Consider the following 72,089-nt stretch of genomic DNA (forward strand, 5'->3'; position numbering starts at 1 on the left):
TCAACCTGTGTTCAGTGAAAGGCTACTCCTAGTAAGATCCTATCAATTTCTCTACTGAAACTCTAACTAAGTCAGTTTGAGTCCCTTCTTCACAAAGGCACTCAGACATGAGTAAAGAACAAATTAGAGAGAATCACCACATCCCTACGCTGGTTTATAAGAAAAGAAAATAAAAATCAGACCACCCTAATTGTAATTCTGCATTTGCAGTTTTCAACTTTTGACATACAACTTTTATACACACTATCAGCAAACTTCTCTGCCAATAGCCGCCAAGACATGACAAAGCCACAATTTTGCCCAGGAATACACTAAAATATGGGGTTAAAGTTCATAATTAACTACAGCTCCATTTAAAGCCCAGTGATCTTAATGAATATCAGTAAATTTCAAAGACTGTCAGGTTACTTTCTTCTCCCAGATGAGCAAAACAGATTCCAGGAGATAAAAAGAGCTGGATTTCTGAATCCATGCCCCCAAGAATTATTATTATTTTTAATGAAACACATTGAAGGTCCACACTGCTGTCTGCAACTTGGTTTATTTTTAGCTGGTAATGCAGTTAATAAAAACCAGGTATGAACCTCATCCTGCTTTAGAAGCACATCTTGGAAATTGGACAGCTCTGCTAAAGTCATGATAAAACAAGATTTTAAGATACATCTAAAAAGCCATAAACCAAACTGTTCTTAATATGTCATAAAGACTATCTATGTGCATGCATTGAAACACCTGATGTTGCACTTTTCCATTTATAGGGAAAGCAACCCTGTCAGAGAGACCACACACTATGTCACGTTTAGTACCTGTTAGGAAAATTTCAGCATGATTTTAATTATTTCCAAGCTTGGTAAATCTCTTTCTGCCTCCTTGCTGGAAGGGTTTACATCAATTAAAATGGAGTATCCTCTAAACTGTTTAAATGCCTAGAAAACTTCAATTTGCATGCTAGTTAGCAAATTCTTCTCCTTTTATTTGTCCAGCTACAGCCTTGGACACAACAACATAAAATGCAGTTTCACAGGTAGCAGAGTACCTAGACTGCCACACAGATGTCCCTGTATTGCTCTCAATACCTGTGATGAATTGTCTGTGCTAGCTACAGAGTTATCCTGCACTTACAGAAAAGCAAAGAGGGAGCAGATGGGCCACTTGGCTGCAGTGACATCAGACTCAGCTCCTTCAGCATTTGTATCTAAAGATACAAAGCTGGAACCAGGAACCTGCTATTCTATATCTATGGCTGCGAGCAAAACCAAACACATTCCTTCATCTTAGGATACCATCTTCAGGAGGCAGGACTATCTGGGATCCTGTCCACCCAGACCCCAGGGAAGAGCTCAAACAAGGAAAGATAGATACAGATGACTACACAAGAGGAAGCAACACCTTTGCTGCAACTGATATGGGCACATGGGCCAGGAAGAGAGGCCTCACACTCCATTTTTGGATCCAAGTCTGGTGCACCTGGACATATAGTGGTGTATGATACTAGCTGAAATATCTCCCTCATGTTGCACTACTCACAGCATTAGAGCCTATAGGCTCTTTTTTCAGCCAGGTGCAAAGCAATAAGTCACGCTGGGACTTGCAGCTTTAAGAAGTCCAGCATTAGAGGTTTCCACACACAGTTATCCTGGCAGAGGGAAAAATTGAGTTATGACCAGCAGAAGAAATTCTGCTGTTAAAAGCCAAGCTGGGGTTGGCATTCACTTATCTGCCCCTCATATCATGGTCTGCAAGGCACAGGGGACAGCAAAAGGCAATTACAAGAATATATAAGAAAGAAAGCCTCTTGGTCACCTTCCAAAGAGACCTCAGCATTTCCTAGCAAAGGGCAATCTTCACCTGGAGCCAGACATCTCCCTGCTCTTCAGTCTGGCCAGCAAGATGAAACCTGAGAACTTAATCTATGGTAAATTCAAAAAGCATGTGTTTTAGTTATTAATAAGAACATTTCAGGGAGTAGCAGCGTTTGTCCATACAAGATGGCTAGGACAAAAACCTTAAACATTCTTGCATGTCCTAGTTCACAGCTGGGATGCCCACCTCTTCTGACAGAACTTGTTCTGGTAGCACAAGCTTTGTTCTTATTTCTCAATGAAAAAACAATAGGAATAATGAGATCACCATACTCTTTTATACATTTTTTCCCTTTGCAGAAATAAAAGGGCAGATTTATGTTTTATTTCATACTGCACTCCTATTTGGAAAAAGACACACATATCCTATTAAGCAGCCTCATGCTGCAGTAGGACTGAACACTGTTCTCCCAGTGTGAACAGATCAGATAGAGATTTTGATATCACAGAAATGGGTCATCTGAAGTTTCCTTGGTTCTGGATGCTGCAAGTAAGCCGAAGCTTTCTGGGAGTACAGGAAGGGTGTTTGTTACCAAGGAAATTCAACTGGTCTTTACAGTAACAGAGGATGGATTACATGAGCAGCAAAAAACTTCTGGTTATGCCTAAGCACAATAAATACCAGATACTTCCAAGACATTTTTGCTTCACCTCAGGGCGGGGTTCCCAAGTTTTCAGGACAATTGGCCCTAGAAGTCCTTTAGACACCTAACTCCCATGTAAAAGGAGGACAACAGCCTGCCCGAAGAAATCTTTCTGTGAAAGCTTTCATGTAAGGAGATACAAGTACCCCAGTTGAGTTTCATATTGTTGCAGGAGGAAAACAAAATTTTTACAAAGCCTTTACAATAATTAATCATTGAATAAGGAGTTATTTCAATAGCAAAATGTTATGTTGCCAAATATCTTCCACACTGATGAACATTAGAATTGTTTCCCCCTTGCATTTCAGGAATTAGTAAATAATGCTGCAGCAAATTCCCAAACACAAGGTGATTTTAGTAGATCACCTTGTTTGGGATCAACCCAGAGTTACCAACAGATAAATATAATCCCTTAAATTATACATCACTGGTAATGTCTGACAAAATCCAAGTGTAAAACAAACTTAGGGTAGCACTTATACACCAAGCAAGGGCAATCATGGGATTTAGAGGCAGAAAAGTCTCTTCATTCCCAAATGGCAGATATATCAGTTTTTCCAATAAAGGGGCTCATTGCCAGGTATAGAGCATGGACCAAGAACACATGACAGGGTACAGACACATATGCTGTGCCAGGCATTTGAACAGGGAAGGCTGCAGACCCTGAGGGGAACAACACCATAAACTACACTGTGAGATGCCTTAATTCCTTCTGTTCCTTGCATGGCCTGGAATCCCAAGCAGATTCGTGGATTTCAGTCCACAATCTAGAAACAGAAGAGCTAATTGGTGTACTGGTGTTACCAGTACATCAATGCAGCCAAGCCCCTCACCAAACACCTCTGCCTGGTGTTTCCTGTAACCACAAAACTTATGTGTGCATTTCAAGCCATAGCCCTCACAGCAAGCCCAGCCCTTCCCTAAGGAAAGGAATGTGTGTTAAGGAGATCCTAAGGAAGTTCTTTGCTAATCACATTTTCAGCTCCAGGAAAGTGTTCATGTCCCCCGACAATATTTTCAACAAGATTGCATCTGAATGCCAAAAATTAAGGAAATGAAAAATGACTAAAGAACAAATTAAAATCCCATAGCATTTAATTGCGGAATCAACAAAACGTTGTTTTTCTGGAACAAGCACTGTGCCCCAGGCACCTCAGCAGCTGCAGCCCGGCACTGAGAGAGGCTGAGTCTCTCCAGCTCCCACTGTCCCAGCTGAATGACAGCTGGGAACACATGAGACTCGATGCAAAAATCCTGGTACATGCCAGGGGATCTCCTTCTTTTCCTTTTTAATGTTTGCAGCACTGTCTTGAGTGTGACTAACTAGAACAATGGAAACAATGGATGTGGCTTCTGCAAAGCAGCACATAGTCAGAGGGGATCAGAGGGCTGGTGACTCAGTGGCTGCCCAGCATCACTGTTTCCCCCACAGGTGTCCTTGCAGTCTGATCTACAGGCTGCCATGTGATCTCTGTTTAATGGAAGCATAGTCATGGTGCATTTACATATTCCTTTAAAAATTTAATTGATGGACATGCCTCCTTGCAAATCAATTTCAAGGAAATGTTAAAGCTACTTTCATGAGGGAAAAAAAGATCAATTAATAAGAAAAAAGTCAAAGTTAATATATTCATTCTGATACTAATATGATTTTTCTTAAGTTCTTACTGTATTATCACTATGATAACATTGTGCTGAAAACTGTTTTCTTTCCTACACCAGAAAATCTGTTGGCTCTTCCCATACCTTAAGTTTACAACAGTTTAGAAACTGCAGCTTTTGTGATGTGAAAAATCTAACAGCAAATTCCATCTGTGCTGAAAGACCATGAGTCTCTCTAAGGCTGCCCTAATGCCTGCAATATCAATAATTACTCAACCTGTCCGAATATGAGATACATCCTTCTGAAATCTGTCAATAACTGGAAAATCTATTATGTCATTGGGAAAAAAAGAAAATGTGGACTTGAGCAATGGGATTGCTTTGTACCCAAGTTTCCACATCACCTGTATTTTATTTTAATTACATTGAGCAACTAACTGCACTTTCCCACATCTCTAGGGAAAAAAAAATATTTTTGTAGCTTTTGTAAGATTCTGAAAAAAGAAATGCTCCACTCAGTTGCAAAAGCTGATCCTAGAGATGAGAAGGCACCCTATCTGATAAAACAGGTAAATAATTGCAAGTATGACCAACTCAGTAAACACAGCATTACCCCTGCCTCAGTTATACATACTGCATACACTAAGCATTAAATATATTGAAGGCTGTACAAAATAATGAAGATACCAGTGCAGAAATAAAATACTGAACTAAGATTCCAAATTCCTTTGTTTCTGACTGCCAAGTGTCAGAAAAATCAGAATAAAAATCAAAGCCAGCTCCAGAGAGGAGGAGTCATTCACAGAAAATCAACATAATAAAAATAATTTGTCAAAACCCATGGAAACTGAAGTCCTGGACATGTACACAGCTCTGCTGCAGACTTAAGTTTTATGGACACTCCCTTCTGTCCATAGGGCCCCAACTGTCTCAGGTCAAACCTACTGACAGGCCCATGGTTCCTGCTGAAAGTTCTGACCATACACTTGGCAGAAAAAGCACTTCACGGCCCCTGCAAAGCTGCCTCTAAAGCTCCCTGGTGTAAGGTTACATTTTGACTTTTCCTTACTTGGAATATGACTGAAAATACCACTCATTTTGGCAAGAAAACTGGAAGAGATTCAGGGTAATAGGGGTGAGCAGACCAGTTATTAGCATCTCAAGAGGAGCCGCTCAGGGAAGCACTTCAGTCTCCACATACTTAAGAGCTAATACAGCTTGGTCTTGCCTGAAATTTTTCTCCCCTCCCCACTCCCACAGGATTTACTTCACTCTTTGGTGAACAAGTACTGAGTTCAGGAAGCCAAAGAAAGTCAAACATACCATAGATGGGTACTAAGCAATCCTCCTTGAGGGTTTCTCTGCAAACCATAATCCCTACTTACAAAAATAGCACCCTCAGAAGAAAAAACCCCACCCCAACACATAAAGCTCTCCCCTTCTCCTCAGCCTCCTTTTCAGCCACAGACTGCCTGGAAGCAGATATGATGTTTTGAGAACCATCATCCAGGCGATAGAGAGAGGATTGATGGAGTATGTGTTGATTCCTACTGACTCAGTAACCCCTTCATGGAGTTCACAAGCTCACAGTTGGAGAAGGCAAGGCAAAAGGAAGCTAATACATTAATTTACAGCATCTTTTACCTTGTTCTTTATCATCTGCCTGCTCCAAATGGAACACATAAGAGACTTCCACTAGGAGCTGACACCTCTATATAAAGGCTATCAGGATTATTATCTAGCATTTCCTCTCCTGCACACAGGGTATCCTGTGTTCAACAGATATTTTCCCTGTCTTTCCTCTCAGAGGGAGGTCCAACTGTGTGCTGTGGCAGTTCCCTTTCATGTTTTAACTCTGCATTTATAAGTTATGATGTAAAAGGATGTGCAGGCAGAGTCTTTCTCAAGTTTTCACTTCACACATAGATAGAAACATCAAAAAGTTCACAAAGTAACCAAGTTTCTTATTGAAACTACAAAACACAGCAAGTTATATCTACTTTAACTCCTCTATTAAACTGATGGATACATATATCTACACAAATATTTTTGTATGTATATACACCCAAACACAAGAGCTCTGGTCTCCATACAATTTCTGCTCATGAAATTACAATTCTGCATTCAAAACCAGACAGAATCCACAGAAATCAGCAAGTTGCAATGCACGTGAAGCCAGTCAGCCTGTTTACCCTCCCTCCGTACCACTGTGGACACATTACACATTTGCTTCTGTTCTGCTGCTCGTGGTTTGATGTAAGAAAAACCCCTTCATTTAAGTTCATTCTCTGGCCTGAATTTAAGGACTAAATAGCCCCCCAACCATTCAGGAAAGACGCGGCACCCCTTTGCTGTTATTTAAGGCTGCCAGCTCATGCAGCGGCTCTCAGGCGGTGGCACCAGCGTGCGCTCCCCCTGCAGATGCTGCGGACTCACCCTGCCCGCCGGCAGCCGCCACCTGCCTGCAGGGCCCTCGGGGGGATTTTAAGTGAGCCCTCTAAGCAGTTATGGAAGAAATGGAATGAACTACGGGCAGTTAAAACACATCCTATCCCACAAAGCCGAGCTACAGCAGTGTTTTCACACTGGTGTCCTGGCTCTATTTGAGTGCACATTTACAGTAACAAGCTCTTACCACAGGAAAACAGCAGCTCATGGGCAATGCATTTGAACTCTTTTCTGCCTTGTATTTTTCCATATAAATTTAAGTTGGTGAACATGAACAAACACATCTTTTGAAGCAAGGAAAGTAGAAAATGAGCATTTTCTCTTCATCACTTGCCACATGCTGCAGTGCCCCACAGCACAAGGTAGTGACAGAGCCCTGGAGCATCCCCTCAGGTCTCATGGCAGGCCTGAGGGGAGTCAAAGCCCCGCACAGAAGAAAGCTTTATGTAGTAGGCACAAATCCAAGATTAAACATGCCTTCCCACAGGAGTTACCAAATCCTGTTGACCTTTGGTTAGCTCTCCAAGGGACACCTTCCAGATTTGCTCTTTTAACTTAATGCCAGCCTGTGCCCTAGTCAGACACGCAGGCTTGTGAAACACCCACCATTACAGTACCCACCTCAAATACCCCACACACACTTCCCCTGACACAGCCGCGGCAGGGTGAAGCTGGATACTCCACGGGGCACATACCCACCCCTCTTTCGCCTCCAGCCAGCCGCCCCACAGGCCCAGCAGCCCCACAGGCCCAGCAGCCCCACAGGCCCAGCCCCCATCCCGCAGCCTCCTGCAGCAACACAGCTCCCGGGGCAGCGGCGCACATCCTCGAAGGATGCCCAGCCACTGATCACAGGCACCAAAAGTGCCAATTCCCCACAGCCAGGGCCCAGCTGAATCTCATCGGGGCTCGCTGTCATCATCACTCAGCCAGGTGTGCTGCCTCTCCTGCCTGCCTGGCTGCTGCTCCCCAGCTGGGGCACTTGCTCACACACTTCAGTGCCACAGGTACTGAGTGTCTGCAGACAGAGCTGCATGGGCTTTTCACCTGCTCCAAACCAGCATGGAATCAGCAGAAATGAAACCAAGGCTTATCTTCCCTGACAGCATTTTTTGGGTCTGATCAAAGAGAAAAAGAGGCCTAAAAAGTGAAGGTTGCTTTACTACTTATTACTCTGTGTGTTCTCCATGTGTTTTTCTTACATGTTTTATTTCAAACCATCTTCACGGTTGAAAAGAAGCCTTGTCAGCCCCATTTTTTCAGATGGGGAAACAAGTAGTGGGAGGGAAGAAAAATTCTGTGGTGTGCAATAGACTAGAGTAATCACAAACCCCCCCTCCCCGAGAAAATTAACTAATGATCTTCAGAGAAATCTTGTATGGTGGACAACAAATCAAAAGTATTGCTCAAATAACCATACAGATCCAGATCCAGTAGTTTGGGGTTTTTTTCCCCCTTGATCTATTGTTCTGAATTTTTCCCATGACAGCTGAAAATACCTGCCCTCTCATTTCCTGAACCAACCTGCTCAGACATGTAGGACTGGCTGTAAAAGGGCATGAAAGCAGTGCACCGCTGAACAAGCTGGATTGAGCACTAGGATGTACAGAAGCAAACGTCATACAAGGTCATGCAGGTACTTTTAAAAATCTCATCCTGACACAAAGCCTGGGACTCATTGATATCCAGAGGATGTGTTGTCATGCTCTCAATGGCACCAAAATGTCACAAGACTAATCACATGAAACTACTCTTCAGTAAGAAAAACACTTCTAAAACAAAGAAGATGCCAAATGACTGTGGGATCACACACTCAGTTATGGTCTTTTGTGCCAGTGTGCACTGGTAATTCTTGCTTAGGGATTCATGGTGAAGGCAGCAGGAACACTGCTGTGCTTGAAGCTGCCAATACCCATACACTGGTGGTATCAAAATCAACACACATTCCAGCAGTGCTTCTATATGAACCCCTTGCTGCACTTAAATGCGTTGCATTAGATATATTCTGCTGCTCTAATTTGAAAAACATGTATTTTATTACCATTTTAAGACTTTATATATGATTTATAGGGCAATATGTAAGCTGGCCTAACATTCTGCAAAAGAGAAATCCTTACCTCAGAACCACAGTCAGGAGCTTTACAATTGAATTTTCATTTCTTCATAAATTATTCTCTTCCAAGATTACACGCAAGTAAATCACTGAGTCCACTCTCCTGATTTGCCACAGTTTTCTGAACAGCAAACAAAATAATTTCTCTCTGGAGACTGAAATATCAACAGCCATATTGGTTACCTTTATCCATGAATCAGAAACCTGAACTTAAGTTTGGAAAAAGCACATCCATATCCATCCTTATATCCTTAACACATGTTTAGGTTACAATATTCCCTGTAAATATCGTGTGGCTCTGTTTTTAGCTTATACATGTAAGCAATTCAAACCAGCTCATAATTAATCTTAATAAACAAAACATATGAAGAGTGGACTGACTGTGTTTGCGTGTGTGTAACTTGGGTATGTAGCTAAGGAGATTAACCCCACAGCCACATCATAGGTCAGCAGCACTACCAAGCACAGAGCTCAGATTGTTCATATTCAAGCTCACAAAGGATCCCACAGATACCTCTAAGTAACTGGTTGTTTATTTAAATGAGTAAAATATTTCCAAAAAATAAAAAAAAATAATGTTCCACATTCTTAGTTCCAATGCTTCATTTCCCAGCATCATACATGCATGGGTTATACAAAAACAGACAGGGCCAGAAAAGCTTACTTCTTTTTGTATTGTCAAGACAGTTTGATGTTTCTTCTCTAAGGAACCTGGAAGCCTGTAAGAAGGAAAAGTGCTGGAAAATAAGAATATTATCTTATGTGCAGAAGGGAAAAATGCAAATAATAATGCTGGCCCTTCAGAGTCACTCCTGGAGTTTACACTGGACAAATGCTGCAATGCAATTTGTCACATTATCACAAGACTTTCTGATTTGGAGTAGGTGTATGGCACGACTGTGCCCACTGAAAGAACACAAGACTAGCCTCCAGAATGTCCAGGAAAAATCCAGAAAACCCACTAATCTTGCTGCAATTCATAAAACCTCCCTACAGTTCTAGGTACTTCGAGTAGAATGTGATCAACTAGTAATGGCTGAAGATAAGTAGATCCAAACAAGCTTCTATGTTTGGGTTCAGCATAGCTGGATCTCTGAATAGCCATTCCTTCACTGCATTTATTTTGTTGTTGCTTTGGTTTCAGTGTTTTTGTGTTTGGTGTGTATTTTGTTGGTTGGCTTTTCAGTTCAGACTTATAAGAGAGTTGTAGGGTGAGGGTTTTTTTAAAATTGAACTGGACATAGGACTTGTCACTTTCTTTTCTAGATCATCAGCTACTCACCACTGGTGAACAGCTTTCTAACTGACTGCAGATGTCAGTGTATTTATATTACTACACAGAAATGCATATCTCACCATGACTCTGCAGAAGGAAAGACAGTGCTCTAAACAAAGTAGTATGAGAGCGTATTTCTGCTACCATTTCCACAATGTGTCTGTGCCATCGCTACAAAAAATGTATCACGTGCTTTGTGTGTTGCAGAGGGACAACTGCAAAGGGATTAGGATTTGGTAACAGAAGCCTTAACTTCACCACAAGAAATAAAACTTACCTCAGTCTTCACAGATGGCAGAACTAGTAGTTTAAACTGTAACGAAACACATAAATCCTGGTACCAGGTCAAGGCACCCTGAGCTCACTTTTTTTCCAAGTATGTAAAGAGAGAAATTACCACAGAGGATTTACAGTGTATGTACTGGAGCTGAGACCAAACAAGTGATGCCCCAGCAGAAGAATTGAAGGAGGTACCATGGCTTCAGGAAGCCTGCAGCCCCATCTTCTACATATGTCTTCAAACCCAGAGGGGGTTAATACAGAATCACAAAATCTAACTCCTCCACAGAGACAAAACTACGGAAGTGACTGTCTGCTGTGGATATTTTAAACAAAAAAGAAAACATATGGCCTCTGGAGCTATGCTTGCTTTTTCTCCAGCTGGTATGACATAGAAAACAGATAGCCTGGGCCTAAAACTAAATGCAAAAGTTTCATTCCAAGGAGCAATTAGGGAACAATCGAGGGAACATGCCTCAATTTTAAAAATTCTGAAATTAAGAAATCAGAAACAAAAAAATTGAGAATGCTCATGTATACAGTATATAAAAGCAATGTAATATAAGTATACTGTATATAAAAGCAAAAACTTTTAAAAGCGTAAAATATCTTAGCTGTTTCTTATCTGTGTGACTAATATTTCTGCAAACTACTAAAGACAATTTTGAATTAAATAATTAAGCCCAGCCTTTTCTGTCACAGATGTTAATTTGTAATTCTACACATACACTAATAATAAGCAAAAATTAAAACTGAATAATGGACTTAATTCAGAAGGCTGAAAAGAAAGATCAGTAATTTCATTTATAAAATCATAAATTTCTTTAAAAATGTAACCTTGTGGATTAAAACCACAGTTATATTAAATAAATAGTCAATGGCAATCATGATGTACATCTTTAAATTCAAGTCTTGAAACATGCTGATAAACACTTCAGAGTACAAACTCATTTGGTAATCTGGGCCCAAATGCTGAGCCAGTGTGTGCAGACACAGCCCACAGACCTCTGAACCTCTGCAGGAGTGCCTATGGCTTGTAGGGAGCTGAGTTGTGCACTCCCCAGGGACAGCAGGGGCAGGAGGGATCTTAAGAAGTCATCTAGTCCAACCTCTGCCAGAGGATGAATGTGCCTTAAACACTGGCAATGTATGAAACCTGATTTAACTTTTATACAAAAAACTTAAGTAAATTATTTTATAATGTTCTCAGGAAATGTATTGCAGGGCTGTGCAAAGTTACCATCAGGATTATTTTCTTCTAATGCCTAATCAGAAGGTAGGCAATTACCTCTTGTCCTGTGAATAGGGAATTCGAAGAACAAGGTTTGGGGTTCTTTTTTTATTGTCTTCTCTGCAAAAGCTTTTTACAAATGTGAATACTCCTTTAGTCCTTGCTCCTGCAGACTAAACACACCAAATTCTTTCTTGTTTTACATGCAAAATAATGTTGTCTAGCACACTCATCTTTCTTGTCTCTCTCTGCATTAGACTCCTTCCAGTTAGACCACAACCTCCCTCAAGTGTGGTGCCTGAAACCAGATACAGTACACGAGCTCAGACCTCATTAGAACTTACTAGGCCTAATTAGAGTAAAAGGTTATTTTGTGTGAATTTAATAGGGGAATGTTTATTTATTCAGTCTAGTATGAAATTTGCTTTTTCACAAAAACATAACATTATTGACCCATTATTAACTTCTCACTCACTGGAATCTGCATGTCCTTTTCCATAGAATTACTATACACCTGGTCTCCTCCAATCTCTTTCTGTTAATTACCTCAATTCAAGACTTTATATTTGCCCTTAATAAAGTAAATCCTACTTATGTCATGTAATTTCAGTAATTAATTTAAGTAACTTCTTGTTCAAATATATTTCTCCAATACACTTTCAGCTTTTATCAGCAACAATTAATTGTAATTGAAGTATCTATTGCATAATCCAATTTATTTTATAAAGGATATCAATTAGCATAAAATTGATTTCAGGAAAGGCCTCCTTATTACATCTTCTTAGGTGACATTGAATTGTTAACAACAACCCTAAGTACAAATCACTCTTGCAGATTCTTTTAAACTGTGCTTCCTGCATTGACTGTGAAAACATCAAAAGCAGACTACCAACAGACCCTTATAAAAATCATGATGTGTCACCTTTCCAGCTTCCCCATTCACAAGCCAATTACTCTGCATGAATCACAATACTGTCATAGAAGGAACTGTTAGGATTAATCTTTCATGGTATTTTCTCTTTTCTCTGAGATTATGTATTAAAAAAATCAAAGAAATACATATAGAAACTATTTTTTCCACAGGATGAACATTCAAAAAAATTAAAATGCTTATTTCAATTTGTGAAGATCTCCCTGTCTTTGCCAAAAAGTGGTCCACATTATCTTACACATCAAATAGATCAAGGAAACATATAGTTGTCCTTACTCAATTCTATGTTCTTTAACAGAAATGCCTACTTCTTCAATATACACTCCCTGCATTGAGATTAAGATCATGAATTAAAAAAAACCTGGCCTCTCTTCTTCTACAGACTCTGGTGTATTCTGGATCACTCCAGTGGTGAATAGAAATTCTTTCCCTATCTGCTACATTTTATTGAAAACACTGTTGTCCAACACACTCAGAAGTAGTAGGTCTTTAGTAGTCTATGTACAGGTTATGTTATATAGATGATATAAAAGGTTAGTGATGGTCACATGCTGCACTAGGGTCTTCAAAGACACTCTGATGAAATCACATTAGGCAATGCTTCAAATTGAAGACAGAGAGCCAGACGTCACAAACTTGCTGGAGGTCCTGATACAAATCCATTAAATATCACAGCTGTAATAGATTAATCTAAACCATTTTATCTAATTGGCCCTATTTATAATATCATACTTGATGTTACAAATAAATTATAATATTGAATTTATAAAATTTTCACATTGCTTTGTAAAACCAACAATAGGTTTAAAGTAAAAAGAGTTTTGTTGTGGCAACAGCTTTGTTTAACTTAAACAAGACTGTAATTTTTTCAAGAGTAGAGAAATGTGTAAACATAAATATTCATTATTTTCTTCTGTACACATCTGTGTAAATTAGTTGATATAAATATAATTTACTATAGAAACATTTCTTTGTTTATGCTACACGCAGTACTATGCTGGCATCACGTACTAGATGTTGAGTCATCTTTCAAAGAGTGAGATTTATTCCTTTTGCATTCAAACCCCCTGAAAGTCCATTGCCAGAAGTGGACTTCATGTTCAGAGAATCAGACTCACAGTGTCAGAAATCTAAAATTAAACTTCAGTACAAGATTATAAATAATCAAAAATGAATGTATTATTTTAATACCATAATTGCCAGACACTTAAAGGCCATGATCAAAGTCAACCAAAATCAATGACTGTTTTTCCATTGACTTAGCTGAAATTTACCCACAGTTTCCAGTCTCATTTTAGTTTTACAATTTTATTACAGCATGAAGACTTAGAAGTACGCAGTATCAGAGCTTCAGTGTAAGAAGTAAAGCCTCTAAGTCTTTCTGGGCCTCTTTATCCTGAAAGAAACAGACAACCATGCATCAATTCAGGGAGGATAAATCCCTTCATTTGCCTAATACGTGTCTATCCACATTTCTTTACTAACAACAGACATAACACACAACTGCAACAGCCACAAAATATAAAGACTGCATAGTAGGTTAATTTATCAGTGAATACAAAAATAAAGTTTGAAGTGAAAACAAGAGCCAGATGGTGGCCTCCCTTTACAGCTCTGTTAAAGCACTAAAATGTAAGCCCACAAATAGCCTTCTCAGCAGACCAGTAAGCCCTTCGGCTTGGGATATAATTTTTATTGGTGTACTTCACATAAAATATTGCCTTGCCTTATACCTGATGTAATCTTGCATCCTGACCACATGCAATTTCTCTAAAGGTGTTCTGTGATGTTTGCTAATGATTTATTATACAACTAAGAAGAAAACATTGGGAAATGTAATGAATGACACAGGTTAGACTGTGGTTTCAGTGCACACAGCCATACCTACCTGTAATAGACACCATGGGCTGATGCACCCTCAGTATCTTGCAGGCTGGGCTCTGCCTATGCTACTGGGCTCAGGGTAGAGTGGGGCCAATGTGGGAGCAAGAGGCAGGTGACCTGCTGTGCTCAGAGCCAACACTACACTATACTCCTAGGGCAGCAGGAAAAGGCTCCTTTTAGGCCAATGTTTTAAGTGCACACTTTGCATTGGGCTTTTAACCTAAGCCAGGCCTAAGACTGTCTCACAGGTACCCAATATGTTTTGGCTATTCCATGCATAATCTGCTTGGAAAGGGGCACATGCATATAGGCATGTAACCACAGTACAAAAACTCCATTATTCTACTTATTTTTAAATGTCCCCTGCTTCCTTTAGCTGCTGCTGCAAAACTACTAGCTTGCAAAATGCACTTTGGTTTAAAATCACATTTCTAAAATGTCACCACCTCATGCCTGAAAGCTCATAAGGGTGCAAACACCCAACATATGCACCCATGGATATTTAACAGTTCAAATGAAAAGTGCCTGCACATCACTGATTTTGTGTAAGTATTTCTAATGACAGGGGCCAGTAATGATAATGCCACGGGATAGTCTGAAGGAAAATACTGTAGACAGTCAGTGAAGTAACCACTAGATTTCAAGATTCACTTCATTACTCAATCAACCAAATAGCTGGAACAAAATGCAGAACATTTTAGAATATATTTTATGGGTGAAGAAATTCCTGCTTCTCTTTATTTTGGTTAGTTGTCTATAATGTCATGGAGGAACAGAGAAGAATATTGAGATAATAGAAACCATATGCCAGACATGTCAAACTACATCATATTATTGGTCTGGATTAAGGCATTAATAAATTAGCTGGACACTTCTCTTGGAGTTACTGCCTTACTCCTACTGGCAACAATAGGCTAAACTATCTGCCTAATCATTTATCAGAGGCCTTTAAAGGCACACACTGCAAAGCCAGAAAGCTCTTGCCAAAATACTCTAACAGAAGGAAATGTCATACAGCATTGAGCACCCCTTAAACTCCATGTCAATACAGGCTCTCTGGAGCACCAGGCCATTGCTTTAAACAAAAATTGAAAACCTCAAAATTTTCCTTTAATTCAGGGAAAATACACTCTTTTCTGTATTGACTGTAGTCAACTTGTAAAAACTATTCTAAACTCCATAAAAAAAAGTAAAAAGCCAGATATTGTCCCATGCTAATAAGAAATGGAAAATTGTATATGGTATCTTAATTGTATCTGGTTGTACTCTTATGACATTTTTCTAAGTTGAAGATTATAAAGGTGCAGGTTTTCTCAAATCTGAATAGTGTTCAGCATTTCATGAGTTGATGGGATTCTCTACTCATTTTGCAGGATACAGCATTTTAAAAATAAATCTCCAATCAACTTTGGATAATTGTCTCTTTAGAAGTAAAGAATTATATTGGGCAATGAGCTGTACAAGTCGCAAAGGTCTAGAAAACATTGGGCAATCTTCACTGAATCTTCCTCTGGGCTTAGAAAAAAGAATGGAACAAAACCCAAAATTGTTCTAAGAACTGCCTGGAGAAGAATCTGCAAACATGCAAAGTGTTCTATCTCTGGTTTGCCAGTTCTAAACAGAACTACATCAGTTAAAGCAGGAATTATTGTTGCAAACTGTTCAATGGGTTGCATTAATTGAGCAAGCAGCTTCCAGTCAATAAGCAAAAGCATTGCAAAAAATCAGTAATGGCATTAAAAACAAAGCTGAGAATGGTCAGTTAAGGGAACTATTATGCCACCTTTGGAGAGAGTCCCTCCAGACAAAAGGTGTGTCATGCTAAAAGGAGAGAGAAGCCACAATTCTGTTCAGTGTACTAGTTTCTGGTTTTTAGGGTGAAAACTCTATTATTGCCCAAAGCTTGGCTGCGAATGGAAAGAAAAAGCCATAAATCCTGTGTTGGGCCAACTCTCCTCCTTGTTGATTTCTGGGTCTGTGGCTTTCTGGAAATGAACAATAAAGTTAGCTTTTATTATTATTATTATTATTTTTTTTCTTTTTTTCCCAGTTTCTCTTTTAGAGTGTGGCAAGCAGAAGAAGAGGTGCAAGTTGTAGAAGGAATGCAATATACTTGCATTAGTCCCATTTGTTCACCCTGAGGCTAAACTCAGCACTGACTGAACACACAGCCATTTTCAGCCTCATCTTTCTATTGTCAAGGCTTATATTTATTTAACACTCCTTATATCATTTTCAGAGTTGAATATGAGTTCAAAATGTTCTGCAAACTGCTACACAAAATGTATTCAAATAACACGGTCAGGGACTGTATTTTGCCTTATTCCTATTTTGTTGCCTTACTTTTATGTTTCATCATTCACAGGGGATATGCACAGGAAAAAAAGACCTGGGAGGCCAGGGACAGAACAAGGGGAGAGAGAGAGTTGAAAACAAGGGCAAGAAAGAAGAGAGAGCTGGTGGGAAAAAGGGAATGTTGGCTTAACTGGAAGTAGTCCACATTTTGACAGTTCACTTTTGCTGAAAAAAAAATTTACTGATACATATACATGGAGAGTTACACATATAAATGTGCATGTAAAAATTAAATTATAATTAAAGCAAGACAGAAAGATAATGATTTTACCTTCCATCTCTGCTAATTATTTCCTTATGTGCTAATACACTCAACCCAGGCACTGCACATGTGTGCACTTGTTGACAAAGTCCCAACTGTCAACAGAGAATGATACAGCCCCATGACCACAACTAAAATGGTCATACCAGCCAAGGAAAACATAATTGTGTGCAACCATTGCCAAATCCCAAGCTGACATGCATCCTGTAGGGTTTCACTGAAGTCAGCAGGGCAGCATGGTATATTCAATGAGCTGGGCTGCAAGGGTGGTCCGAAGCCGTACTCTGATATGCAGTAACAGCAATGAGGTGCTGAGAGACATTCCTGCTTTTGGGTACAGCTGTATAATTCCCTCACAGCTCCAGGAGAAATCCTGGACTGTAGCAGAAAAGACTCCCAAACATGCACAAAGGTTGTTAGAGAGCAATAGCTCTTGTGGACAGTATAAATCATGCAAAGCTAAATGCTATCCTATCCTTTATTGGTTTTCTGACAGACTCTCACAGATGGTGTGACTGCAGCATGCACTAACAATTATATAAGACCATGAGTTTTGTCCTTTGGTATTGTAACACATCAATGACATCATCCACGTGCACCTTCTACATGACTGCTGTATGTCACAAGCTGGTGCATTCTATGTTCTTTCATATTATCACTATCTTCTCTGGGGATTAACCATAACTTCTCAAGGCTTTTAGGATCAAGGCAAGCACAGCTTTAAAATATGCAGCTGTCAATAATTATAGATTTTTGGATATTACTTCAGGCAATACCCTTTCGCACCCAGAAGAACACAAATAAACAACTCAGCTCATTCAAGGACTACTGTTGAAAAATTACAAAACAGCAGAATACAATTCAGAATAGTTAGTAGTCATGTAAAATTTTAATTGGCTAGTTCTTTCCTGACTTGAAAGACTAAATTTTCACCTATGATCTGGTTTTCTTTTACTATTGTACACAATGTGGAGCATTTGGTATTAAAGAAATTCTCCTCCTTCTGCCTGGCTGCTGCCTCTCCCATTATGGGACCTACAGCTTTTCTTTCTGCACTGTCACTGCTGAAACAGCCTGAACACAATCACACCCAGTTACAGCCCCCTCAGACAGGTGCCTGTCAAGGCTTTCCTTCACCCTGTATATTGCCCCCAAGACAATATATTTCAAAATCCCAGGAGTTTGACTTGGCCCAGCTACTCTACAAAAATTCAAAATGGGTTTTTGCCAGTCAATTTTGTAATCCTGGAGTGTACCACCACTTCTGCAAATACTTCTTCCACTCTGCCCCTGCATCATGAGAATGCCCGTGGAGGAGACATACTCCATACTTTGGAGAACTGGCTGCTGACCATTCTTGCTGGACTAAGAACTATGCTAAAACTGTGTTAGCTTTGACAGGATGTTAAAACAAATACTGTGTGATAGTCAGTTTCATCATAAATATAATAAGCTTGGTATTTATCAGGATAAACTTCATCCTTATGTTATGAAGCTGTGACACCACAAAAAATATCTTCATCACTTTTTGGAATCATTTTCAGAGGGAGAGAATAAATAAGCAGACAATGCAAACAAACCTTTTTTCAAGGACTTCAAAACATGCAGATAGAAAATTGATGTGATCACTAAGATGGAGAAAAATAGACTATTCTTTGAAGTGCAAAATAATGGAAAATATAGGAAGTCTCAAATTGTTTTAGCAACTCTTTCACAAATGTCTCACTTTCCCCTAGAATTTTAGTTTGAAATTTGATTTCTTTATAATGAGTTTTTTAAAAGGGTATTCCCTCAGCTCGAAACGGTCACATTCATTGTATACAAAACCACTAATTAAAGAATAGTTTTTTTCAGCACACTTCAAAAATATTTTAGCTTTGAGTTGGTGGTAGCTATTAGGAAATTCTTGTTCAACTCCACAAACAGTACTATCAGGAAAACAATAGCCTAGAATTTAAAATGAACACAAATCTGAACACTTCCATTATTTTTCAATTGAAGCATCATTAATTTTTGCTGGCCATTTGGAGGACAAATGTGCAAAATAATCTAAAGCAACAAATATTCTCTGAAAAGCAAGGTATTTTGTACTGAGCTGAAGATGTGGAAAGAAAATATTCTGGTTGATGAGAAAACAAAAACACTTTTATAAGTTTAGCCCAAATTACTCAGTTTAAATTGGTAATTTTTTTCAAAAACAAGTCTTAATTTGTAATCTTCACTTTAAAAGCAAAAGTAAATTACTTTTTTCTCCTCAAAATCTTATTTAGAAGGATAGATTACAATAGCAGCTTCACATAAAATCTCTTGGAATATCACAAGAAGGTCTGCTCATACCACTATCAATCCATGGCTGCTGGAGTGGGTGTTTTTTGGAAAAACTTGAAAATCCAGACAGACAAATGGTCTGTTGGAATGGAACAGCTGATGGCTGATGAAATTTATACTCTGACCTCTCTTCCATCTCTCTGCAATCCCCACATTTTTCCTTATAAACAATATTAAAAATGTAATTAATAGACAGGGAAATCAATTATGATGTACAAAAAAATATAAGAAAACTGTATGAGCATGAGCTAAGCAGCTGCATTGTTGTGTAAAAATACAGCCATTACTGCTGCTTATGCTTGATTACATTTATCACCTCCTCTACATGAGTTTCAGATGTCACTGAGGCTGAAGGCAGAGTCTTTAACAAGTCTCTGCTTCCTGCCATTCTCCACCTGTAAGAAGATAATGTCATAATAATGAATTTCTGTAAAGTCTAAATCTCTCCCACTTGTTAATTTCAATTCTGAATTGCCATCATTTCTAATTACTGAGAAGGATGGAGTGCACAAAATCACCAATAATTTAGTAAAACACTTTCTTAGCCTTGGGCAAGTTTTTATCTATATTTTAAGTAATACTTTCAGCAACTCAGTGGAAATAGATTTCCTTTGCACTTTTCCTGTTTTCCTGTCTTCATCTCTTCCAAGACTATGCTTTTTGTAACGCAACTGCTGCTTTTGAGATTAATTTTTTTAAAAAATGTAGTAGAGACTAGAACCTTGAAATTTTAATCTCTTCTGTGTCAGGCTGTTAACTCCTTTGTGGTGAGCTTACTGGTCCTACAAGCACAGAGTTCATTGTCATGCTCATGCTTGTCTCCAGACACAAGAAAAATTCTGTGACTATTATACTTCATAATTCTACATTGAGACTTGAAATTCTAGGAGTTCCAGCACTGAAAACTTCTAACAATCTTTATTATAAACAACAAATTAGGGTCTTATTCCCCTTACAAGCAAAGGACCATGTGTTTAACCAAAGACACACCCACACACACACCCCCCCCCCACCTGTTCTGTCTTTCTGCGTGCAAGACAAATGCTCATGATTTCAAAATTAAATTACATATTTATCTTCAAATTTAAAAAAGTAATTTTATTCCATCACAATAGTCCACCACATCTGGTTTCAAGAGCCCTTCACATAGTCATACTCAGCAAGACTTTGAGCACACTACAAAATGAGTCTCAGTAAGGGTAAAGCAACATCCTCTAGCAGAACAGAGCAGCTGTTAAGCACTTAACAATACCTCACAGCAGCCCTGAACATTCGGATCTCTTTTACTGAAGGGGCAAATGTTTCCCAGGACCCTGAGGTTATCCACCTGGGTAGCAACCAGAGGAAAAACTGGACAATTTCATGTCCCATGCACCTCCAGCAGTGAAGTACCACTCTACACTATTTATGGCCAAGGAAGGACTGTATGATTCATTGGAGGTTTTTTGTTTATAAAGGATAGAGACAGGTCTTTAAAGTTGCACTGTAATATCAGCTATGTTTTTCCAGATGTAATTTGAACCAAATCTCACATACTTCCTTTTAAAATAAAAAGAATGCATAGACTGATAAGTTAAAAATGTGCCAAGCTATTTTTAAAAACTGTCCTCTTTTAAAAAATCCTCCTGTAACTCTTAATGTACAGAACTCAATCATAACTTGTTTCTTTTTTTGTAATTTCTCTGTATCCTTTTTAAGATTCAGATTAGGTTTGAAACTAATAATCTGATTAATCAGGCTATCTGATTTTTTTTCCTTTAACAAGAATTACCTATGTTTGGAAGCCCCTTTACCCCTTGAATTAAAACAAACTCTATAAATGGTAGAACAAATGCACAGAAGGGATATTTGGATGTGACATAACACTCAAGACAAAAATAATATCACTTAACTCAAAATGTTATGTGAAATGAATCCTAGAAAAAGTGTCAAAGAAGTGTCCTGAGTTACAGCAGCTGAGAATTTGACCTGAGGATTAAAATGAGCTATGGGCTACTTTACTGATGCCAAGCACCTCTGGTTCCCAGAAGTAACTGGAAACTGTGGATGCTCAGAAGCAATAAAAAGTAAACCGTTGTCTATGATAATTCTTCTGTGGGATGATTTTTATCATGAAATAGTATACATTTCTTCAATGTGGCACCTTTCCAGCAACTTCGTCTCTCAGTCTGCTCCTGATTTCATGCCTTTATACAAATACATGTTTTGCACTAGAAGCCAAAATTTAAAAACAATAAAGGAGTTCCCCTGCTTGAAGAAAGAGAAAACTCATATGACAAACTATTGATTGCACTTGGGAATGATGGGTTTCACATGACTGTGACAAAACACCATACTGCTGACAACCTTGAGATCCTGAGCTGTGGCAAATGGAAAGAAATCCTCACACTGCTGCTAACCTGTGCGTTTTTTTAAGACCACAAACCCCATCTTCTACAGTACTGCAGTCAATTCAGGCACTAATAAAGTGCATATTAGCATCTGTTTATTACTCTCTCCCCAATGCCTCTTCAGTCTTATTACAGTCTCTTCCCCCTCTTAAACTAATCTCACTATAAGTTATTCCTATATACAGCTCCAAGCCCTGAGCCACTTCACTTCCAAAATATTTTCCCAAAAAACAGTAACAGTCTTTCTGTAACACAATAACCAAAACAACATGTAATATTTGAATTCAGATGGGATTTGAGGTAACAGTCAGCAACAGCAGAGTTCATGTTCCAGATCTCCATTTCACAGTAATTTCTTTCAGTGTGCACTTGGTTTTTTTTACCCTGTGCTGAGTGCTTGGTTGTTTTTTTTTAAATTGAATTACATATTACTGCCCTAATGCCATAGTCTTCTGGAAGAATGCCATACTGCCCTAATGACATATTCTAGTCTCTTTTTTTTCTAAACTTAATTCAAAACACATCACAAGTAAACAAGAAAAAGGAGACAAATCTGTGATATCTATAGAATTAGCCAAAACAGGAGAGGTCAAATCATCTTGTCCTCTTCAGATGGACAGAAGATTTTTTGGGCCCATTTGACACTCACTCTTCTGATTATACAAATCAGTGTAATTCTTGTTCTTATCACCATCCTGCTTGCCAGAATACATACAACTATCCCTCACCTGTGTGTTCCTTCTTCTCAGGTCTGCTGATACTTCAGAAATGTGATGGGATATTAAACAGATAATTTATAGCAGCCTTTACTATGTTCTGTAATAGGCAAGCTGAAGGTATATTTTAACAGTAAGTAAAGAATAAAGAATTAAATAGTTGTTAATGTCATATCAGTATCAATACATATTTAAAGAAACACTGAACTTAAGCAATGATTACTTAATTTATGATTGGTACATACTATAACTGGGGCCAGAAATTAGGCCACCCAGGAGCAGTGGCTGGTGAGGCATGCAGGGGTCTTTCTTCCCAGCAGGAACACTTGACATAAACATGTTAGTGCTCCACACACAGCATTTATTGTCAATCAAGTTACAGAGTTATTTAATGGTCTTTTTCCTTAACTTCAAAGAATTAAATGGGATGGGGCCAATTCCTCTCAGGAATCACCTCTCTTTCTCCATACCACATCTGCTGTGCTCAGAGAGGGTCCCTTAGGCTGAAAAGGCTCAAGTTTGAACTCATCATGCTCTAGGATGGTAAGATGTTCCTAGTCATAGGTCAGTTATGGAACTTGCTTCTACATGAGATCAGACACAGTAAACCTTCTTGCCATGACTTGGTTCATATTCGAGAAATTAAACAACTTAAAATCTCTCAAATATTTGTAGAAATTTTGTGTCCACATACCAAAAATGCTCTAATGGGCCTAAAACACTGTAATGGGCCCTGAGAGAAATCTAGTAATCTCTTAGAACAAACTCTAGGCCAGCAGATGTGACTTGAAGAACTGTGCCTCCTTAACTGGCTTGTGGTTGAAGACAAAGCCAATCTTGAATAATTAATCTGCCTCTGCTGTAGTTAACATACTGCCCTTGACAAGAATCATCAACCAGAGGCTTTCAGGAGCAGAGACAGAGACTGTAGGACAAAAATCCAGAGTGCTTTCAATCAAGAAAAACATAGGTCTGGGGCAAAATTTCAGCTAGAGTGACACACTCAACTGTTTTGCTTATGCTCAAGATGATCTAATGAAGTGGGTTGAATTACAAAGAGTACAATTCAATTTCTGACATAGACAAGTCCCTGACAGTTCCCGAAACACAGATTTTTTTTAAAGCTGTTGATAGAGACAAATGTAATGAGCCAACCTAGAGCGGAGGAAAAAGGAATGTTCTGTGTTCAGAGGAAAAACTGAAACATTATGTTGTTACCGGCAGTGCAATAATGGATGCCAAAGAAAAGGGAGCAGTCACAAGGGAACAAGTTATCACACTCAATACCCACCTCATTAGTAACTGAGAGAATTGACAGTGCAGAATCACAGTACTTCAGTGCATTGTTTTTCTGGCCAAGATCTTTATAGCACTGAAAAGAAAAAACATTTTGTTTCCAATCAGACCACTATAAGAACACCAGAGTCTAAAAATCATTATTTTTAAAAGAACTTGGTTACCTTTGCCAAATACACATAATTGCATTTGGAATATCCTGGATGCATTTCTTCTGCCTAAATAACAAAAAACCAGGAAATAAAATAGACATGAAACTTGTGTGATGAGATTTATGCAGTCTGCGTAACATTTTTAGTAATACATTACATTTCTTCAAACATCAGACCAAATCATCCCTACTCTGTGTAATGCAATCTGTTTAGTAGCACTTAAAAACAATAAAGAAAACAAGAAAAAAAAAAAAAGAAAAAAAAATACAGAATTCAAACCCTAAACCAGGCACATGAGATGCTGACAGTGAACACAGAAAATGTTCTGTGTATTGCTGGCTCTCCTCTCTCCCCAAGCACTCTGTAAAGATCTAGGGTCATTCTGTACAAGACCTATTGGATTAATTCACTTACAGGATAGGCTTAAAGATACCACTGTCTATAGATTATTAACATTTTTTTCCTCATCAAAGAAATAAGAAAGCAACTAACCATTCAGACTTTGTGTAATGAGTAAGGAACTGTGTTTATAAATTTTACAATTATTTCCCTTCCACAGTCTCTTATCTTCTAGCTCTGGGTTCACCTTTCTTTTCAAATTATCATCTTCTGAAAAGTTCAGTCAATTAAAAAAGCTTAATAATGTCTTTTTTTTTTTTTTTAACACATCAAGAATATAGAAGCTTGCAAGATGAATAAAACTCTTACTATCTACTAACAAAGAAGAAGCTTTTAATCAAAGAACAGCTATTGGAAAGGGAAAATGACATCAGTGAAATCTATAGCTGTAATCTTTGGAGCAAAACAATGCTGCTTTACCACAACTGTGTGGAATCAAACAACTGAAAAACAAACCTAAACAGTTGTCTTTTAGACAGTAATTTGATTTTTGTTGCTGAAGATGACTTAAAACCACAGTCACTCTGCAGCCCACCACAAAATGCCCTGAAGCTAAAGTGAATGTTTCAAATTATTTCTACCACATTTGGAATTTGACCTTCAAGATAAAATCTCTTAAACTGGGAAGATGGTAATGTATTGTACTTTCCAAAATTCAGGAGATCATTCAATCTTTAAATAGACTAAGAACACAGAAAAGAAGCACTTTTTATGGTGAGGAAAAGATGCCTGTCCAATTTCTTTGAAAAACTTTCTGAAAATAATTGTAATGCTAGAAATCTATGCTTTGAATCCAGTCATGTGAAAAACTTGTATGCTTTTGAGCTCCAGAAGCAGAAATTATTCATATGGAAGGCAATAAAAGATAGATTTATTTTATTATTGTGGTGTTTTCTCATAACTGTGTTCAAATACAATGCCTAGGAAAATGGACCTATATGACAGAGCTTTCTTCTCTACTTCACCACAAAAGCCATTTCATCTCCACAAATAAGAAAGGCTTCTACTGAAATTCAATGGAACAAAGTTTCAGATCAGAAAAAAGAGAAGTATCAGAATGTCAAAGTTTTCCTTGTCTATGCCAACTCTCTTGCAGAAACAGGCAAATCAGCAACTATCACTATGGTTCATCTGTTTCAGCAGCATATGTAACTAATTTATACCCATATCACATTCAATTCAATAACTATTAACCATGACAATTAATTGGAGAATTTCCTGAAACTAAATAAAAGAAAAAAAGATGCTAACCACTCATGTCCAAACTAATTTTAAAACTGAAAAAAAAAAAAAAATAGAAATCTCAGTGGTGTTTAGAGGAGTCCTGAATTTATAGCTACTGAACATCGTCTGTTGAACATCTTAACAATACACACATCTTGACAATACACACATATAACATCTGGTAAAGAGCAACACAGGAAAACCTTTGGCTAGGGCTTACCTTAAGGAAATTCTGCAATGCTTCTTCTACTGTTGAAGTTGGTGGAGTCCCAAAGAGAGCAGCAGCTACTTTCTTTTCAAGCCAAGACAACTGAGCTACCTAGAATAAAAAAAAAAAAAAAAAAAAAAAGGTCAGATTTCTTTAGACTTGCGTCTCAGTTTTGCAGTAAGTGCTGTCTTTACAACATATTTTGGAAAAGAACCTGTAAAGGAATGCTTTATAGTGTCAAGTTTGGCCAGCTCAAAGCAGTCATTTGTATTTTAGAGTCATATGACCAAACACCAACATCCTCAATACAAGGTTATTTCCATGTGTAAAGCTTAAAGTACATTTTAGGTTTCATAGCATCTTGCCTTTTTAAAAAACCTAAGACTAGAAATAGTGCTTGAAACCTGCTAAGGTCTTCATGAGACAGACAGCTTTGCATGACAATCTCTGCATTTGACTACTTTCTTACATTATGACTAGCTGTTGCTGCAGTAAAAATGTGGGTTTGGAGCTTGTATAACAAGTTCATTTATTACACAGAAGCTGGTGACAACTACTGTTAAGAAATAGGCTTCATTTTTAGCTCTTCCTACATGACAAGTAACACTTCCCAATGACCTCTTCTAATTTCAGGAAGATGAGCTGCTATAAAAGCACTTTAGGTAACTATCATATTGCTACTCAATGCACATGATTTCTTCCCTTACATACACTGACACCTGACAGAAACTGCCTTGGTTACTGCCATAAGGTATTTGGCTCCAACACCCAACCCTCACATCTCTAGCAAAGGATGGAGTTGGTAAGAAATGCAATGTGAAAGAAGAGCCTGTTTAAGTAGAGGAGTGAAGCCACTTTCCTTTGGACACTTCTACCACACCTTTTTTCTTTTGTAAAGAAAAGCCAGGATTTTTTTTCCTTCTTATAAGTATTTGAACCACAGCACTGATGGCTCCTGTCACGGAGCAGATGAGTCAAAAAATGGTAAAAAACAAGGTTCTGTATTTTCTGGCCTGATCTATGCAGAGGCAATACAGAGAAGAGGCACAAACAGGCAAAGAAAGAGAGCCTCTCATCAGAGACTTGGACAGAGCTATGACTCACACAGGTACATCTCTTTTTCAGAAGGAGCTACAATTCAAATGACAGAGTTCAGCCTTGAACTCAAGTCTCTCCTACTACTATGAAATTTAAAATAGTTTTGCTTGGTTTTAGATTATTCCTGCCTCATTCCCTGGCTTTTCAATATCTGCAGGGCTGTTGCTGCTCCACCTATATCCAGCAATTTTGCAGAGATGTCAGATAATAATTGTAAATATGAGAATCCACTCTCTCATAACTATCCACAGTTACCACCTAGAATGCTTCTCCTTTGAACAGACATCAAGTTCTACCTACTTCTTGTTGCAAACAAAACATATGATTGCAAAGACCAGAAATACAGGTCAGCATGCAGCAGGAAAAAGCACTGGGTCATGTTTTCTCATCTGGCCCCAATGTCTCTAGCCACAGAAGAGCAGCAATGCATGGAGACAGAAGGCATCCTGTTCAAGTCTTGCTAGCTGCTCAGCAGGGTCCCAAAGTCTTATTTGTTACATGTTGTCAGTAAGTGTCTCACACCCAAGAACTAAATGACAACCCAGAGAGAAACAATATTACAAAAATAAAGCTTTTGTTTTCATTCTCTTTCACATACCTCATCACTGAAGCTTCTTCTGAGAACATAAAATGTTTTTCACAAAACCTCTTCAGCAATCATGGAGTTCTTACTCATTGGAGCAACAAGATGTTGTTGCCCCTGCAGTGCTCCCCCATTTAATTTCTCTCACTGTTTTATAGTTTCTGAGACATATTTTGCAAGTTATTAAAAGAATTTTTGCCAAAGTGCTGTTTTTTTCACATCAATCTACTGCTGACTTGTTCTCTCTTCTCTTGGAAGAGGAAGGTGGTTTCTATATTTCTAGGTCCATCACATCAAGTAGAAGGAAGAGAGAGAGTAAAAATAAAGGGAATGTGCTACACTGTTCTCTGCAAAAGCATACAACACCCTGGAGATACACACTGAACAGACACAATTACTACACTCATGTCTGTTATGCAATAGTGAGGAAACAAAAATGCAGTTTTTCCATGTGGAGTTATAATTAACTATTGAAAACACAAGTTCTTCCTGGCAGTTACTTTATTTTCTTATGAGATTTAATCAGAACTGATTTGCTGAGGTTTTAGTCTTTATTTTGTCTGGCTTGGGTGCTGCTTTGCACTACTCAAATTTCTAAAAAGCCCAAACATATATGCAGTTGTCCATTTTTATTTCACCATTCCCATCAAGCTAAAACAATGCTTAAAATTGAAATGCACATTTCACACAAAACCACCCACACTGAAAGGAGGTTGTAGCAAGGTGGGGGTTAGTCTCTTCTCCCAGGCAACGAGTGATGGGACCAGACAAAGGGGAGGTTTGGACTGGATCTTAGGAAAATCTCCTTTACTGAAAAGGTGGTCAAGCATTCGAATAGGCTGCCCAAGGAAGTGATAAAGTGATATAATTACCTTCCCAAAGTGTTCAAAGACATGTGGGTGTGGCACTTGGGGACATGGATTAGCGGTGAACAGGACAGTGCTGGGTTAACCGTTGAACTTGATCTTAAGAGGCCTTTTTCAATTCTGTGATTCTATGGCAATAGTGAGGTTTTTTTAATGTGCACTCTATCCAGCATTATACTTTGTGACTATTCCAGAGACGATCTGAGAATTCAGTGAGACTTATATGTCACAAGCTTTATGAATTTGTCACAGCAAGCTTAGCCCTCCATATATGAAGTACCTAGTTCACACAAGTTGTCCAGGTTCCTTGCACGGTCAATACAGAGGGGCACTTCCATTAGGCAATTCCTCTTCCCTACATTAGCCTGGGATGAACGCTCCTATCTTTCTTCAACTACAAATGGAGCACAGACCCTGGCGATAGCTAAAGGCAGCTGAGGTGAATCCCATCACAACAGTTTAACTGTGCCTGAGTCTGTCTGCACCCCTCTACAACTCAAGTGGGGCAAATGGAAAAGACCTGTTATATGCAACACACAAAATTGTGTCCCAGAGCAATAATGATGAACAGGAACCTATACTCTTCCCCTAAATGCACATGCAAAGTCTTTAATTTGAAATAACTTTATTTGAGTAGCTCTTACACTATGTTCAATGAAATGGAAACATTGTTCCTACTATACCAAGTTATTAATCATTCTCTGCCTGTGAACAAGCACAGGGAATAGAACCCCTGGTGTAACGTGCTCTAGCGTAGTGCAGAACTGACTGCTACAGTCAAGGTTACTCCAATAGTGCAAAGTGTATCTGGAGGTCCATACAAAATCAAGTAAAAAGAGAGGGTAACTATCATCAACTACAGCAGAACCATGATTTCACTTAGTGAGTGTTCCAAGAGTGGTAGAGTGCAGCAGGTAATAAGGTAAACTACTACTCTTGCAAGTAATAGCTACAACAAAATTAAGGAATGAAGATTGGTTTTGCCTACAGATGATTTCCAAATGTTAAGTGAGCTTTGGTTTTTTAGGTCTCCGAAATCCTGATATCAGTCCTGCCAGAAGCCTGAAAATTCAGAGAAGCACTGCAAGGAACACTGTATTTCCACAGAATATCAGGTTTTAATGTACTAGGCCACTCAAGGGACATTCACTCCAAACTGCCAAACATAAGGAGAGCTACCCCCACACACTCAAGAGCAATAAACAAAGGCCTGAGGAGCATCAACGAACTCCTGATCTCCCTTAGAGCTGAAGGGTAGTGGGTCATCCTGACAGCCTGGCCTTTGCCAAGAAGAGGAGGTCACTCTTCAGTATCCCAAAGTAAATAGAGATGCTTGTCTCAACCAACCTCTCCTACAGATCTGTCAACAAACTGCTATCCATTTATCCTATACCAAAATCTCTGTTATACTCAGAGATGGAAGGAAGTTGAAACTGCAGTTGAACGTTAAGTTCACACTTGGCACTCTTCCATCAGGCCTCTTGTATCTCTGACGGCCAAGGCAAAAAATGTGGTTCTCCCCTAAATATGAATTTCAAAAATAGCCATTTCTCTTCCTTAGCCTAGGATCAGCAAAAATCATATATATATATATATATATATATATATATATATATATATATATATATATATATATATATACACACACACATACATACATGGGCTGGATTTTTGTCTTCTGTTTGTTTTTTATGAGAAGCAAACCCTGCCCATTGACAGCTCCTTTCAAATTCCAGTATGTTGGTACAAAGGAAACTAATCTGCCTGAATTGAAAAGCCATCCATGATCACAATTGTCTTCCATAAAGACAAATCACAGCATTGATCCAGCTTCAGTAAAATATTAATGACACCTAATTAAATATCCCCATAGAATTTATTTTTCTTTTCTATTACAATGTATTAATGTAAAATTTTACTAAATAATTTTGCAATGTTTTGACTTCTGGAAGAGATTAAGTAACTGGACACCAATTTTGAAATACTGGCTTCCAACAAAAACATTCTCTTTCTTGCCAGCTGAGGAACCTGGACAATCTGCACAGGCAATTAGGTATTTATCCAACTTGAATTAGGCTTTTCACTTTCCAGTAAGGAAAACTCACTAAGAGAGCACACAAAGGAACTGGGAAAATTTATTCCCAGATGTAACCCAAACAGACCCTAGGATACACCAGAGACAAATCCAAAACATGGCATATAACCTGCAGAAAGAAAATCCCAGGAGATCTAATTTTTAATACACTACTAGTATTTACCAGCAACTCTGATCCCATTTCACAAGTACATGCTAGCTGTTCTGTGCCTGTTCTGTAAAGGCAAGTAAGCATAAGTCTTAACTAGAAAGTTTTATAAGCTATTTGAAACATTAAAATACTTAACACCCCCTCCCCCTCAAACATACAATTGTAAAGAATTATCAGATAATTGTGCCCAAAACTTTAAGGAAATAATTCTTATATACCATGCACAATAGATCCATTCACTCCTTGTATACACAGCAGGTCTCATAGGGAAAATTTTGCCCACCATGACATCTATGAAATGACTGGTGAAAAACTTGCCTACTTGATTGTGATACCAGAAGTAATTTTTCTAACAGAGCTGATAGGATTCTATGATCCTCCTCTTTTGTACAGCTCTACTTATTTTAAATAGTAATAGAAATAAGAAACAACAAAAACTGATTTTTAGACAAGGTAGTGCACAACTGTCATTGGCTCTGCAACACAGACAAACCCCAGCTGATGTGAGGCAGTGAAAACCCAGCTTACCCTTTCTGCTGGAAGGTGCTATGACACCTTGCATCAGCTTCATTTCTGGCTCAGCAAGAATAACTGCCGAGCAAAAACTTGACAGCACTGTACTGCTGCTCCTTGCAAAGGACCGCGCTGCACTAAGGAAAGTAGGAAATGCAGTATTTGCATACAGATTTCAGTCTTCAATAAATCTTCTGCATCTGCCTCCACTGGTTTAGAGGTGACAGGATTGACAGTTGGACTTGATAATCTTGAAGGTCTCTTCTAACATTGATGAGTCTATGATTCTATACCTTTTACCTCAAAGTCTCCTCAATGGATTTTAATTTGTGAAAATGAACTGTACCCCTGAGTTACACTTGAAGCATCCCCATTTACAGTATCTTATGCAATTCCTGTTTGTCATCCAAAAAAAACATATGCTAGACAACAGTAATAAGATCCCCTAATATTAAATTGGGAGTGAATGGGAAATACCTAACTATAATAGGAAGACTTAAGTACATCAGATTTCACAAAACAGCTATCAAAGCCTATAAAACATCAAAAACTTGTTATCTTTTTTAACTACACTGCTTCAATAAAAGAATGTGACCAAAATAACACAAAAATACCTGGGAAGAAATACCTATGAAAGAACAAACATTGTGGCCAATCCTAACTTGATCCCAAAGTCAGCTAGGTTAAATGTAAAAACTAACCTTCTTGCCTGAATCATCCCTTTTCTGCTTTAATTATCTCACACTGGACAACACCTTCCCAGCCTTAACCACAGTGAGACTGAGCATTAGAAACAGAGCATCTAAGAGGAGCATTATCATTCCATCTACAGGTACCGGTACAGATGAGTGACAAAGGACTTTTTAAATACTCCATCATAATCTCTACCCTGACAAAATATTTGGGTAGAGATGCTTCATCCAACAGTCTTCTCTTGGGATAATTACCACAGCATGAAACTTCACAGTCTGCAGAACATGAGTGTGGAGTTGCGGTTTTATATGTTTTATTACATCTTTATTCTGTCATGGTTTGTTCCAGTGTACTCCCATACTGTATTGGCTTCTCCCTGAGTTTTCCCACCTTTCCCCAAGTGTCAGTTTCCCTAGAAAATGCCAAGTCAGTTCCCTGCCCCCTCCCAAGTGCCTTGTCTGTCACTCGGTGCCCCTTCCCCTACCTCTAGAAACTTCCATCCAGGGCACCGAGTGATTGGATGAGGTCCTGGGACCCCTACCCTGTCTCCCCCTCACTGCATCCCCTCCGGTGCTGTTGGGTCCACAGGACCTCAATAAACATCGGATTTTCGCCCCCAACAAGTGCCTCTCCTCATTTCCTTGCCGTTGGAATCAGCAGCGACCTCAGGACCCACAAAGCACTCTCCAAAGCCCAGCCGGGTACAGCGGAGGGTGCTTCCACTCGCCCTACTCGCCCCGCAGGAGAGCTAGCTGGGGCTGAGGACAGTGCTCTGGGGCGGGGACGCGGCACATGAGCATGGGATTTGGCATACCTTCCAAAAGCTTTTATGACTACCTGTATCACATGCACGGCCAAAACCTGGGTTAGTGGATCAGCACAGAAACAACTCACTTTGCTAAAACTAGTGAGGATATTATCAATCTCACTGGGATAGGGTTAAAACTAGTAATGCCTCAAAACTAATGTTTCCAAATGACCTCATCTTGCTACTGAAAGTGTGGAAAGACAGTAAGTTTTTAAGAGCTGACAGCCCCAGAAGTTGAACAAGATGTTATTCAGTCCTATACTTGCATTTGTTTAGAGTACAAAAATCTGTTCTGTGTGTTTCAGGTTACTATTTTGCTACGGCAGTCACAGAAGGCAAGAATTAACAAAAAAAGAACAGAAATCTGAATTCAATCCTTACATATTTCAGTGGCTACATCTGTTTAGGTAGATTGTTTCGCTTAAATAAATGCAGGTCAGGTCATAACCTAAAGCAAATGCTAATCTGTGGTTTCAGTGTTTAGTAAGGAAGACCTGCATAGATGTTGCAAGTGTGGGATGTGAATTTGTAATGATACAGTACAAGAAACCACATGTATTACTGAGTCAGGAAGTGGTGGTTATCATGAAAATGAAACGAGTGAAAAAAAAAGTGCAGTAAGAACAAAGTGAGGTATACTGAGATTGTGTGTTTCCAAAAAGCAGCAGCTCACATGAGAAATACGCCATGGAAAACATCTGGGAGTATTTGGCTTAAATGGAAGCTGCAGTTAGCAGCACAGTATAAAAGTGCTTAAGGAATCATTGGCAAAAGAGATACTTCTCAGAGGCAGGACAGCAGGCATACTATAGAAACATCTTCAGCAACTTATTTTTGCATAGCTAATGCTGATATTCAAGAGTACGCTGTGACAAGCAAAAAGTCAAATTCCTTGAAAAATCTGGTGTAATTCCTTTTTCAAATCAACTGAGAAAAAACATAGCTGCTGAAAGCTCTCTGGAAGTTAGATATATGAACTGAAAAATTGCTGAAAGATTACTTTGCATTAAGTTTTGTTGCAGATAAAGACAAAGTCTGCAATGTGTCACAGCAAATCCTTCTTTCCAATTTGCTGCACTTTGTAGTGACTTGCATTGGAAGTATCCAAAAGAAAAAAGCTTGGCTGGAGTTCACTGTGCTTTAGCAGTCCTTATTCTGAGAAGACTCACAGTGATCTTTCACAGCATAGACAATACAAGAACGTTTTCTTCCAACAAAAGATTCCTCAAAGTACTAGAGATGAACCAGTACTAGCTGAGCCCTCAAAGATGTGGATTACCAAAAAGAAAACTCTCTTACTAAAGCACAAGCATTGTTTTTCTAAAAAAATTATTAACAGTAAATCCTGTAAACCAATTATTCTATTTTTTCATATATGAGTGCTTATCACTACAGAATCTACTACAATCTATAAAATATATGAATAAAAATATATAACTAAAACAATCTTTAAAAGCACCTGTTGTACTGGTATGACACAAATTGCATTTCTTGCAAAACTCATTTGTGATTTACAGATTTTTATGCATGAATATTTTTTGGACGTTCCCTTGGAATTTACCAAGCCAGTATGGTAGCCTTGCTGCCGCAGGCATAATCCTGCAGCATGTAAGTGCCTTTAACTTAAGTTATGGATGGGAAGTAAAGCTACCACAAGGCTATGCTGTCAGCCCAGGTTCACCCCGAAAGTTTATGGCAGAAGAAAGAAGTAAACTCAAGAGGTCATTCTTCCTCCCTTCCAAAAATCAGTTAATTTTCATTCATTCATTCAGATAAAAAACCTGAATACAATGAGGGTCATACAAGCACAGCTTACCTAATTACATGGCAGGAATGGTCAGCTGTGAGCATCATGCATCTGGTAGTGAACTCAGAAAGTGTAAATATCTGCTTTATTTAGCTCAAAACATCTACTTAAATAAACACCTACTTTGTCTTAAGTCACACTATTTAATTATAATTTTTTATTATACTCAATCCATATGTCAGATAAATAAAACACAACTTACTGAATAGCACCACCTTCCATTTAGGTAATATAAAAAGGGATCTTGAGGTTTAAGTTCAATTGCCTTGTCTAGGTGCTCCTATTGGAAAGAAAAGTAGTATCGCTTTAGATGTTTGTTTGGCAAGCGTGTTTACATTCTAAGTAGTTTGCTGCAAGTCAGAAACTAATTCATAAATTCTCTTCTGCTGCAATTGTCTTCTAACAACCTCAAATTTTAACTAGCAAATCCCTTCCTCACGGAGGGAAACCACAAAATTATTTAGCAACGTTGCATGCAATGCAAGAAGGCATGCTGTATTTAGACATGACTAAATAGCTCTAAAGTTCAGTCAAATAATTCAAAACCATTTGTCTTTAGAAGGCAATTTCAAAGTTAATTTCATTTACAGTTAGTATTAGGAAACTATCACAGATCAAATCAGTGAGGAAGCAACTACTCCTGAACAGATCTTACATGCCAGCACCCATTACTGAAGCATTGTTCCTTCCACCCTGGAATGTGACAGCCCTAATGAAATGGTACTTGACACAACCAACTGTTATTATAATGTGAAATTCAGAAAATAAAATGGTTCTGTTTATAGTGAAACTACAAAACCTATAAAGCATCTAATGAGGTCCTTCCAGAATCATTCTCACTTCAGGTCATGAGTACCTTTATTTCTCTCTTTAATTCACCAAAGAAAGCTCTTATTGCTCAGCCTGAGCTGAAAGAAAAAAATAAGTATTTCAGCCCTACCATTTGCCTCTCAAAATAAATTTTGCTCGAACATTTATTTTTCCCCCCACGTATGTCTTTCTAATTAAGCCAGTGACAAAAGTATTTGACTTACACATATATTATCATTTCCACAAACTATTCAGAAAAGAGCTATGTTTTCATACTACTGTTTTCCCAAATCAACAGATTTCAGGATTTACTTGTGAGGAGCAAAACTTCCCTGAAATGGCTACTGCTCGCACCGTGGACTCTTAAAACTCCATCCCTGAACAGCTGCAGCACTTTGTTATTTGTCATTTTTCCTTTGTTCCCAGTTTGTCTCAGTGCTCAGAGCTTAGCTTGCTTGGCACAACTCAGATGTAATTAATGCTCTCTCATAGGGAAGCTCTGCCACATTCCAAGTCCTAACACGGACATGATGTGAGAGGAGCCCATCCCAGGCATTCCCCACAGACTGGAGCATGTCTGTTGCCTTTCACTGTCACCCAGAAAGGGGGCACACCAGCTTGGAGGGCAAGGCATGGATGGAAAGTGTCTAAGCAATGCTGAGGACAAGGAAGAGGAGAGTAGCACACGTAACACCAACAGCTAACTCTAAAAAACACAATTACCTTTGCAAGGACAAAGTGTTAAAACAAACATTACTTAAGGGCAACATGAAGGATGACTGCAGAACTGTGGTAGTTCATCACTTACTATTTCATATGTTTTGGTTTGCTAAACAGAATCATTATTGCCTTTCCTCCCCCTTTGACTACAAAAGAAATGAGAAGCCTTAATGCTGTTCCCAGAATCCTACCTAAATTCTTATATTTTCCAAGCATATAATTTATTTTCATACATAACAATAATGTTTTCAATTTACTTTCAGCACCAAAATAGACCTGTGAGGCTGAATTACTGTGTTGGAAAAACCTGTCTTTGACACTATATAAGGAAATAACTTAAAGGAATTGCTTAAAAAACCCCAAATCCTACAGAAACATACCTTAAAGAGATAACCATTCCTGATTTTGTTTTGTATACTTTCAAACTGAGACATATAGCCACACATAATTGCAAACCTGAGAGGGGAAAAGAAAAACACACACACATACTTTTTGTGATTTAAATAAACCTTTAAATCAAATTACAAAATATTTCAATACCTAATGCACACATTTACACCTTTTTTTTCAATCTGAATGGCTGGATGGAAGTTTGGCATGAGCTATACATATTCAGGAATAGACAAAAACACAAATCAAGACAAAAGAATGGAAACCAGGAGAAGTTTAAATTGACACTATTTGGGTTGTCAGTTAAGTGAAAAAACAGATTTCTCCTACAAAATTTAAGCCATTTAATTCAGAGTGCAACACTTCCAGACTGGCTCTACCATTGACAGTTTACCTTGACACATTGTGCTTTGCACTTCACTAGGAAGGTGAGCACCACCAGCTGCAGAAACTCACCCAGGAAGGCAAATGCTTGGGGTGCGCCCAATAGGAAGCTGTGCACACCTCAGAAACATTCACAGTTGCCTTCTACCCTTCTCAAGTACCCCAATGCATTCCTGCACTTCTGACATTATTCTAGTATCCTTAAAATTTGAAAACATACACACATATTCTGCTCTAATAGGATCACTACTGCTATTACTATATGTTTATTGCTAAGATCATTATTATTTCTATTATTATTACTGTGGTTATCATAAACTGGGGACATTGAATAGAAAAAGAAATGTGAGAAAATTTCTATCAAATATTTGTATTTTTAAGCAGGTATAAGTAAAAATATTTTCAGAGGTAAACCTATAAAGCTTCAGATCTCCTAAGCAGCACCAGTATCTTATTGACACTTCACCTAAATTTCTATTGTTTTCTTCTTATTTCTTCAACAGTTATAGAACCTCTATGCATAAGGGATCTCTTGCACAGATATCAATTGCAGTTTCCTTGGACCTATTTTCATTGGTATTAAGACAACTTTGCACCTCTGTGTAAAACTAAGAGAACCACCAAAGAAATAGTTAAACAGCAAAACCTCATGTCAATTATTTTTCTAATATTTTTTGGAATTTTTCTGTTTTATCAAATATTTTACAGTGCAACAGCAAACAAAAATAAAAAATAATCTTAAAAGAAGGAAATCAAGTTAAAATCCAGAGGAAAACATGAGTTATGCAAGAAGCTTATTGAGTTTATTTTGGTAACAACCACAATCTGTATGGCACATACAGTTTTAAAGCACTATTAAACATCAGCTTTCTTGAATTTCTTTATATAATGCAATTATTTAAGCTACAGTGAATCCTCATTAAAATGACATTGCTAACACAACCCAAGAAATTATGTTATTGCTTACAGTTATGGTTTTAAGTTAGAAATGCTCATGCTACAGGTTGTTTTGGTCAGTAGTGGTTAGGTCAGTAAGTGTTTCCAGGTAAGGCATGGAGTCAGCAGAACAGCAGTTGAGCTTGTAAGAGCTCTACACAGACTGTCAAACACTGTTGAGCAGGGTGTTTGTTGTGACCAATGTGCACTGGACAAAATCCACCTAATGGCAGCACTAGTGCTGACAGAGCTACAGCCAGAGTGCATTTCCTATGGGAATGAGCTGCAGTTGAAGGAAAAGGCAAGGGGTGGGGGTGAGGAAAGTTCAGGTATTTAGAAAGAGGGGGGAGGTAGTGAAAACTTTATTAGGGTTAAGTAACTCAGGCAACACTGCCCCTATTCCCTTCATTCATTAAGTGCTAATCAGATAAACTCAGCATACCATAGCTAAACGGATTGCTGCTACAAAAGAAAACAATGAAAAGCGAACAAGCTAATCCAGCATCTTGCAGTATTTCCCTGTCTGTGCGTGACAAGAAAGAGAGCCTTAGTTTAAACTAGTTCAAAGAAAAATTTCTACTTACAGCTAAAATCTCTTGGAAGGGAAATCCCAATTAAATTTTCACCGAATTAAAAGTAAGCTAACCTACTAACTTTAAATATCCATTATCTTTCCAAAGAAAAAATAAAAATGTCTTTAATATCTTTATTGGATTGTTGGGTTTTTTTTTTTAATTTGGTTTGGTTTTTTAAATTTTATACTTTTGAAATGGGCTACACAGCCAGCTGATATGAAGTAATTATTTAGTTTTGAAATTCTATGGCATTTTGGATATTAATTTCATTTCTAAAAGATCCCTCAAACAAAAAAAAAAAAGGTGTCTTTTCTTTCCTGAGAAGAATTTTAGATATTTTAAATAATTTTCAAAGAGTTCAAAACACAAGGCAAATTTCTATTTCCATGGTGCAAAATGTTAATCGTTGAATGGCCTCTATTGTAAGGGACTTTAAAGATTGTGTTTCAACTGCCCTGCCATAGGCAGGGGCCCCTTCCACTAGACCAGGTTGCTCAAAGCCCCATCCAGCCTGGCCTTGAACACCTCCAGGGATGTCCATTCTCTGGGCAATCTGTTCCAGTGCTTCACCACTCTCATGGTGAAGAAAATGACCAAAGAAAACGAGGCAGGGAGTAACCAGAAACGCTTCCATCTGGTTCGTGTTATTCTTTCCACGGCCACCTGCCCCATCTCGTGGTGACAGGGGGGATACTAAAAAGATCATACAAAGACATGCAAATATCTAATGAAATGGGTAAAAAGTACATCTGTTAGAAGTGCAAGTGATACTGGTTCCCTGCACAGCCATTATCTCCCTCACACCCTTTGAATGTCAGAGTACTGCTTACAGAACTTTCACAGACAAAAATAAAGAGGAAATTGTATCAGCAAAGAGCTGCCAGGAATGACCTCTTTGCTGAGTAATGTAAAATATCAGCCCCAGACACATTCATCCAGATAAACACAAAAATAATTACCTCATTAAGACAGACACCATACTTCCGTTAGTGTAAAAAAAATTATATTCCCAGATGGAAGAAAAATTACTGAACACAGTGTAGCAGCATATGATTAACTGCCACAATTAACAAACCTTTATTAAGCATAAACACAATCAAACAAACTCAATATAATAGGTCAGTGCCATGTTCCTCTATTACACATGATGTCCTGAAACTCAGACTTGCAAGAAACTCTAGCTGACAGAGATGGATGCCAAGTACCTAGGTAGCCATCATGCAGAAGGTCCTAATCAAAGTGAATTAACATTTTCTCTTCTGGTGCTACATGTGTATTCAGGCCATGGAAAACTGCAAGAGGCATATCTTACCTATTGCTAAAAAAAAGAGTAGAGGTTGATCCAATAATTTTAGCAAGCCAATTTGAATTTTAATATCAAAAATGATACCTACACTTAAGATTCTATCAATCCACAGCTTATTCTACATGAGACAGATTTACAGAAAAGATTTTGAAGTCTCAAACGAATATGAAGCCACCTAGGGCATTTAAATATAGCATTATTTTTATTTTCCCTGATAAATTTCACATGGCCAAAACCAGAAATAATATGCACCTTCCCAGACTTGTTCCTTCCTCTCATATATACTCTTTTATATATCCCAAATCTAAAAAAACCTTTTATGCCACAAAGACTTTGGAAATGTGTGGGCACAGGTTACATTTAGAAATCTAGATCTCCATTTTGGCATCTCAGTATCAATACAAAAGGAAAACACCAATTTTTAAAAATTGTGTCTTACAAGACTTTGCAAATGGGAGGAGAGTTTGTGATATATTATGTTTATAATAAAACCACCAAAGTTTAATGAATGTGTTTCATAACTGTTTTTCATTCCCTCCTCCTTATCTGAGAAATATTTAACATGTAGTGTGATGCAAAGGCTAACATGTGGGCAGCACACAAGAGGCCCAGTGAAAACAAGGTTCATTTCCATTCCAGTTCTAAACGTGTTTTTGCATCTCCCCACATCTGCATGGCTTAGTTTTGTGCATGCCATCTTATGTTTTAGCCCCCAACACCCTCACTCACCAGCTTCACCCACTTACATATTCTGACAGTCTCTGCAATGCAGTGAGACCCACAGGATTTCTTTTTGACATGATTTCAATGAGATACCAATTTCTACGTAGGGAGATTTTGCAACTGAAATTACTGATTATGATCCCTGTTGCACTGCCCTTCCTGAGATCCTAGTTTTGCATACTTCATATTGTATCACTTTGCTACCAAGATATTTAATCTACAAAAATGAATCTGACACAAAGTTTCCATGGAAAGGTATTGGCTTGATATGATCATCCTCATGGTTATATGGATGCAGTGCCTGAGAATGTCTAACATTGCCAACACACCAAGTAAGATGTGCCAAGGTACAAAGTGAAGCGTTTAGATGATTTTTTGTTTGCAGAGATTTTATTGTTAATGTGGATTTCGTTTCCCTTTCCTTTTTCTGGGAATATAACTGAGTCCACACTGAAGAAACTGGCAGAAATACACTTTTAATATTGAAAATTCACCAGAGCATTACAGCTGAGCTCCAGAGAAACATCAGATGTAGCACACACCTGTGTAGGTAACACTTGCCAAAACATAAGAAATGAACCCTTACTTTGGTTTAAAAAACCTCAAAGGTAAGGACATAAAGAATTCTGGCTTGATTTATTGCAACACATGCAGTATACCAAATCAAGGGAAAATGCTGTTGTTAATGTGTATTCACAGAAGTTCACTAGTAGAACATGTGGATGCCATGTTCAGCATTCCTTAGGCTGTGAAACCCACAATTGTGTTAAATTCCTGTTCCTAGAAATTTAACCTTTTTTTTTTTTTTAACAGACAGTTGTTACAGATGGAAATAAAATCTTGAAGAAATTAGCAGGACAGTAATCAAAAGTGTAGAAACAGAGTGAAACAATAGCTTTCAGAGACAGTAACACAGCAATTCTCCTTGACAGAAATGTAATAGGCATCACTAGGTTGTCAGAATTATTTCCTCTGTGACCATTCTGGCAAAAGGTTCTAATAAAGAGATCTTTCAACATGTCAAACCTTGCTCCTTGCATTTCCCTGAGTATGCTGCAGTGTTTCCCTGATCCACTTACTTCAGGACAACTTGCAGCTTTTGAGAAATGGCTTCTGAATTTGAAATTTTTAATTATTTTTAAAAAAACAATTATGTATTTCAAAGATTACTGACTAAGATTACACATAATTAAGAACAAAGATTGCTGTAAAATTTCTTTGGTTTTTCCATGAATCAAATACAAGGCAAACAACTAAGAGCTGGAAACCTTATATTTCTGTATAAACTACCAATTCTTGAAAAATTCGACTGCATGATAGAAACAGATGCTTCTCCACTTGCAAGTTATCTACCTCATCTAATTTTAAATAAGAGATCATTAAGGGCAGCAGGTAACAAGCATTTAGTTAGAAACAGCTGAGGATTTAATTTTAAAATTTCTTGGTAGTATGACCATCCCTACAACATATTCCAAAATTTTGAAGTTTTTTGTTTCACTGGAATATTATTTTCATGCAATTGCATCTTACAAACCTGACAAATTATCTGTTAGAATTCTATTACTGAGATGGAATGTTCACTTTTTTGTGGGAAGTTTGTGTAAAATCACCAAAATGCCCAAATGACAATGATTATTCGTGTCTTCGATGGAACCAACCTTCTGTAATGTTGCCTGCCAGTGAGAGGCCATTCCTAAGCTCTGGAACCCACTTCCATGGAAAACCCAGGACTTGTGAAAGTATCTGTGCTTCTGATGAACACTCATACACAGGACAAAGAAAACTCTTGGGGGGAGGTGTGTTCAGAAAGGGTCTTCACTTACAGCAACTGGGTTTTCACTTGCTAACTTCACTCGCACCTAAATGAGATGTGCTGTATGACTCTTACCAGCAGGTGAGTTCTAGAGAGTAACACAAACTCGAGAGCGGCACCAAGTTTGTTTGTGGCAAACAAAGTTCAATGCAAAGAACGACCGTTTTAGGCAACTTTTTAGGTCCTGACAATTTACCAAAACAGTAAGTTTTTTGTTCTTTGCGAAGCCTGTAACAAGTTCTCATCAACAAAAAGTGTGGCGATCTGTGCAACAGCAGAGAAACTTTCCAGATGTTTTCAACAAACTCCTGAAGTAGAAACAGCAACAAACCTCCCACAAACATAAAAATTCACTGGTTTTGCAAAAGAATTTAAAAGTGATTGTTTTGTTTTAAATAAAAGCATGTTCATATGCATCTACATTTTGTTTTCTGTAACTGTAAAGTTGTAAAGCAGCACAACTATAAAGCAACTGTAGCACCAAATTACTCACACAGCACTTCTAATTAATATCTGGGTGATAAAGATACTCCATGATCCAAGATGAGCTTCAAGGATTCACAGCTGTCCTTTGGGAATCACTGACCCACAAAATGATTTAGTTTGAGGCTTGGAAAAAATAAGTGGACCCTGCAATGGCTGATGATAACTTTTGCATGCAAGTTCCTCCACAACTTGAAAAATTGACACTGGCTGAACAAAGCCACAAATCACTTAGAATATTTACTCTCTCTTTCTTTAGGGTGTTCATACAAATAATAAAGATGTTTTTCCTTTCCAGCTTTGCCATTTACTTCAGTTATTTAGAGGTCAATATTCAAAAAGTCTGAAGGTTTTTGATTTCATTAGCAACTACAAGATTAAGTATTATCACATGTTTTCAAAAATCTGCATTCAGATATGAAAACTATTTGCAGCTGCAATTGATTACCAAAACCAAGTGACTACTTCAAGATATTTTGCTTTCATTGTTCTGGATATGTTTCCTCAAATTTAATTTGAGACTGAATACAGTTAGTATTCTAAACAGTAATTTGAACAATTGGAGTGTTGATCATTTTATCATACAGTTTTACAGAAAAATACAAGTGAAACACTAAGAAGATACATGGCATCTTTTTGTTCTTAACTGAAGTAAATATCAAAAGTAAGGCAAGAGAGCTGACCTCTAAGCCTATATTAGCAAATTTGCTCTTGGAACCATTCCACTAAATTCCATTGGTGGACACAAAAAATGTGTTCTGTCTCACAGACACCTTAAAAAAGTTCCACAAAACAGAAAAATACCTGCTCTGGAAAAAGGATGTTTTTGCTTGTATAATTCTGTCTACACTAGGACAACTGTGTGCATCAAAGTGTCACAAGAACTTGTTTTTTGGTAAACAGAGCTTTCAAGCGGCAGGGATCAGCTTCCAAAAGAAAATTTCAAACAGGTCCATAGACCTAACCAATGCATGACAGGCACAGTGCACATTTTTAATGGAAAAAAAATGAAATCATTAAGAAATGCCATATTAGAAAAAGTTCTATAGAATATTTAGTAAGAGACAATATTCAATATGACAATGACAAATCAATGTGCAAATGACAATATTCATTTGCACAACTGCAAATGACCTTTTAGTCATAGCAGGGAATATTTTTAGATCAATTCAGCTCCAGTGAGGAATTCTCAATTAACTTAAAACCCAAAAGAAGTTTACACTAAAAATGAAAACAAGAGTACACATCTAAGCAAGGGATATTGGTAAGATAGTAAGAAGAGGTTCTATAAATACACCAGAAGGAAAAAAAACCAGAAATGAAAGTGCAGAACAATTAGCAATGAGGAAATAACGGCAAAAGATTAAACCAACAAGGCTGAATTCAATTTCTTCCTCACTTATATTCTTCCTGCTCTATAAGGGTTAACTGCAAGTAGAGAGCAAGGTACAGGACCAGGAAAAGAACAGGCTATCATTTAATCCTCACTCACTTAGTAAACCATAATATATTAAACAGTTCAAGAGAACACTAGAAATAATGTATAACTGGACATCATAGATAGCAGCTATACCAAACATGAGTAAAAACCTCAGTTGTGCTGATTGGAAATATCAAAACCCCTCAAAAATTAGTAAGAAATCAACAAAAACTTTCTTCAGTCAAGGTCAGAAAACCAGCTTGGTCACCAATAGCTGATACAAACTGACATAGCCTTACATGTAACAAACAGATGGGCTCATCTTACATAGGCTAGGGTTATTTACCTTGTACAGCTTTAGAAAATGTTACGCTGGCAGTGAGATGAAAAGGAAGGATTTTGGTCTGAGATAGCATTGCTTTCACACTGACCTTGCGCTCATGCTGAGCTTCTGATTTATGTATCTAATCTCCAACTACAGCCACCAGAGACTCTGTTCAATTCACAGGATCCCTGCCTGGACACAGGTGCCTATCATCACTGGAGATGTCCTAGGGTTTCTCACAACCTCTGGATGATGGCCTGGAAGTGTAGAGACCCCGAAGGTCCTGTGTGATATCTGTCATGCCATACAAATATCCTGGCACATCAAATGGCACATGCTGCCTTTCAACTCTTTATCCTCTCTAAGTGCAGGATCAGCCCTTGCTCACATGCAGGCACATATGACAGAGACAGAACATCCAAGTGTCCATCTGGAGTTGGACACTGCCCTTCAGCTCCCATCTTGATCACCCACTAGTGATCCTAGCATCTTTTTGTAAGAATACTTGTTCTATTTTTTCTTTTCAGTTGTTTTCTCTGTTATAAATATTCTTATTAACTATGGATTTCATATTACTTTCACATATTAGTTATTCATAACTTAATTGTTATGACACAGTTAACACATTGTTAACTGTTTATACACAGTCTTTTCTATTTATAACCTCAGGTAAAATTCTGTTTGAGAGCATAGTTTTTACAGGGAAGATTCCATGAATTCTTATTTCCTGTTCACGGTGATTAACATGTGAAATAATGTTCAGATAAACTGGAAAAATTTGCATTAGGCCAGACTTGAACAATATAGATCTGGCACAGAGCTGACTACAGAAGTCTTGTGAGTAAAGCAGGAAGTCCCAACAGCAAGCAAAAAGGCAAACATATCAGGGACAAGAAGAACTGTTCCAGACAAACCAGCCTAACCTGAAGACAATCCAGGATAAATTATTCTGGATGTGCATAAGCATACAAAACATTTAACATAAGATTTTTGTGGAAAAAACAGGATAAAAAAAAGTATTATGGTAAGATAAAAAATCCTGGGTAAGAGGAGTGCAACAAATGAGATACACCTTGTTAATGTGGCCATTGACTTTGTCCTACCTGATGTTCCTTAAAAATCTAACCTTGGAAATACTGTTTAGATTAAATCACTTGAAGAGATGGTTGCAGAACCAGGTTCATGTGAACCTGAGCATCACTATAGGTGTCACCCAAAGTTTAGTGCTGGGTCCATTATCTTCCAGTAATTTCATTAATTAAGTTAATGATTTTAAAAAGCCCATACAACAAAAAACACTTTTGAAATAAAATATTAACCCATGAGGGCATGCATTTACAAACCTAAATAGCCTCAAACCTGAGAAATGGTCAGAAACAAATATGAAATCAATTAAATGTGTGTAAAATACTTTATAAAGAATAAAATAGAATAAAACAAGTTTAAAAAATAAGTTACAAAACAAGCCAAACTGGTCAAGTAGCAGCTCAGCACAAAAGTATCTACTGGGACCATAGATAGAACCACTATTGTTATGCTAAACAAAAATATACCAACATCCCTCTGGAGCATGGAAGCCCATTATGCCCAGTATTTAGAGCCTCAATTAGATTGGCACAACCCTTACACTTATATCACACTTTAAAAATCATGCAGCAAGTCAGAAATATGTCAGAAAAGAAAGACAAGCAGATAATATATTAAAAAAATTACAGTGAACTATTTTAATCTATAATGTCTATCTATACCTCTAGAAAGACATCAGTTGAACAATAACTGATAAAAACCTCATGCTCACTTGCAACCCAGATACATGAAGGATGAAAACTGTAAACCATACAAAAATCCACTGCCTGTTACAAGAAGCAGTAGTTTAAAAAATGTAAGATTTTCCTCTTAAATCTGGCTTTCTGAGCTAACCTCTGGAACACATTTCCATACACTCATAACTCTTCCCCTGCTAGATGTTCCTGCCAGGACAGGATCTCACATGTGAAGTCCAGCAGACCACCTACATCTCCCTGAACAATATGTAAGGGTTTATCAGCATAGTCTCTGCCAGTGAAGCTGTATTTCTACTAGGATATTTTGTCAGTCTTGTGGGCTGAGGGGGAAAGGAGGGGTGAGATTCATACTTAAATGTGATTTTGTGGTTGTTTATACACAGAGTTCTAGCTGAGAGGGGTATACCAGCATTACCCTGAGGAAGTGGCCATGACTGTGGTCAAGCAAAGGGCAGAAATGGCTTTAAATTGCTTCCAGAAAGAGAGAAAGCAAGACAGAGAATTACCTAATTAAATGACAATGTCTGTGTCTAATCAAGTGTCTAAACCTGAGATAGCTGACATGTGCTCCCTTTGTTGTCAATGGAGATGTTGTCAACTGAGCCCCAGGAGAAACTCATCTCACCCTCATGCAAGACTAAATAAGCAAAATTTACTCCAGTGAACTGCACTCCAGAAGTGGATATTTCCTTTAGAATGTGAAAGGAAACTGGGGTAAAAGTATTTGGTTTAGATATGCAGAAGTTTGGTGAAATCCCATCCCACAAGTACAAAGACAAAATTAATGAAGAATGTAGAAACCAAAATGGAAAGAAAAAGTTAATAATATTAGAAAAGAAATCAGGAGCTCAGTAAAATTTACTAATAAAATACTAAGCTGAGGAACTATCAGCTAGAACTCAGCAGAATTATCTTTTACCTGATAATGTTGATTTGATAAAAAAAGTTTACATTTCCAGAGTTTGTTAGTTCTGGCAAGGTCTACAAAACTAAACTAAGAGTCACGCTTGGAGAAAAACTGTATAATAAAAGAAAAATTGAGAAGATAATTCAAATTTCCATAGTCCTCTATGTCTATTTTTAATTATCACAATTTAGACTTACAAGAAAAGGAACAGACAAAATTCAAGGTCAAATTACATTATCTGGTGAATTGTTGAAAGGGAAGGTAAATGGAAAACTATGGCTTCTCTGAGCAACTTAAATAGTAGCTTAAGCAAATACTCTTAAGTACATTTCTTAGTACTTATTGAAGTATGGTTATTGAGTTGTTTCACATGCTAAAGTAAATGCTTCACAGAGTATTTCAATGTAATTTTTAGCAGCAAGTGGTGATAATGGAGTTTCATAAAACTATGAAAAAATATTAATGACTAATATATGAAACTGATGTCAGACTGTTTTTTTTTTTCCTTGAACTTAATAAATGTACACAAGTTTGTAAAAACTTTCTCAGACTTACCACTGGTGACTCTCAGCACTCCCAACATCCAGCTGAACAGCCTTTTCAGCTTTAATCTTTCCTGTAAATGGAGAACAATATATGAAAGGATTTATTGTACTCTTCTATGTTTTTGGTGACTCCCAAGAACAAAGCAATCTGATTTAGTCCAGCAGCAAAGGAATTGACTCCTGTTCTTAGAAACATTTAGACAAACAATGTAACACCCTGGATTTACTTCATTTACATAGTCATACACTTACATATATGTATATATAAGCTATATATGCAATTTTAGTATTTTCCTTTAAAATCCAATTCAGATGCAGTTAAATCAGGGAAGGATTGGACTGGACTGCCAGAGGAGGCCATCATGTCTGTAAGACTGAAGAGCCCTAAAAGCAGGTCAGACAAGCACCTGTCATAAGGACCAGCAAAGCCATTTCAATGCCTTGACTACAGGAATAAACTAGTTGAAGTTCCTTTCTAGCATAAAGCCTTCCCTTAAGTTCCACTTTTAACTGAATAAAGATGAGAGTATGTGATTTGATCAAACCCATGCCCTCAGTAAGAAGTTCAGACAAGATGCTTGCAGTTTGCAGAGTCTCAGCTGCAACCAATTAAGCTGCACTGACATTTCTGTATTCTAAGTTAACTTCATAAAAACAACGAATAGCATACACAGTTCTCCTACCCAGTGGAATGAAAAATAACCATGAAACTACTGCCATCTCTCCTGCAGTCTCAAGCCCTCTGCAGCACTTCCAAAACCTGAGATGAAAAAGGCTGCCGCCACCCCCACTTCATGAAAATGAGCCAAACTAGGCTGGTTACTCAACACCTAAGACTCACTTTCATCATTCTTCATCTCTCCCTGTCTTTTGCTATCATTCATCAGCTGAGATTACATGCAGTGACAGAATCACAGACTATCCTGAGTTGGAAAGGACCTACAAGGATCATTGAATCCAATTCCTGGCTCTGCACAGGACCACCCCAAAGAGTCACACCACGGGCCTGACAGCATTGTCCAAATGCTTCTTGAACTCTGTCAGGCTGGTGCTGTGACCACTTCCCTGGGGATCTGTTCCAGTGCCCAACCATACTCCAGTGAAGAACCTTTTCCTAATATCCATCCTAAACCTCCCCAACACAACTTCAGTCCATTCCCTTGGGTGCTGCCACTGGGCACCACAGAGGAGAGATCAGTGCCTGCCCCTTCTCTTCCCCTCACAAGAAAATAAGAGGTGCAATGAGGCTTTCCCTCAGTCTCCTCTTCTCCAGGCTGACCTGACCAAGTGACCTCAGCTGCTCCTCATGCGGCATCCCAACAAGGTTGTCCCATCCCAGGTACAGAATCGGATACTTTCCCTTGTTGAAGTCCATACAGCTGGTGATTGCTCAGCCCTCTGATTTGTCGAGATCTCTCTGCAGGTCCTCCTTGCCCTTGAGGGAGTCAACAGCTGCTCTGAGTTTTGTATCCTCTGTGAACTTTCTCTGTATCCCTTTCAGTCCTGTGCCCAAGTTGAAAGATATCGAAGATGTCGAAATGCACAGGGCTGAGAATGGAGCCCAGTGGAACCCTCCTAGTGACAGGTCTCTGGTCTAATGTCACCCCATTCACCATAACCCTTTGTGCCTGACCCGTGAGCCAGTTGCTTACCCATCCCATGATGTGTTTATCCAGCTGGGTGCTGGACATTCTGTCCAGAAAGATCTTGTGAGAGACAGTATACAAAGCTTTAGTGATATTCAAAAATATTATATCAACTGGCTTCCCTTGATCAGTTAGGTGGGGTACTTTGTCATAAATGGAAATCAGGTTTGATAAGCAGGACCTTCCTCTCATGAAGCTGTGCTGGCTGTGACTAGTGACTGCATTGTCTTCCAGACGTTTTTCTATACCACCCAGAATAATCTGCTCCATAACTTCACCAGGCACTGAAGTGAGACTGATAGCCCCATAGTTGCCAGGGTCGTCCTTCTTGCCCTTTTTGAAAATCAGGACAATGTCAGACAGCTTTTAGTCAGCTGGACCTCTTCAGATTCCCAAGACTGCTCAAAAACCACCAGGAGAGATTTTGAGATGACTCCAACTAGCTCTTTGAGGATTGTTGGATGAATCCCATCAGGCCCCACAGATTTTTAGGAATCCAGCTGAAGCAGCATATCCTACACAACTTCCAGGTTGATGGGGAACTGGTCATTCTTTGCAGCCATGGTACTCCAGCTCAGAGCACTGATAACCCCTTGCTCCATTATCCATGTTGAAGACAGAGGCAAAGAATACGTTAAATATCTCTGCCTTGTCCATGTCCCCGTCTGTGAGAGGACCACCTTCATCCTGTAATGGGTTGATGTTATTTTTACACTGCCTAATGCCATTAATACATTTTTAAAAAGTCTTTATTGTCCCCCACAATCCTAGCCAGCTTCAAGTCCAGTCACTGGTAAAAGCAAAAACTGCAGCAACAGAATTTATTGTTTTCATTTACTTTGTGTCATAATCCTCATTGCACTGTAGGATTTATGTACAAAGCCAAGTGCTACTAAAGCAAAGACAGTATCAATTATGTTGCTAAGACAGTGCAAGTTTTCAGGAGCATTTAGATAACAAAGGATTGGGAAAAGGAATGACCTTTAACAAACTGAGGTTGTCTGTGGAATATGTTACAACAGCATGAAGGCATCATACTGCCTTAAAGGATGACAAAAGACAGCTGAAACTGCTTTGTCAGTGACATTGTCACTGCCAACACAATAAAAAGTCAATGAGAGGTGCCACAAAAGACAAAATAACCCAAACTTGGGTTACACTTAGAAAACCTGCTTTGGTGCAGCAAAAAAGGAAGGGGCAATGGCGAGACAAAAGGAAGAGAGAAGTACTCCAAGATAAAGGCAAAAAGGATTATTTTAAAAACAGTGCCTTGACTGGAGGAGAGTGACACAGTATAGAGATATAGGTTTTAATATAATAAAAATAAGGCCCAAAATAAAAAGGGAAACATATTGCTCCTCTAGCCGATATCCATCCAGACAATGAAAGGAAGGGCAATGCTCTTAAAAGGGACCAAAAAAAAGTGCTATGACAAAGAAAATTAAAATCTTGTAGAGACTAAATTGTCAAACAGGACACATGGGAAGAGATGTCTGGAAGCAACATCAACTGTCACACACCACTTCTGTTTCTGGTCAACAGTTCCTCCAGATTCACAAAGTTTCATCCCCATCATCACCACAAAACAGACTGCTAATACGCAGGAGTGCTCTCTGACCACAGGAAAGTAGAAAAACAAACCCTGACCTGGCCTCAGCATTTATTCCTCTTGCTCTCCCAAAGATGTAATTAAGAAACTGTGCTGACTACATCTGGGAGTTTTGACATTCTGTATCCATCTGTTTCTCAACAAAATACAGGATTTTAAGGCAATCTGCAGAGACAACAGCCTCCAATTATGACCCATTATACTTCTCTGCCACTGATTTTGGATCTCTCATTGAGGAAACAATGAACTGAAGTTGCAAACTGTGGTGGTTTACTGCACAAAACATCATTACAGTACAAATGCTCCCATCTATTGGATTGCAAATTCCTTATATTGGAAAACTTAACCAAAGTTCAAAGCATGTTTCACTACATTCATATGGCATTCTTCATAAACATTTTTCCTCTTACCATCAGTTACATATTTCCTCTTCTCCTCAGCATCAGTAGTCATCTCAAACAGATCCCCATAAGCACGTGCAAGCCTCCAAAGAAAGTCCACAGAGTTTCCATACTGAAAGTAGAGGTCAGCTACATAATTAAACTGATGAGAATGTCATTTAAACAGTTTACTTTCACAATGCTTAAAATAACATGCTTAAAGCAAGTAAAGAAGAGGGCATTTTTTTGTTAATTTTCCATCTTTCTACGTGCTACTTTTAGTTCATGTGAGAACCAATTGACCAATCCCCCATGGACAAAAGAGAATACAGCTTTCGGAAATACCCTGCACTGTCTAAAGAGGTTTTATTTTATAAATCATTTTAAATTTCTTTTAATATAAACATTTACAAGGTAATCCAGCAAAGCACAACAAATCCCTGAACAAAGTGATGCATATTTTCTTTAGGGAAGCCATAAGCACCACACTCACAATATCTCATTTACCTTCCTTGGTATTCCAATATTCAGATGAAAATACAATCAGAACTAATGCATGCCAAATGAGAATAAAATAGTACACTGAATTGAGCAATGCACATCAAACTACCTTTAAATTTTATCTGGAGTTATATATAGGCCCAGTAAAGTCAAAGAAAAAATTCACATGAATGGTATTAGAAAGGTATGAGCAGACTAGATGCTCACAGTTTGAGAACAGTAGGTCTGGTTACTACTTCTACAGGATTTTCTCACACAGAGTATTCTAAAACCAGCAGAAGTAAGTATAATTTACGTTGAAAAAAGCCCATTATTTTTATTTGTTTTATGGAAGAATCCCTTTGTCAAACAAAGCCTTAAATTATCGAATTAGAATGGGATATAAAATAGGAGAACTCCTATGTCCACACAACATGAATATCGACACCACTTTGAAATGCTGCTTTTTGACTGTATTTTAAAAATATGCTTGAAATTTCATAGTCCATTTCTATGTGCATTTTAAAGCTTACATTTAGTTCTCAAAAGCAGGGTATTTAGGTCTCAAAAGCAGTGTAAGTTAGTAGCAACATAATGTTAAGTCTACCCATAATACCTTGTCATTTTTCTCAAGCAGCAGACTGAAGCCCTCCTTTTTATCATCTTCTGAACCCTTGTGCAAATTGTCCACCTTCTGTAAAAAATTAAGTAAGTCTTCATCTTCTTCTGATTTTACCACAGCATCAGGTGATTTCATACATCTCTTTTCTTCCTCCGAGTCTCCTTCAGAATCAGTATGAGCAGTAAGGTAACTAAAATCACAGAAAATAGTAACCATTTTTTAATTAAGAAAAAAAAAGGGCATTGTTAAATTAAAAAGCCAACATTTCAGAGTACAATTTATCCTGGTTGTCCAACTTTAAAGGATTTTTTATTAAGGGTATCAAGCTTTTTGTTATTATTACAAAACCTTTATCTTCAAAGGGACAGCACAGTCATATTCCAAACATAACAGGTAAATAATTATACTGCTGCCTAATACTCCATTAAAAAAATGCAGATACATTATTAGAAACACCCTTGTGCTTCTAACACAGAACACTTGAAATCATTAATGTGTTTTAAGACATGCTCTGTAACCCTGAATAGGCCTCTTCAACTCTTAACCTCAATTTCCTTATTTTTGAACAAGGAATGAGCTTACTAACCAAAATATAAGTGCTATAACAATCATTTACACAATATTTTCTTAAACACTTTTAAGACCTAAATACAAGCCTATAAAAATAGCACCATTGTTATAAATTCCTTATTTCTTCTGAGCATTCCAAAGTTCAGAGTATCTGAAACTGGAAAAGAGCTTATATTGATTCATGATGCTTAGTGCATAACTCAGCACAAGGCAGTCAAGGGCAAAGAAATATTTGCAAAAGCATAAATATCACACAGAGATAAACAAGTGGCCTTACTGTCCAAAGTGCTGAGAATACCTTAGGGTACTCTGATTTAAAAAAGGAGTAGCTGATGGCAACGTTTTTTAAAAGCAGCCTTTTGCTTCTGTACTAAAAATGGACAGAGAAGCTTGATCATCTGCATTTCCACTTTTGAAAATATTGTTCTGGGGAGGAGTAATATTGTAAACCTATCAGCTGCAGGTTCAGAGATTTTCTAAATGGTTACTATGAATACAAAAAGCATGGAATGTAGTACACACATTAAGTAACTGAATAATCAAAGTAGACCATAACAGTCAGAATATTAAAAAAAAAATCTATTTCCTTTTTTTCAGAAATATAGCCAAGACAAAATGTTAGCAGTCAAAATGAAGGTATTAACTGTGGCTTTCAAATATTCTATTTACAATATGTTGGTTTCAAAACAGATGAGTGTATCTGTTATAACAGATGAGAGCAGATACACTTCCAGCCTGTAAATGAACAAGTACAAATGCTTATGGAGCTACTGAAGCACTAGATGTGGCACAACAGTCTTGCTGCAAAATTAACCCAGTGGCACTGGAAAGAAGAGTCAAAAATGCATTTGGGTAAAATATATACACAGATCATGTGTACATGTTCAAACTGAAAACTATAATTGAGGAAAACAAAGATAGGAAACCTCACATGTTTCTACAGATTTGTTTTACATAATCTTGACGATGCTGAAATTGATGATACATACTATGCTGTATCTTGCAGAGACTATATTCAGTCAATGAACACTTACTTTCATTTTCTGAAGCATGTTTTAAAAGCCAGCATATTGTTCTTTCATAGTTATTTTGAAGTGGGCACAGAAATATATCATGACTGCATTTGTAAGAACCCCAACTTAATCAAATGTATAAGGGAGTTCCTGGGGAGTGAGACAACCTTTTAGCTCCAATACAAAACTCTATGATGTGAAATATGTTTGGAAAGTATCTTTCCTCATATGGTTTAGATGCTCCATTCCCCTAGTTAAAAGATAAATGCACATGAGGATCTGGGAAATTCCCAACCTGAAATAAGGGCACTAGATAACATAAAAGAGCAACAACTAAGCAGTAAAGACAATATCCTTAGTTACAGGAAATTGGGAACTGCATCAAATGCTACCTAATCAGATAGATATGAAAGTGAGGAAACGGTGTTAGGAAGTCAGTGCTGTTGCTGTATTCTTTACCTTTGCTGCATAAACATCTGCTAAAATTTCTATGATCACTACTGTTCCTGTGTCAGATAACAGATAAAAATAAATATTAGAAAATGCTATTCTCCCAGCAAAAATACAATGGCCAGATGACAAATAGAAGGTAGGGTTGACACCCAAGCCCATTGGGCTGTCAGTCCAAACAAGCGCAGCAGATTTCCAGCAGCACTATATCAAATGTCATGACAAAACATCAAATAAATTCACATGACATCAGGTAAGTCATATATTTATTGGGAGACTCATGGAAAAAGTGTGAAGTAGGTCACTATGTAATAGACCATATAAACCGATAAGGGTCTAAATACAAAACAGCAGAAATAGCAGGGTCATGTCTTACCCATTCCCTCTCATCTCCACTGTACTTGCAAATTCTCTCCTACCTCCTCTAGTTACCTGCTTTATGAACCCTCAAAGTATTTAAATGTGGAACAGACCCTCTTAAACATTGATTAGAATGTCATAAACTTCAATTTACTTGTTGGGCTATATCTGACTTCAACAAAGCAGCTAACAGTCTTACACATCTACTCATTCTAAAGCCCTAAAATCAGTACCAACACAAACAGAAATAAAGATTCTTCTTAACACAGATCAAAAACTCCAGGACTTTAGGGACTGATAACACTACTCCAAAAAAGACATAAACAGAAAACAAGGAATAGTAATTATGGTTTGTTTTACAAATATTTCATACAACAGAAATATGCAATTTTACCTGATATTTTCCTGCAAGAAGTTTTATCAGACAATAAACAGAAAAATTATTTACAAGTGATAAACACATTGAACAATATTTTAAAAAATTGAAGAATGTTTAAAAAATGCCCAGAGTCAGTGCCAACTTGTTTTCACCTTTATTACTGATAGATTTTAAATACAAGAGAAAAACAGTGATAAGAATGTGAGGAGCAATGATCAACCAACAGGACTCAGTTGCATCAGAATGGACTGTTCAAAGTTCAAAGAACAAACAGAAACTGTGCTGGAGACTCACCTCACTGCGGCTAAGCAGTTCAATAAATCCCAGCACGCAGAACCAGATCAAAGCAAGGTACATAGTATAAAACACCCCTCTGGTATAAACACAGTGGTGGTTCAAAAACTGTGTTGGGGTGTCTGTAAATTGGCAGACACTGGGCCTAACCAGGTATCATTTGTTCATAACACTTCAGCTTTTAACAGATCAAATATCATCTCTCGTCTCCCTGCCAATTTAGAAGAGCACAAGCTGACACAAACACCCTCTCATCTGCTCTGGCTACTTCCACAGAAAGGTGATTTTACGTCACAGATGGATCTGGATCAAATTTGCACCGTACAAATGCACAGTGCACTATGATCCAGCAAGTGCATATCCATCAGTAATGATAAGTGGCTTTCAAGGAAAGGTTTGGCAAACTGGATTCTTAAGCTAACTGAAGGTTTCATTTAAAAGAAATGAACAGCAAAATAAATTAGAAAATGCTAAGTGAAGTGACACTCAGAAGCAGGCAAGGGAAATTCCTTTCCCTGACTAAACTATTTAAAGGAAAAATTATAAATAGAACATCTGTCAGAAAAAAATTAACTGCAGAGAATCTTTCTGGTGCCTGATGCCAAATGCAATTTGAAGAGCTTGAATGCTGGGTCAGCTGAAAACAGGGGCCAAAATGACACTGATGTCCAGGGTTCATTACTGTCATAATCAGGGAGGAAACAGCTTGAAAATCACAAAGAAGAGAATTCACTGACATGCTCCATTCCAGGCGATCATCTGGACACAATTTATTGTATTTGTACATAAATGAGTGTTTGTTATACATTCTCAAATGTTAAACATTGAAGTTTTCACCAGGACATTAACAGAACTGAAACAAACAAACAAAAAAAAATATAATACAGAAAAGCACAGACTAGAAACCACAGACTCTTTACAACTTAATCTCTCATCCATTCAGCACACCTTCCATTCAGACTGTCATCATGTAAAAATACAGCTCATTTATTAAAACACAGAAATACATAATTTTTGAAAGACAAAACAGAAAGCTTCTCTTCCCAAGGTGTTGAATACCAACAATGACATTGAAAACATGCTCAGAGCAGATCAAGGCAGTGAGGGCCTTATCAGACACTGTCAGCTTCCAATATTTAATGAAAAAGCTAGGTAGTACTAAATGCTTTTCTGGAAGAAGTTTACAAACCTGAAACCAATGTAGTCATCCAGCACAAATCCAAAAAACTCTTCAGATTAGTTTATCTGTCAATTCCCAGCACCTACCCATTTGTCAACTCAAAACAGAAGTGCTTAACTCAAGCAAAATCCTGTCTTCTAGATCATGAAATTACTGCTGAGGGAGTGAAACACAATGCACTTTATATGGGAGTACAGAAAGGTGAAAAACATTTTATAAGTAACAAAGAGCAAATTTTTTTTCTGTAGTGCACAAACAAGCACCTGAATGCACCATTGTGTGGAATGAGCCACAGAAGAGTATAAAACAATGCACATGGTGTAATGCCTACAGCATATGAAGTAGTGATGTAGAGTAACTGGAAAAAACCCAAGTGTTGCTGCTGACCCTCCTGGCCATGCACCAGTCATTAAAGTTACAGAAGACCTCGGAAAAAAAAAAAAAATATATATATATATATATATATATATATACACACATATATATATTGCAATTGTACACATTAGGATTAACAACCTATTTGCAAGAGTACGAAAAAAAACCACTATTTACTTAAATTAAAATAAATTATCTCACATTTAAAAAAGATATGAAAAACAAACACATCAAGTGCAAGGTGTTAATAGGAAAAAAGCCCACCTCTTTTCATAAGGGATTGAAAAACAGCATTGGGAAAGAACATAGCCAAATGACTAATGCTAACTGTAACCTTGAATTATTTTCCTTGCATCTGACTGTACACAAATAGTTGTCAGAGAAGGCCTCTCTTAAGGACACATTCAATGTTCTTGCACACTGTAATCACTTGTATTGGCTCACCGCATCAGCTTCTTTGTCACACAGAAGAACCTGAGCACGCAAGTTTCCTTGTCTTCTTTTCAAAGAGCAACATATCACTCCTGATCAGAAAACAGCATTTTCTCAAATGCTACACAGGGAATAACCCCTGCATTGCGTCTGTGGACTTAGTAATTCATAAACTGGTCCCTTTGCCTTATCTGCATCTCTGAATATTTTATTTGTAACATGAAGGCCTCTGTAAACTAACCAGTGGATGAAATACTCTAAGAAACTAAAAGAACCAGGATGGTCCCACACCAGATGAAGGAGGAATGTCATTGAATACTTATGCCAATCCTGAATACCTAAAATAAGGAACTGGTTCATAATAGAACTGACAGGTCTTAAAATATGGTATCACAATATAAGTCTTGTGAACCATGTGGGCTGGGATGTAACACAAAAAGAAATTCTGCTCGCAGGAACTGAAAATGAACGTGGAAAAACTTAAATATAGCATTCCATTAATATGCAACATCTTAGCTGTCTTTAGAATATTACAGTTAGTTAAAGTATTTTTAAAGAGAAAAGGTGACATAAGATGAGCAATTTACAGACATAATGCTGCCTACACAGACGTGTAAGACACTCTGAGAAATAGCTCAAAACACTCAGTTGCTATAAACATAGTATTAGTAAATTGCATGTAAGTATCTAATCTGATTATACCAAAACAAAGTTGTAATTACAGGAGACTAATGTCAAGACAAAAATATAGTGCCTCTCCTGGACTCCTGGTACATATCATCCCCCAGCGTGTTCCTCAACTCATGAGACTAAAAGACCCCATTAACTACAAGATGCGATCAAAACTAGGAACTTTCTACCGGACTGAGTCAGTACCCTAAATTCCTCATGGTCATTTTTTGAGCCACCAGAAAGTGTATGCAACTGCACATATACATAAGCATTGCCACTTGTACAGAGGTTCTGCGCAGATGTAGCTTCCACAGTATGCAATGCTTCTAGGCAGAACACTGTAATAACTCATCCGTGAGGCTGATAAAAAACAATTATCAGGAAAAGCACATGAGCATTTGTACAGTTTGAACTAACTCTGTTAAAGACACACTAGGAGAACTTTTAAAATTACACCATTATTCTGAACTTTGCCTCTCATTGCATAGCTATGTAGCAATACTGCATCAGTGTTACCAAACACACTCTCAAAAAAAAAAATCTGTATTATGCCTGGCATTAAACCAACTTCAGCCATAGTGCAGACTCAGAGATGGCCACCAAGAGTCTTCACTGATCTAAAAACCCTTAATCTGAGCATTTGTATTTACTTTTCCAGAAGTATAAAATCTGAAACAAACGTTTAAAGGGCTCCTGTTTACAGTTTCACATAGGTAATGATGCAACTTGTACTGCACGTGTACAGTAGAATATACAAGTTATTATTAACTCACCCTCCTTCACTTTCTGCCTCCTCAGAGCTGGTAGTTTCTCTTGTACTAGCAGTTGTCTCTGCTTTTCTCCGCCTTGTTGCTCTGTGTGATGGGCTAACTCTCTGAACACCACCCTTTCCTTGAAGCTCATTTCGAACAAGTTCTTCAAGTTTTGGAATAGCTTCTTTCAGACATTCCACCTCTCTCTTCAGTTCATCCACGCTTAGTAGCAGCCCATTCAATTTTTCCAGTATCTGCAGCTGCCTTCCATGTAAAACCATTACTGCTCCTTGCTCATTAGGAGCCTCATTTGGCAAGCCCACAGAATTAATTCTGTTACCTATATCCTGGAACGCACGAACACACACAGCTGCAGCGGGCTTTCGGTTCTTGTGGTACCAAACCAGCACCAGGCTTAATCCAGCAGTCCCTGCCATTATGCCCAGTATTAGTCCTTTATTTTCGAAGGGAGACATTTCTGCACACTCCTAGAATTATAAGAAAACAACAACAGTTTAAGATGCTTCCCCCTGCTCTACACAAGAGATTTACTCCACTCTGAAATCAGGAAAGCATAAGGCAGAAGAACTGCAGACACAAAGTTACACTTTTTGCAGGTTCTGCAACGCGAGGCAGCAAAAACAAGCCCAAAGTGGGTTTGGGGGTGTAAGGGGCGCTGGCACGTGGGCAGGACTGCAGCCTTCACTCTTAACCGTCCCAGCATCCAGGAATTTGTTTGTTTTAATGCGAGAAACTCATATAATCGGATTTTCCGCCACTGCAGAGGCGGAAACCCAGCTGTCAGGCCGGAGGGGCGTCACGCCGGTCCCCCAGCCCCTGCCCACCGAGAGGCTGCCAGAGCCCCGCGTTCGGCTCCTGCCCCTGCCCCAGCCCCGCAGCCGCCCCAGCCCCGGACCCGGCCCCAGCCGCCCCGGCAGCGCCGGCCCCGGGCCCAGCGCCGCCCCCGGAACGTACGTATGGCCGGGCCGCGCCGGGCCGGGGCAAGCCGGGAGCAGCAGCGCGTCCGGCCCAAGAGCCCGCAGCTCTCCCGCCGTGGCACAGGGGGCGGCGGCGGAGCCGCCCCGGGGTGGCGATACCCGGATCGAGGGGGCCGGGCCGGGGCCGGGCCTGGGCCGCGCCGCCCGGCTGCCGCGCGCTGCCCGCCGCAGGAGGGGTCCCCGCATCGCTGGGAGTCCCGGCGGGCTGGCTGCACCTGCCACGCACCTGACTCGAAATACGCCGTTCTAGAGCAAGCGTACCTGTTCGTGTGTCTGTCCTCAGTCTGGTGGCCGCTCGATTTCACCGATATAACCTTTTGCTACTTCTAGGCCACAGAGAAATTGTGTTTCCACTGCATTGGTGGAGACCTGAAGCTGTAAAATCACGGAGAAACCCCGCCCCGTTGTCAGGAAGACGGGCAGTCCCGGCACGAAAGCTTCATTGCAATTTAAGGCATCTAAGGGCCCAAAACTGATTTCACCAGTGCATTACAGATTGCCCGAAGTCTGGAGGAACTTACCATAGAACCATATAATGGATTAGGGTGGAAGGGAACCTTAAAGGTCATCTAGTTCCAGCCCTCCTGCCATGAGCAGGGAGACCTTCCTGCTAGAGCAACTAGATCAGGTTGCTCAAAGTCCCATCCAACTTGGCCATAAACACTTTCAGGCTTGGGGCACCCTCAGCTTCCCTGGGCAATCTGTCCCAGTGCCTCACCATCCTCACAGTAAAGAATTTTATACTAATGCATAATCTAAATTTATTCTTCAATCTGAACCCACTTTCCCTTATCATGTCACTCCATGTTCTTGTAAATGGTATTGCCCCATCTTTCCTCAAAGTTCCCTTCAGGTGCTGGAAGGCCACAATTAGCTCACAACAAAGCCTTCTCTTTTCCAGGCTGAACAATCCCAGTTCTCTCAGCATTTTTTCATAGGAGAGGTGCTCCATCCCTCGGTTTAACCTGGTTTTCCTCATCTGGACTCATTCCAACAGATCAGTGTCCTGTGTTGGGGACCCCAGAGGTGGATGCAGCACTGCAGGTGGAATCTCACCAGAGCAGAGTAGAGGGGCAGAACTTGGATTTATCAGAGTGTGGGGGGTATTGCTCCTGTGCCCCATCTGAGATCACTTTTATTGGTGACTATCACAAGACTCTGCTTTGCCCTTTATGACAAAAGGATCTGGCTCCTGTTTCTGGCCTTGGATGGAAGAAGGATCACCACGGACAACCTGCTCTGACCATTCATCTTCCTGAAGGCTTGTGGAGAGCCTCTGCATGACATCCTACCAGAATTTACAGGCATAAAACTCATGTTCTTCTGTGTGAGGGCTTAAGGCAACCATCATGGAAACCACTGTGTCTGTGCAATGGAAGAAGCTTTTTAGCAGCTGAAATTGTCCTCAACCATATCAATCAGAAACAAAGAAACACAATTCTTAAAAAACATACTAATTGCCTTTAAAAAGTGAGCAGAGTGCTGTTCAAGACAAAAACAGGTACCTAAAACAGGTACCAAGAACAGAAGATTTTTCAGTCTTAGTACAAATTAGCAATTGTAAATCAGTGTAATGTCTATTTATCATCAAAGAATTGTTTAAACCAACTACAGCTCTAAACTAATTCTTCATTAAGATCCCGAGGATGAAATTACCCTTATGAGACCAAACTACAATCTGAGACAAAGGTAGAAATTTGTTAGAATGAAAAAGTGAGTACTGTTTCAGTATTTTGCAGGTTTCCCAGTTACAATATAATAATAACAAAATGTATAATCTGTTTGTAATTAGAAATTTTTAAACAAAGGATGGAAATCTCTTTAATTTTATGGAAACTTCACTAAACTCAATTATTTTAACAAATTTCACTATAAGTAATGGTTTTAAGATACACAATCTCTCAGTGTTTTAAAATTGAACAAGAAAACATGAATCTCCATATGCTGATAGTGCTTCAAGTGTTCAGGAATGGTAATCTAGATGTGTTGGAAAACCTTTAATTTTTATTTTCATATTTTTTCAGTTTATTCTGCCAAAATCTTTCTATAAGCCAATTAAAACAGGAAAGTATTTTGAAAAGAGTATTAACTGGAGGGCAAGCATAGCACAGAGCTGAAACAAAATACTATGGATGCAAAAAGCTAAGTGAGTATTTTTGAAGATTTTCCAAAGCAACTGTCTTGGGCTGCAGGCCTTAGACAAGGAGAACTGTTTTCAAAAAATAATGTCTCAGGAGAACTACCATCTACAGCTGCCTGGATATGTATCAACTGTGAAAATCAGGTCACCTGTCTGATCCCAAAAAGTTATTGATTATATGTAGAAACTTGCTGAAACACAGCAGCTTTCCAAGCTGGAGAACTAAACATCAATTTATCTAGATTTGACATAATTCAATTGGCCTAAATATGACATATGTTCTAAAAAAACTGAAATAAATGCTTTTAGAAAAGCACTATTCTTCTGCATATGAATTTTTCCTAGTTCAAAAGCAACTTTGTACCTGAAGTCCTAAAAAACAAGTCCAGACAACCATCTGTTATAAAATGGTTAGCCCCAAATATTTTTAGTGTATTTTCAGCCTTATTTCCTAAGAACACAAAGTTTATGCCCTCAGGTTGTCCGTGTGTTGTCCTTCTCACAAGCTGTACCATGACACTTTCTCCACCCAGTAGCTCCTGAACATGGAGCTTAATTTCAGCCAATTGTGACAGAATATGTCAAGATCATGGAATTGTAGAATCATAGAGTTGTTGGGGTTGGAAGGCATGTTCATGATCATCAAATTCCAACTGTCCTGTGATGGGCAGGGACGCCTTTCACTAGAACAGGTTGTTCAGGCTGCATCCAACATGGCCTTGGACACTTCCAGGGATGGGGCATCCACAGCTTCTCTGGGCAGCTTGTCCCAGTGCCTCACCACCCTCTGAGTAAAGAATTGCTTCTTAACATCTAATCTAAATCTCTCTTCTTTAATCTAAACCTACTTGTCCTATCATTATTTGCCCAAGTAAAAAGCCACTTTCCCTCTTTTTTTGTAGACTTTTTGAAGTATTGAAAGGCCACTCCAAGTAGTTTCAAGGAGGCCAGCACCCCGGCCCCAGCCAGATGCAAAGGAATGAACTTAGCACACCAATGCTGCAACACTGACACACCTACATAGGGCACCAGCCTTCTTACAGCACTATTTTTGTAAAACCAGGACAGGCAGTTTACTGGTCTTTTGGGAAAATTTGAACTTGGACAACATTTTTGTGCCATATTAGAAAAGTTAGCACATTATTGAGTGATTGTGTTCAATGGATCAGAGAGCCATTACATAATGTGTACATAACTTACACAATGTAAGTAATTGATGCATGCTGTTTCCAAACAAAGTGAGTATAATCTACTGGTGGTTTCACTTCTGTATGGAAGGCATTTGTGTTTTACAATTTTCATAAATTTCTTTAGCTGTAATTCTTCTTTGCATTTTCTTTCATAATAGGCTGTTCTTTCTGAAATGTCCCTCCCTCCCCCACCCCCCAGAGATTAATCTACTGCTTGTAACAGATACAGAAGCCTTTAATGAGCTAGTAGCAGTTCGTTCTTATTACTTCAGCAGTTGTCTTGTAGGTGTAAAGTCAAATATTGTTAATATGTCACCAAACATTGTAAAAGCTTAAATACCTTTGACCAGACTTTCAACCAACCTGCCAGAAATCCTTTCTGGATGCCAGAACAGTCAGAAATCACTGTTCTGTCAAGTTTGGTTAAATTCTTCTGAATTTTTTGCTACAAAAATAAAGTTATATCTTACCTCAAAGGGAAGCACTCACTGTCAGACTTTCTGCTGCGTTTGGTCTGAACAGTTGTCCAGTGCCCCTAATGAAAAATTAATAAATTGAAGTTAAAAGGAGATGGGTAAGAGTACACTGATCTTTTCTGTTTTCTTGAAATAAAGATGTACTGCTTAGCACAGTTCCCTGGGGAGATGAGGCTGACTGCCTTTATGTCTCAATGCATGCAAATATAACCATAACTCTCCCTCCTCCCCAGTATTTTTGAATCTTTGGCCAGCCTCAGTCAAATTCAACAGAGAAACTCTAACAAATTTTGTTGAGTTAGTTGATCTTTTAAAGAAGAAATCTCTGAATTAGAGTCACTGCATTGGGGAAGATTACTTATCCTTTGATGTAAAACTAAGAATCCACACAGGAGAAAAGCATTTTGCAAGGACCAGAAAAGCTAAAGCAGAGCTCACATTTTATCAGATGTGAACAAACAAAACTGCAAGTTATAACCTGATAGGAAACCTGAATTCATCAGTTCTACTGCACTCACAATCATCTGTTTATTTATTTACTGATAGGATTGATAGGATCCAGTGCTGCAATTTCAGTTAAGTACAAATGGTCACTGACGGCACAGCTTTTCAAACAGCAAAAAAAAAAAAAATGTACGTACTGTTCCTGCTTCTTTGTGTCTTCAGGAATCTCAAGGACATTATCAAAATATATTTATACAAGCTCTGTTAATTGTTTTAGGCCAAGGTAAATGATTCAGTTTCCTTGATGTAAGACATGAGAGTTGGCAGCCCAAAAGAGTTTGCATATGTTGTGTTGACAACTATAGGAAAAAATAAGCAAGGCTACATCCGATGTAGTTGGACAGCACTGCCTGATTTTTTCACAAAGAAGAAATTGTCCTTGGAGTGCCCGGGTCAAAATAGGAAAAATATATAAACAGTCATAAAAAGAAAAATAATATATGTGTATAAAAATATTTTTTACATATATATGCATATGTTCCTTGGGAGTTAAAAATAAAAAATAATCAAAATCTTTATAAAGATGTGTGTGTGTACAGTGTATTCCACATCACTCACTGTATTTTCTTTTATTGAATTAAAAGTGTCCTTTTTTTCAGCTTCTCTATAAAAATGGTATTTCAGAGCATACTGAAGTATTTTAAAGGGCTTTACTGTCTCCACCGGCAAATGACAGCATGGCCCTTCTTGAACTCCAGTAAAAATTGCCTAATGGCCCTAGGATGTCTCCAATTTTACATTAAAAAAATCATCATCCAGGTTATATGGTCTTTTCTTCTATCATCTCTGTCCCTCTTCTCTGCTACCACTTGTGAGCTTATAAAAAAAATTCCTTTATGATTTCAAGTTTCCATCTAGGCCACTAAGGCTTTGTGTACATTAGCAAGCAATGGGGTCTGACAGGAGTGTGTCTCTGGGCCAAACAGTTGGTGCTGATGCCATGACATCCATGCTGTGCCTTGGGTTAACTTTTGCCAATTCCAGCCTGATCACAGGGGCTGTGTGCCCATTCATGGCTGCAGTGCCTCTGCTGTGCTTCTACAGGGGACATTCCCAAAGTGCAGACAGGTGCTCCATGCCTGGTACATGGTGAAGCAAAGCTTGCCAAGCTGGGACAGTTGGGAGATTTGCCTGCGAGGTGCACAGCTGACCCAACCCAAAGCATTACTGTATACATACATATTTACACTAGGAGAGTTTGATGTGGGTTACAACTGTGCAGGGCAGAGTGAATACAGCAGGGAGTTCACCTCACCCTGGCAATTGCTGAGTGCTGGCAAAGGGGTTCCTCCTTCATTGTGGGAGCACTTTTGAACAATGACAATCACTAAGTGCAGCTAAAAGCATGAGGAAGGGTGGTGAAACCAGGTGAGTTAAGAGGAAGCATAAACAAACACCTAACCACTTAAAAGAGTTTTGCTATATACAGTAACAAGATTATTACTGTATGCAATGCACCCACACACACACTCACACAAATATATTTATGTACACAGCGCTTTAGTTTTGCAGATGGTTTCAAGACACCTGATGTGCTTTTTCATAAGGAGAGAGGTCTGTTAAAGTAAAATGTAAACGTAGAATTTATTTCTTAATTGGTGTTTGTATCCCATCCTGGTGTTTAAGAAACTTTCCTTGTGATTCTGAGCTGCAGATTCCTAAAGAGTAAATAAACCAAATGGCCTTTCTGCATTTTGGTGAGATGGGCTCACAAGTCCTTTGCTCATTCATAGTTACAGTGCTGCTATCTTGTTGGAAAAAAAGAAGCAGCAACTGCAACACTTGCAAAAGTGGATATTGAATCATTGTCAAGAATTGTAATGATGGCCTTTTAAATGTTTGCACGTTTCTTTCTAATTTAGAAAGACTGTATTAGTGTGATTAATCCATTAGGTTTTATGGGGAACCATTATTCAGTGTGGTCCAGAATTTTTTCCTCATTTTAGCAGAAGTAACAAAACCTCTCACAGGACATTCTGGAGTACAAGCAGTACTGCTGTCCCTGGAACCAGTGAAACTGTTTCTTCTATTGCCACTTCTCAGAGACACTATTTAAAGCTCCTGCATGGCTGTGAAATATGCAATTTCAAAAATCCGTATCTAATGAAAAGATAGAAAAGCATCTCAGATGACATTACAGTACTTCTATGAAACAGACAGATTTTTGGCCAGAGTAGTTGTTTTAGAAGCATTTTCATTGGCACGTGCTTTGATAGTCAAACTGAAATACCAGTTTTTTTGTTGTTGGTGTTTTTTTGGTTTTTTTTTTTTTTGGTTGGTTGGTTTTTTTGGGGTTTTTGTTTGTTTGTTTGTTTGTTTGTTTGTTTGTTTGTTTTTCTGGAGCAGCAGAGTAAGATTCCATAGCCAGGAAGAAATTGTATGAACAACTGAAACATGTTTTTATTGGGTTTGTTTGTTTGTTTTCCAGTTTTCAAAAGCACGTGTAAATACAGATTTGTATGTTAACAGGCACATCAAATATTAAACAGACTTCTATTGCATACTGTTATAATACACTTTACCAAGTTACTAAGCAGCTTTTCAAGATCATCTGTTTTCATAAAATAAATATTTCATATTTTACTCAATAGTCTTGAATTGTGAAAGCAGAACTTAAGCAAACAAAACACCTATGTTAGAGGGAATGCCGCGGGAGACAAGACTCATGATATCATGATCATCAAGTCTCAGTTTATTGTAACAGATTACACAGTTTATATATGTTCGTTAATTAGCTCATACATATTGCAAAAGCCAAGCTCATGATTGGTTGCTATGTGACTTGTACTATTATCTTAAAAGTATCTTTATGATCGATACATGCCTGTCCAGCTGGCCTTGCAGTTAGAACAGCTTAGTACCCCTTTGTTCTTCTCTATCTACTTCTACATACCAAGCAGTTTCAATATCCTGCTTTCTGCACACCATCTACTCTTCAGGGCCATGCGAACTTTGCAGCAGTCACGTAGCCCTCCCTACTTGGATTAATTTTACAGTGTCATGTCCCTTGTTGTTCAACCATTCCTCTGTCAGGCTCTCTTCACACCTAGAAGAGTCAAATACAGCCTTGCCTTTCCAAAGGGCAAGAAAAATAATTTCCAAAAGTATTACGATATATCTGATATATACTAAAATATGGTTTATCTTCAAGTTGTGAAACAATCCTTTTTTGACACTCTTAATTTTTTTTTTTAATTTGAAACTTGTTTAAAGGAGTCTATAGATAAGCATTCCTCACACAACTACAAGTCATACTGAGCAAGAAGTTTGTAATATGAATAAAATTTAGCACTACATTCTGAACAAGTCTGATACTAATCAAGAGTTACTCTGAAGACCCAGGAGCATGGGAGGCATCAAATGATGCAGATACAGTATCCATTGCACTATTTTGCGTCAGAACCCAATTCCAAAATACAGAAAGAATGCTAAAAATGTGCTTATTTTTTAACTTACTGCAGCATTATCCCAAATGGGGGTGCAAATGGAATTTGTAAATGTGAAGAATAGGAGATCTGTTTCATCTCCGGGTACTGTCTATTCATTTGTGTAGGGCTGCAAACCAATGTTGAGCAATAATCTTTTAAAATTGTTTGATATTTTCACTAAAAACAGTATCATGCCAGTATCATGATGCAATTATGATGCAATGCCTCTGGGCCATGATGTTTAGAACTGCTGTTGCAAGTGTGAGTTTGGAGGGCAAGGTGGGGCTGTGCACATCGAGCAACACCAGGCCAAGGAGGTCAGGGCAAAAGTCAGGTACTGGCTGCCACCAAGGCAACGCATGGATCCAGCGGCTCCCTATAACCAGCCTGGTTCCCTCCCAACACAGAGCTTTTGCTGGGCTGGTTTGAGGCACACCTGGCCCACAGGATTTGGCCGAGGCCATACACCGTCCTGAGGACAGCACCTGCTTCACGGCCACACCGCCTCGCCATTTGCCGCCGTCTCCTCACCTCACGCCAAAGCACAACAGCCACCTCCTGCCAGGGCCGGGGTTTGCCCGGCCCCGCAGCCACCTCCTGCCAGGGCCGGGGTTTGCCCGGCCCCGCAGCCACCTCCTGCCAGGGCCGGGGTTTGCCCGGCCCCGCAGCCACCTCCTGCCAGGGCCGGGGTTTGCCCGGCCCCGCAGCCACCTCCTGCCAGGGCCGGGGTTTGCCCGGCCCCGCAGCCACCTCCTGCCAGGGCTGCTGCCACCGGAGCTGGGGCAGGGCAGCCGGGCTCCCACGCGGCAGCAGGGCCCGGGCATGGACAAGGGATACCCGTGCCAAAGCACACACCTGGCGCAAAAGCGAGGCGGTCCGTGCTAGGCAAGGGCAGGCACAGCCTGCAGACTCTAGAGGAGAAGGCAGCCAAGACAAGCCGTCGGAGGAGCCGGGTTACATAACAGCCTGGCATCGGAGCGTGAGAAGCAGCGTCGCTGCCTGGTTTCAGAGGGACCGTGGGGGGACAGGGCCCCTCGGGACAGAAGGGGACAGGAGCCACACCGCGTACTGCGCCACACATGGCGTGAGAACTTCTGGGGCAGGAGGGGTGCGGAGCCCACCGCGTCCCCTAGCACCTCCCCACACACCGCAGGCTCTGGGAGCCGCCCGGCAGCCACAGGGGCCACTGTCCCTGGGGGATTGCCATCCGGCCCTCCGCCTTCCCAGGCACTCTCAGGCGCGGCCTCACCCAGCGGCACCACTGGGTGGCGGCCGAGCGCCGCGGCCGCCAGGGCGGGTCGTTCTCTCGCCGTCTCTTTCCAGAGGCCGGCGGCGCATTTGGAGAGATCGGGTGGCAGCTGCGTGCCACGGGTTCTTGATGCCATTCGAAGCACTACTTTTATATCCTTCCTTGCGCTGAATCCAGCATTCGTTAGATAGCTCAGCTCACTGCTCTGGCTGAGAAAACCGCGGTTTTGTTGCCGCTGGTCTGCCAGGTTGCTGGGTTGAATCAGCTCAAGGCAAAGCACTTTGTGAGAAAAAAAGGCAGGAGCGTGTGGCCAGGAGCTGAAGGAGAAAAGGTTTGGCTCATCTTATGGAAGTGCATCGCTGATTGCAATTGTCATAGGAGAAAGGGTACAGAATATTCAAATTGAGAAAGACAATACCTTGCATCCTGTACCTGTACCAGAGGCAGACATCTGATATCAGGTATCTCAGGACTAGTTAAGAGAGCAGCATATATTTGTACTATATGCTCTCGTTTCTAGTGTAGATCTGAATGACTGTATGTGTAAATTGTCCCTTGATAAGAAAAATTCAGCTCAGAGTGTTATGTCCTTTGAGTCTTAAAAAAAACCCAAAATCCCAAAACAGCCAAACCAACCAAAAACCAACCAACCAAAAAAAAAAAAAAAAACCTCAAAGATAGATGGAAGCAGTAGAACAGATGCTCGGAAGTAGAATAACCACAAATAAAAAGTAAAGATAGAAGCAAAGAAGGTGGAGAAAGTATCTATAAAATTTTAAATGCCAAGACAGTTTGTCTCTGCAACAAAAATGGTCATGACCTGGATTCCTACCTCCTAAATTTACATGTGTCACCAGGGTACATAGTTTTCTGTAACTTCTCTGGGGAGAAAGGCCCCTTGAAAAGGGAACAACTCTTCAAGTTCAGCGTCAGTAGCTGTCCAGCTGCTTCAAGCTGTAGACTTCAGTCTTGCTCTTTACGTGCCTAAGGTATACTGACCTCTGCTGCTTGCAAGACATCCTTGTCATGGAAGTTATTTGAGGCGCATATTGGATTGCATTATATGGGAGGCCAGCCCATGTGATACTCAGTATCTCTTTGGTAGTAAAAAGGGTGACTTAATTTGCAACCTTTGGCAAAATGTCCTGCAATCTATTTTGAACTGAAACAGGAGGATGAGCAGAATATCACAAAGCTGTGGTGACTTCCCTGCTTATCTTGGCTGCCTTCTCCTCAAGAGTTGTACTGAACAGCCGTCTGGTGCAGCAAACAAGCTTGGCCAGTATTTATAAACAAACACGAGTTTCTCAATGCATTTTTACTTATCTGCATCTTTCTTTCCTTTTTTTTTTTTTTTTTTTTTTGATATTTATTTGTTCTGAGGCAATGGCCATCTTTATCTGTGATGGTTCTAAGACCACAATCACTGTTCAACTTTAATGCATAATAAAAATTAGTTCAAACTGAGCTAGAAAACAGCATCTTTAGTTAACCATAGGCACTTTAGTTAACCAGTCAAGTTACTATTTAACTCCTACTTCATTTACTAATATCTACTTCTAAATACCATGAGAAGGTAAAAAACTTAACTTAGTGCACTAAGAAGATATTTTCATCACATTTCATTATAATTTTCATGGAAAAAGTTAGTACATGGAGAGTTATTATTTAAGAAAATAACATGATAATTGATTTGTTGTATAAGCTAAGCCAGCCAGTCATAGTAACACTTCCACAATATTACCCATTGGGAGCACTGTCCCAATTCATTTGAATAGTCCAGCTTCAGTGGTAATAGTTTTGGAACCAGTAATTTTTGTAGTTCTCTATACTTCAAATAGACACCATTGTCCAGCTTGGCTATTTCAGACAGGCAAGGTCAAAATTATAAGTTATCAAACAGTTTAATTTGTGAAAAAGTACATCCTTCTTTATGCCAAAAAAACCCCACCCCACCCCAAATCCAGAAGAATTCACATTCCTCTTAAATTCAAAGAATATTGACCAGGACTAGGACTCTAATAAGAAGCAGAGCTTTTTATCAGAGGACTACAGTGTTGTACAAAAGCCTTTGAAGTCCCTGGCAAGGCACGCACACTGTTTTGGCGGTCACACTAGAGTGAATATGCATACGTAATTCTGGAGGGAACATCTGACATTTCAGAAATGCATTCGTGGTTGGATTGTTCCAGCCAGGACTGCAGACCTGCTGTCATGCCAGGGCTCCCAAGGCCCTGCACCTTCCCTGTGTGATGCTCTCTGGGCTATTTTGGCTTTCCCACTTGGAGCAGCAGTAGCAGCACAGAGCAGAGCTGGCTGGAAATTTCTGACAGCAAATTTCTCCACTGGGAAAAAAAAAAAAAATCCAAACTGTAATTGACAGGTTTCTGAGTAGCACATTGGCTGTGAGAGAAGCCAGGCAGGATCCCAAGCTGCCTGCTTCCCCTGCAGGCTTACTTGGCTTTCTCCTTCGGCAGTTCACATGCTTTCTGGGCTTCTTGACAGCTCAATAAGGAAAGTGAGAGAAAGGCGTTAGTGCATTCTGGCTGCTATCTCAGCTATGCTTGCGTCCTGTTTGAAGCTCTTTAAAATGGCTAGGCATCTGCAGATTATTTCAGCAAGCAGAGAAATATAGCACATACATGTCCTTTACCATAAATGCAACACAACAGATAACCCAGACAACACAGGGTGATTCTGCTTCTCTTCAGCAGAGGTTAGAAACTGCTCTACAGGGAATTTAACTTAAGCACAGGAACATCCAGTCTCACGTAGCCTTCAGAACAGCTCAAACCCCAAAGTCTTTATTCAGGCCCTGATTAAATAAACTGAACAAGCATAAATCAAATTAACATCATGGCTTTGCTGAATTCATATTCCAAGCCTTGCTAAAGTAAACTATTCAGGGAAGTTACAACTGGGCTTTAACTTTCGATTTGCTGTTTCAAATTAGATTCCTTACACCTGTGAATGAAGCATATGGTCACTTTTTCTTCTCATAACTTTGTATTCATTTTTTTGCAGTCATCTGTAATTTATTTTCCCAGTTAGAGGTATTTGTTGGAGAAAATAGAGCAGTGCAGCCCTGTAAGACATTTGATCAAGAAGTGGAATTAAACTTGTCACAATGAAGCAATTTGACAGGAAATAGTGAAAAACACATAAATATTTCACTTGTTCCATTTTATTTTGTGAGAAGAGAGGTGAATGTTTTTTAAAATATGTCTTCTGTACACAGCAACAAAAGGTTATACTTGTATTTTCTTCTTCTTTAAAAGCAAGTCCAAGCTTCTGGCTAAAGTCCAGCAGACATTTTTCTTTGTCCATTAAGGCAATCTCCTACACAGTTTATCGGGGGAGGATGAAATTCCTCAAGCTGTGTTATAAACATTCATCAATGAAATCATGTTCCTAGTAACAAGAACAGTGGACAAAATTTAAGACAGTTGCTACATTGAGTGTGCTTTACAGATGGAGACTATAGAAGCAGGAGTGAGCCAGCAAAGCCAAAGACCAAGTAAGCCACTGTGAAAAGATTAAACAAGACAATTTTCC

General features: G+C 38.8%; 1 protein-coding gene across 3 annotated transcripts; it reads right to left on the bottom strand.

The window, feature by feature from the left end:
* Window positions 1-11,548: 11,548 nt before the first annotated feature.
* RMDN2 (regulator of microtubule dynamics 2) lies at window positions 11,549-59,966 on the bottom strand. 3 transcript variants are annotated; one of them, XM_077782055.2, is made up of 11 exons: window positions 59,809-59,966; window positions 58,571-59,037; window positions 52,067-52,262; window positions 51,001-51,103; window positions 47,346-47,406; window positions 36,125-36,200; window positions 34,417-34,494; window positions 25,613-25,711; window positions 23,782-23,835; window positions 23,613-23,693; window positions 11,549-13,782 (listed from the first exon to the last, which is right to left on the bottom strand). In XM_077782055.2, exons 2-11 carry the CDS (start codon window positions 59,023-59,025, stop codon window positions 13,729-13,731), a joined length of 1,257 nt encoding a protein of 418 aa, XP_077638181.1. In that variant the 5' UTR covers window positions 59,026-59,037; window positions 59,809-59,966; the 3' UTR covers window positions 11,549-13,728. The 3 variants fall into 3 exon arrangements, with proteins under 3 accessions (XP_077638181.1, XP_077638180.1, XP_085433051.1); XM_077782054.2 differs by lacking the exon at window positions 59,809-59,966 and adding an exon at window positions 59,525-59,675; XM_085576925.1 differs by lacking the exon at window positions 59,809-59,966 and having other exon boundaries at window positions 11,549-14,421; window positions 58,571-59,457.
* Between the last annotated feature and the right edge of the window lie 12,123 nt (window positions 59,967-72,089).

The sequence above is a fragment of the Lonchura striata genome, chromosome 3 (assembly GCF_050655825.1).
Source record: "Lonchura striata isolate lonStrDom1 chromosome 3, ASM5065582v1, whole genome shotgun sequence".
Classification (NCBI taxonomy): domain Eukaryota; kingdom Metazoa; phylum Chordata; class Aves; order Passeriformes; family Estrildidae; genus Lonchura; species Lonchura striata.

Coding starts and splice junctions, on each gene's coding strand:
- RMDN2 (XM_085576925.1), bottom strand. CDS start 59,025: ATGTCTCCCTTCGAAAATAAAGGACTAATACTGGGCATAATGGCAGGG. Junction 52,263..58,570: donor GAGGCAGAAAGTGAAGGAGG/GTGAGTTAATAA, acceptor CTGTGATTTTAG/TTACCTTACTGCTCATACTG. Junction 25,712..34,416: donor ATGGAAGGTGGTGCTATTCA/GTAAGTTGTGTT, acceptor TTTTTATTCTAG/GTAGCTCAGTTGTCTTGGCT.